At 37.2% G+C, this 72,089-nt stretch overlaps 4 protein-coding genes across 5 annotated transcripts; 2 read left to right on the plus strand and 2 right to left on the minus strand.

Annotated features, from left to right (window-relative positions):
• The first annotated feature begins 6,298 nt into the window (after positions 1 to 6,298).
• LOC133814441 (uncharacterized mitochondrial protein AtMg00810-like) lies at positions 6,299 to 7,171 on the plus strand. Its single transcript, XM_062247399.1, has 2 exons — positions 6,299 to 6,593; positions 6,774 to 7,171. The coding sequence occupies exons 1-2, from the start codon at positions 6,299 to 6,301 to the stop codon at positions 7,169 to 7,171; spliced, it is 693 nt and encodes a 230-aa protein (XP_062103383.1).
• A 1,495-nt stretch (positions 7,172 to 8,666) lies between these two features.
• On the plus strand, positions 8,667 to 14,203 carry LOC133818080 (alpha-mannosidase 2). 2 transcript variants are annotated; one of them, XM_062250775.1, is made up of 4 exons: positions 8,667 to 9,425; positions 9,758 to 9,907; positions 10,407 to 10,526; positions 11,077 to 14,203. In XM_062250775.1, the coding sequence occupies exons 1-4, from the start codon at positions 8,859 to 8,861 to the stop codon at positions 13,813 to 13,815; spliced, it is 3,576 nt and encodes a 1,191-aa protein (XP_062106759.1). In that variant the 5' UTR covers positions 8,667 to 8,858; the 3' UTR covers positions 13,816 to 14,203. The 2 variants fall into 2 exon arrangements, with proteins under 2 accessions (XP_062106759.1, XP_062106760.1); XM_062250776.1 differs by having other exon boundaries at positions 8,671 to 9,425; positions 10,407 to 10,439.
• A 215-nt stretch (positions 14,204 to 14,418) lies between these two features.
• LOC133818081 (uncharacterized) lies at positions 14,419 to 18,652 on the minus strand. Its single transcript, XM_062250777.1, has 15 exons — positions 18,376 to 18,652; positions 18,150 to 18,247; positions 17,954 to 18,054; positions 17,607 to 17,685; positions 17,449 to 17,509; positions 17,230 to 17,276; positions 17,027 to 17,119; positions 16,810 to 16,900; positions 16,286 to 16,334; positions 16,035 to 16,154; positions 15,786 to 15,933; positions 15,528 to 15,620; positions 15,368 to 15,440; positions 14,895 to 14,933; positions 14,419 to 14,783 (listed from the first exon to the last, which is right to left on the minus strand). The coding sequence occupies exons 1-15, from the start codon at positions 18,431 to 18,433 to the stop codon at positions 14,683 to 14,685; spliced, it is 1,251 nt and encodes a 416-aa protein (XP_062106761.1). The 5' UTR covers positions 18,434 to 18,652; the 3' UTR covers positions 14,419 to 14,682.
• A 14,319-nt stretch (positions 18,653 to 32,971) lies between these two features.
• On the minus strand, positions 32,972 to 36,325 carry LOC133818082 (uncharacterized). Its single transcript, XM_062250778.1, has one exon. The coding sequence runs from the start codon at positions 36,113 to 36,115 to the stop codon at positions 33,428 to 33,430; it is 2,688 nt and encodes an 895-aa protein (XP_062106762.1). The 5' UTR covers positions 36,116 to 36,325; the 3' UTR covers positions 32,972 to 33,427.
• Positions 36,326 to 72,089: the final 35,764 nt, after the last annotated feature.

Here is a 72,089-nt window from a genome sequence, read left to right on the forward strand (position 1 = left end):
TGTTTTAAAAGTGAAAGGAGTAAAGTGTTGAGATATACACTGTTGACTTCGATTTTAGTCAACTACAATATTTAATAAGAAAAGACAAATGTTTACACGAACTCAAGAATGATTAAATGCGTAATAAATGAAAAGGGATTTATAATGGTTCGACCTAATTAATAGCCTACTGTCCACTTTGTCTATTTTATTGCTTTTTGCTCTCCAAACTACATAATCAAATTAACCTAGATCACCTATGTTACTTGTGGTAGTTGAACTATGATTGCACGATAGTAAATCCTCTTTAGTACAAAAGTTCTAAGAAATGCTTTGATCTCTTTTCCCTTTATTTATAGCGAGGATTAAGTTTATAGGAAGTAGATAATTCACTTATTATAAGTAATGGCTGAATCTTGCAATACTCCGAATTATTTTGACATTTGACTTGACTAAAAGGAGAAATACATAATTACACATTATTTGTCTAGTCATGAATAAATGGCGACTAAAGTCTATCCCCTTATGGTGACCAAAAAGCTGGTGACTAGCCTAAGTGTGCTGGCAAATAATCATTCTTTTAGTCCTAATCAGTATTATTTTGCCATGCCATCATGCTAAAAATGAGTATAACATACACTATATATATGTTGAATTGGCCTGATAAAAGTATTCGATTAGGATAAAGAGCATTAATTATCACTTGTCTTGTATATATTTGTGCTAAAATATTAAAGGCAGATAGTAGTTTCATGCTAGCTATTTATATTTGTCAACAGTTGGAAAACTATCAAGAAGCTAGTTAACCAAAGAACAATTGAGATTTTACTAAAATGAAGAGGTGAGCAGGGGAAGGGGAAGGAACCTGTTGCAGAAGTACATTGAGTTGTGCAATGATGTTAAGACATGATTGATATATAATCAATAAAAATTTAGTGATAAAAAACCTTGTTATATGTTTAATATTTTTTTAAAAAGAAACATATTAATTGGTTTTATGACATATTAAACACTATACCATGACAAGATAGTGGAAACCATGTCAATAGTAGAATATAGAAACTGACAATAGTATTAGTTTTAAAATCAAGCCACTTTCTTTCCCTTAGATTGCAATTGAACAAGGAAAACACCATACAAAGACAAGATAATAGAATATAGAACATTAATAATGCTACAACTGATACTAGTTAAACATATTCAATATTTGACACACAAAAATCTCATTAATCAAATAACATCCCATAAACACAATTCGATAAAGACAATGACAAAATAACAGGACCAATGAGAAGTCAGATAGGGCTAATCACCCCTAGATGGGGTGGTTGGGACCTTAGGCTTGGTAACCCAAGGTTGGGGGTTCTAAACCCCTCACTCCCATCTATATATTATGTGTATGTATATATATAATATTATGTTGTATGTTGTGCCTAAGTTAGGTTATGTTTATTGTCCTCCTTTGTGGGTGAATTTGAGTCCCCATCCTCATGTGAATTGTTTAACACTACTTTCCAAAATATGTGCCAAAGGATGTGCTATCAACATTGAAAAGTAAGATCAAATATGCGGTCGTTTGAAGTGTCTCTATTGGTGGGCTGTGTTCGGCTTGTGGATCACTATTTGTGAAAGATAGGGTTCTATTTAGCATGTTCTGTACTAAATTGTCATTTTCTTTTTGGAGCATTCCCATTATGTCTAAACACAATTGATCCAACATTACAAACTATATTGCAAATGCAATTCGATCCATGATATGTGTATGATCTTAAAAGCTAGAAGTAGTCACCTTTTAAAGGTTGAACATTATTAAGAAATATAAAAATTAAGCACAACCCATCATCGACAAATCAAAATCCAATAGGGGTTTATAAAAAGATTAACAAAAGACATCATCAACAATCCAAAAAATCCAAAAATAAATTAGTTAACCAACAAAAAATTAATATTAATAACATAAATCATAGAGAAATAAGAAAAATGATTTCAATGGCTTAAAAATTATAAATACCCACTCATACCAAATATTTTTAAATTATAATTATACCTTAAAAGTAAAAAAGTCTTTATCTAAGAACCTATTCTGGTTGTCACGCTATTCTTGCACAAATTTAATAATAATTATAGTAAGAGAGATTAAGAGAATTACCATTAGGAAACAAAAATTGAAATTAGAAGAGAGGGTGAAACAGATCATAGAGACATGAGATTGAAATTGAAAGAAAGAGAAACAAATCATAGAGACATTAGAAAATGAGATAATAATCATACCTAAAGATATCATAGAGTGGAGAATGGAAGTATGGATGCTTGAAGAAGAAATGGACATGGTTGCTGTGTGAGGAAAAGGTGAGGAAAAAAGATATATAAAAAATAATGTTTTCAAAATTTAAATAATTTTAATTTAAAAAAAAGTCTTAATAATTCCTGCTTTCATTATGAACTTTTTATTTAAACAAACATAAAACTATTTAAATAATAGTTACCAACACACCCTATATGTGTCATTTTTAGGTGCGAGTAGATTATCCACTTAACCATGGAAGCCACGGATGCTTGAAAAAGAAATGGACATGGTTGTTGTGTGAGGAAGAGGTGAGGGAAAAAGAGATAGAAAAAAAATGTTTAAAAGTAATAAAAAATAATGTTTTCAAATTTTAATTAAAAAAATCCTAACAATTTCTGCTTTCATTATGAACTATTTATCTAAACAAACATAAAACTATTTAAATAATAGTTACCAACACACCCTATATTTGTCATTTTTATGGCCAAGTAGATTATCCACTTAACCATGGAAGCACCCAACCCACACCACACCACGCGGTGCAATGTGGTTAATTTTATTTGTGGTGTGGGTTGGCGGTCTAATTTCTTCTACCATCGGAGTGCATTACTGTTAAGCATAATGAATTTTAAAAAACTACAATATTCGCGCCACACATATATTTTATCCAAAAAATTTAGCATGATGATGTGGCATTTATAAAGGATGGGTGGCAACAAGAAAGCGCATACAACATTAATACCAGTAGAATAGAACAACCAGGGAGCAGAAGGCCAAGATGGGTAAAGTTTGTTAATAATATAAGTTTTATTATTATGTAAGGGTAGTTTAGTCTTTTAGCCTCTCATTATTTTGGCTATATATTTTGTTGCTCTTGTACTCTTATTTTGATCTCTTTCGACATAATGAAAATCTAGCCTCCCTTTTGATTCTCTCTCAAATCTCCTTTGTCTATTTTGCAAAATTATCATGGTATCAGAGCAATGTTCTTGAGTACCCTCGATTTGGTTGCGCTAGGATTACAATCTCGGTGATCGAGGCGCAAAAGATGATTCGCTCCAGTCCATCAATGTGCAATTGAATGGGCAGAATTATTCGTATTGGCATTATGTCATGAATTTTTTTCTAAAAGGGAAACGTATGTGGGGTTATGTTTTTGGAACTTCCACGAAACCGAAGGACGATAAGGATGAGAGCTTTGCAGAATAGTTGGATCTTTGGGATGCCAACAATTCGAAAATCATCACTTGGATCAACAACTCGGTTCAACAATCAATCGGTATCCAATTAGCGAAATATGAGACAGCGAAGGAAGTTTGGGAGCACTTGGAAAGGTTGTATACACAGTCTAATTTCGCAAAGCAGTATCAGTTGGAGATTGACATTCGGGCCCTTCAACAGAATAGCATGAACGTTCAGGAATTTTATTTTGCTATGTTTAATCTGTGGGATCAGCTTGCTTTGACTGAATCAGCGGAGTTACGGGCATTTGCCCCTTACATTGCTCGGAGAGACGCACAACGTCTGGTTCAGTTTTTGATGGCTCTTCGAGATGAGTTTGAAGGTCTTCGTGGAACAATCCTGCATCGCAGTCCTCTTCCGTTGGTTGATTCAGTGGTTAATGAGTTGTTAGCAGAAGAGATGCGCTTGAAGTCTCGTGTTGATAAAGGGGGGCAGAAAAGGGGATTCTTCCTTCTCCGAATCCCTCTGTCTTTGCAGTTCCTCATCGGCCAGCCTCCAACAATCAACACAAGACTCAAGCCAAGGTTGGCTACGACAAATGCAGTTTTTGCAAGCAAAAGGGACACTGGAAGGCTCAATGTCCCAAGCTGTTGAACAGGGCGTAATCACCGAATTAGTCTCCTCACTGGAAATCTGGCAGCCAAGCTCACCGACCTCTTCACTCTATGTCTTCGAACATGGCAGCTATTGTTCCACCTGCAGATTCTGGAAGCACTCCTAGTACCTCGATTACTACACTCACAGAGCAGTTTCAGAAGTTCATTGCCTCGCAACCACACGCCATGTCAGCCTCCTCACACATAGGTTTGCCTTCTAGTAGTACACCAGGTATATCTTCCTCTATATGGGTCCTTGATTTTGGAGCTTCACATCATATGTCACCTAATTCCAATTCTTTCTTGTCCATTAAATCAGCACCCTCTGTATCTGTCATGACCGCTGATGGCACTCCCATGCCACTAGCAGGGATTGGCTCGATTTGCACTCCAAAAATGTCATTCTCTGATGTATATCATATTCCAAATCTTACTTTGAATCTTGTCTCTGTTGGTCAATTATGTGACTCTGGTTTCTCAGTTATTTTCTCTAATTCTTGTTGTTATGTGCAGGATCCTCATTCTAAAAAGCTGATTGGGACAGGCCGTGGGCAGGGGGCTTTACATTTTAGATGAGCTGAGAGTTCCTGATGTTGCAGCTTCTAGTGTCGATTTGTCTTCATTTTGTTTAAGTTCATCTTCGTCTAGTTTTTATTTATGGAATTCTCGTCTTGGACATATATCTGATTCACATTTAAAGTATTTAGCTTCCACAAGAGCATTAGGAAAGTTACAAACCCATGATATTTCAGATTGTTGTGGTTGCAAATTGGCAAAATTTTATGCTTTACCTTTTTATAAGAGTGTTTCTGTTTCTCTTGCACCTTTTGATTTGATTCACTCTGATGTGTGGGGGCCATCACCCGTTCTAACAAAAGGTGGATCACGTTACTATGTCTCTTTTATTGATGATTATACTCGTTTTTGTTGGGTCTATCTTATGAAACATCATTCTGATTTCCTCGCGATTTATCATATGTTTCGTGCTTTTGTTAAAACTCAACATAATGCTGTTATCAAATATTTTCGATGTGATCTGGGTGGTGAATATACCTCCAATCGTTTCTCTGAATTGCTTGCTTTAGATGGTACCTTACAACAAACCTCTTATACTGATACACCAGAGCAAAATGGGGTTGCCGAAAGAAAACACAGACACATTGTTGAAACTGATCGTTCTCTCTTATTGTCTGCTTATGTTCCTAGTGAGTTCTGGGGGGAAGCCATTTTGACTGCAGTTCATTCAATCAATAGAATTTCGTCATCTGTCACTTCAGGTCTGTCTCCCTTTGAAAAACTTTATGGTCACGCTCCTGATTATTCTTCATTGAGAGTCTTTGGTTCCACTTGTTTTGTTCTCCATCCTCATGTTGAACGTAGTAAGCTTACTTCTCGTTCCGCTCTTTGTGTATTTCTTGGTTATGGTGAAGGTCAAAAAGGATATCGATGTTATGATCATGTTAGTCAAAAACTCTATGTTTCTCGTCATGTTGTGTTTCTTGAGCATATACATTTCTACTCTATTCCATCGGACACCCCCAATCTACACAAATCTAATCTCACTCGTATTGATCCATTTGATTCTTGTACTGTTGATACTCTTAACTCTGCATATATCGGTTCTCAGCCTGTCGAAGTCCCTTATGTCCCTAATACTACCCAAGATGCTTCTGAGATTGTGGATCCTGCTCCTCCTCCTCCTCCTTCTCCTCCTTGCTACCCTCAAAGAATTCGTAAGTCCACACAGTTACCTGATTTTGTCTACTCTACTTATTCTGATTCTTTCTCTTCTTTTTTGACTTTTATTCACCTACTCTCTGAGCCCTCTTCCTATAAAGAGGCTATTCTTGACCCTCTTTGGCAGCAGGCAATGACTGAAGAACTCTCTGCGTTGTACAAGACAGGTACTTGGGATATTGTTCCTCTTCCAGTGGGGAAGTGTGCTATTGGTTCCCGTTGGTTTTACAAGATCAAGACTAAGTCTGATGGGTCAGTAGAGCGGTACAAAGCTCGTTTGGTTGCTAAAGGCTTTGCTCAAGAGTATGGGATGGATTATGAGGAAACTTTCGCTCCAGTTTCCAAACATACCACTATTTGTACTCTCATTGCCGTTGCGTCTGCTCGATAGTGGTCCATTTCTCAAATGGACGTTAAAAACGCCTTCTTGAATGGGACTCTTTAAGAAGAAGTTTACATGATTCCTCCACCAGGTGTTCCTCATAATCCAGGAGAAGTTTGCAGATTGAAGAAGGCTCTTTATGGGCTTAAACAAGCTCCCCGAGCCTGGTTTGAAAAATTCTCCATCGTGATTACTTCTCTCGGCTTCCATCCCAGTGCACATGATTCAGCTCTCTTTGTTAGGTGTACTTCTTCTGGCCGCACTTTACTCTCTTTATATGTTGATGATATGATTATCATCAGTGATGATGCGAATGGGATAACGGAGTTGAAAACGCACTTGACTCGTGAATTTGAGATGAAAGATTTGGGTTCCCTACGGTACTTTTTAGGGATAGAAGTAGCTTACTCTCCTCGCGACTCTCTTCTTTCTCAATCTAAGTACATTGCTGACATTCTCGATCAGGCTCGTCTCTTTGATGCTCGCACTGTTGATACCCCTCTTTAGCTTAATGCCAGGTATTCTTCATCTGATGGTGTTGCCTTGGCAGATCCCTCTCTATATCGCACTCTGGTTGGTAGCTTAGTGCACTTTACTATCACCAAGCCAGACATTGCTCATGCAGTTCACATTGTCAGTCAGTTTGTTGCATCTCCCACTACCGTTCATTGGGCAGTTGTGCTTCATATTCTTCGATATCTTCGGGGAACTCAATTTCAGAGTTTGCCTTTTCCATCTACGTCTACTTTACAGTTACGTGCCTACTTAGATGCAGATTGGGGTGGTGATTGTACTGATCGCAAATCTACCACTGGTTTTTGTATATTTTTGGGAGATTCTCTTATTTCTTGGAAGAGTAAAAAACAGACTGTTGTCTCTCGATCGTCTACAGAAGCAAAATATCGTGCCATGGCCTCCACTACCGCTGAAATTGTTTGGTTGCGTTGATTACTTGCTGATATGGGTGTTATTCTATCAGATCCCACTCCGATGCATTGTGACAATGTTAATGCTATTCAGGTTACTCGCAACTCCGTTTTTCATGAGCGCACGAAACATATTGAGATAGATTGTCATCTTACTCGTCACCACTATCAGAATGGGACCATCACTTTACCATTTGTCACTTCCGCTATGCAGATTGCCGACTTGTTTACGAAGGCTCATACTATTTCTCGTTTTCGTTTCTTAGTTAGCAAACTCTCGATGCTTCCCGCAAATGCATCGTGAGTTTGAGGGGGTGTTAATAATATAAGTTTTATTATTATGTAAGGGTAGTTTAGTCTTTTAGCCTCTCATTATTTTGGTTATATATTTTGTTGCTCTTGTACTCTTATTTTGATCTCTTTCGACATAATGAAAACCTAGCCTCCCTTTTGATTCTCTCTCAAATCTCCTTTGTCTATTTTGCAAAATTATCAAAGTCAACGACACTGGTTGATGTCTACTTGATCAAATGTCATAAGTAAATATTTTTTTGTTCGATAAATATCTAGTTGAGTACAATATCCAAAATACAATGCAAGAGAAGCTTATTCCAAATTAAATTATTTTAAATGCATTTTTAGTTATTTTTATGTATTTTTCGTGATAAAGAGGACTTAAGTACTTTTAGGGGCCTATTATGAGCATTGTAATGCCATTGAGCCTATTAATGCACAATTATGGATTTATGCACACTTTTTTTTATACAAAAACTCTATGAAATTGTAATAATATTTCGGACTTGAGAAACATAGTTGAATCTAGTTGTTTTGATCTTAAGTTTGAGAATTCATTCAGTAAAAGTGTCAGGTTGATGTATGTCATTACTAATTATTGGGGCCAAACGACTATACATTTTTGTATTCTTTATTATTATTTGTCTTTAGTCATTTATGTGGTCAACATATAAATATTTTTATTGATAAATATTTTATTTATTATTTTATATTAATTGAAAAGGTAAATCATTTATATGCATTTTAACATTCTTTTGATCCTATGTTTGAAGGTTTGAATTTTTTTGATGTGTTCTTTTATTTATTTATTTGCAAATGTAATGATTTAACTACGGTGAAATGTACTATTTTGTAACGCAAATAAGTGCGCGTGGTTTGCAATTAATGCAAAGCAACTTAACCATACTTTATAGATTGGTGATTTTTTTTTTTTTTACATTTTCACTGCTTGCTTACAGTGCGCCTTTTTTTTGAGGGTATATATTTGTCAAGTTTTATTAATTAATCTTATAAGATATATTAATTTTTTTTTTACCAAAAGTAAGTGAATAGTTTTAATTTTCTCTCTAAATATTGTTTGGAATTCTTCATTAAACGTAAGTGCAATTTATTGTGAAACTGGACACTTTCTTGTGGTGGACACGTAGTCATAGTACAATACAAGAGCTATAATTCTGATTTGCTACTGTCGATACCAGTAGGCCCCGCAATCAGTAAGGCAAAGTCGGTCTCAGTTGCTTTGGTTGATTTTTCTTATGCAACCACACATACACATAACATACATAGATCCCAATATATCATCTCCGACCTTGACCTCAAAGCTATGAAAAGCTCCTCCGACACTAACGGTCTCACCCCATTATCTCTGTAACGACCCTCCTGGTGCGTACGGTGGATCAGAATCGTTTTCACCAATGTCGTTCTCCACGCGCCGGGGAGGCTGGGGCAACTCTCTCTTGCCCTCCACTGCCTCTTCTTCCTCTTCGCCTTCATCCAATTCCAAATCTAAGTTTTCCAGAAAGTCTCGCCGCAGGGTGGTGCTCCGTGACTTCCTCTTCGCCAACTTCTTCACCATCGGCCTTGCGGTCTCTCTCTTCTTCTTCTTTCTCGTTGTTCTCCGTTATGGCGTCCCCAGACCCATCACCTCGCATTTTAAATCGCGGAGCCCGATCCGAACTGTCAAGCCCCGAAAGCCTGGCTTCCGGAAGCCTGTTATGATTGACTCCAGTAGCGATGGAGCCACCGTTGATATCACCACCAAGGATTTATATGACAGGATTGATTTTTTGGATGTAGATGGTGGTGCCTGGAAGCAAGGGTGGAATGTCGAATATAAAGGGGACGAGTGGGATTCGGAGAAATTAAAGATTTTCGTGGTGCCCCATTCGCATAATGATCCGGGTTGGAAGCTCACCGTCGAGGAGTACTATAATAGACAATCTAAGCACATACTTGACACTATCGTCGACACTCTTTCCAAGGTTCTTTCCTTGATTTTTTTTTCCAGTTTTTTTATTGATTTTGATATTTTGTTGTGAGTAATTGGTGATGAAACTAGCAACTTTACTTTGATTAGCTTAATTCTTTAAGTCATTTCTTTTGTGATCAAAGTAGTTTATGTTGAAGTGGGTGTTTTTTGTTTCATTGTTTTGATGAACTGGTTAATGTTACAGGTTATTCTATTAGTGAGTTTTTATCAAATTCTGTATGTTCTGTTGTAGGGAAACAAATAAGTATTTTGTGTTCATGTTTTTATAATTAGTGGTCTTGTATCTTAAGAATCTAGTTGCATTGTCTGGACTTGGATATGTAGGACCCTCGACGCAAGTTCATATGGGAAGAGATGTCTTATTTGGAGAGATGGTGGAGAGATTCATCAGAAAGCAAAAAGGAGTCGTTCGTTAATCTAGTGAAGAATGGTCAGCTAGAAATTGTTGGTGGTGGATGGGTGATGAATGATGAGGTAAATATGTAGTCATTTGATCCTTAACTATTTTATAGTCATCAAATGGTTTCTCCATAATTTTAACAAGAAAGTTTCCTTTTTATATATATGTAAATAGTTATGTCTGCTTTTCCATATACAAAGAGCACACTCCTTGTCTCTCAATGGAACAGTTTTCAATATTTCTGCCGCATCACTTCTTTTAGATGTGTTGAATTTCTACTTTCTTTTGTCCTCTAAGTTGGCTAATAAGTAGCTTGGTTGCTGGAAAGTGAAAAATCGTTCACTCTCAACCTATGTAATATATTGTGCATACAGTTTGTTAGTGTTTTATTTAGCTATTGAAGAGTTGGTTACGGTCCTTTGGACCATTTAGTTTGTCTTGCTAACAGAAAATTTGGGTTCATACTTATTGAGATCTTACCCCTTGTGTGTTTAAAATCATTGCAGAATAAAGGCATTACTAATTTACTATTATGGAATCTTCACTTATCATGGTAATTTTTTTCTGATGCAGGCCAATTCACATTATTATGCCATAATTGAGCAGGTAAACTTAAAGCTTCCATTGTTCTATTTCACTACATTTCACATTGACATAATTCTGCATTTTCATTATTATGCCATAATTGAGCAGGTAAACTTAAAGCTTCCTTTGTTCTATTTCACTACATTTCACATTGACATAATTCTGCATTTTCCACGGGCGTATTTTTTTCTTTTTGAGCCTAAATACTTCTAAACTTTTATTCTTGATTTATTGTTAATGATATATACTCGTATCATAATCTGCAGAATATATAGGCGATTGTTGAGTTGATGGATTAATTCATTAAATCATAGAATTCAATGTAGCTATGGTTTAATGGTTATTTTGAGGTGCTCTTTGAGTATTCTTTTAGGTTTCCTGTAGGTATGGGTCAACATTCCATTGTTTCCTTGTACTGTTCAGGCACTGATGTGACATATGGTTTTTTCTTTTCTTTCTGTCCTCTAATGTAATTTAATTGTAAGTTTTGTCAGTGCGTTGTCTTATTTTCCAGTAGGTTCTTCTCTATTTTAAACACAGTTAGATTGATTGCATAGGGTTACAAAATGATTCTTTTGACATATATTTGTGTTTAACAGGTAATTACTTAGAAATACTGATTCAATATTTGTTCAATCTTGTGTAATTGATGTATCAGATCACAGAGGGTAATATGTGGTTGAATGACACCATTGGGGTTGTCCCTAAAAATTCTTGGGCAATAGATCCATTTGGTTACTCGCCTACCATGGCATATCTTCTTCGTCGAATGGGTTTCGAAAATATGCTTATTCAGAGGACCCACTATGAGCTGAAGAAGGAGCTTGCACTCCATAAAAATTTGGAATACATATGGCGTCAGAGTTGGGATGCAGAGGAGACTACTGATATTTTTGTCCACATGATGCCCTTCTATTCTTATGATATTCCACATACCTGTGGCCCAGAGCCTGCTATTTGTTGTCAGTTTGACTTTGCTCGAATGCGTGGTTCTATGTATGAACTCTGCCCATGGGGTCAACATCCAGTAGAGACCAACCAAGAGAATGTTAAGGAAAGGGCATTTAAACTACTAGATCAATATAGGAAGAAATCGGTCCTATACCGGACAAATACACTTCTTGTCCCTCTTGGAGATGATTTCCGTTATATCAGTGTTGATGAAGCCGAAAACCAGTTCAGGAATTACCAATTTTTATTTGATTATATCAATTCTAATCCATCCTTAAATGCAGAGGCAAGGTTTGGAACTTTGGAAGACTACTTTCAAACTGTTCGCGAGGAGGCTGATAGAATAAATTACTCTCGTCCTGGTGAGGTTGGTTCCATTCAGGTTGGAGGTTTTCCTTCTCTATCAGGTGACTTCTTTACTTATGCTGATAGGCAGAAAGACTATTGGAGTGGCTATTATGTGTCAAGACCTTTCTTTAAGGCTGTTGATCGGGTACTGGAGGAAACACTTCGTGCCACAGATATGATGATGGCCTTGTTGCTTGGGTATTGTCAGAGGGCACAATGTGAAAAGTTGCCAGTCGGATTCTCCTACAAACTGACAGCTGCAAGAAGAAATTTGGCTCTTTTTCAGCATCATGATGGGGTAACTGGTACTGCAAAGGATCATGTGGTCATGGACTATGGGACTCGGATGCATATGTCCTTGCAAGACCTGCAGAATTTCATGTCCAAGGCAATTGAAGTGCTCCTTAAAATACGCCATGAAAAATTTGATCATAACCCTTCTATGTTCGAGCCTGCACAAGTGAGATCAAAATATGATGTTCAGCCTGTTCATAAGACAATAATTGCTCATGAAGGAACATACCAATCAGTAGTCTTTTTCAATCCTTCAGAGCAAACAAGAGAAGAGGTTGTGATGGTTGTTGTTAATAAGCCAGATGTTGCAGTTTTGGATTCAAACTGGACTTGCATCGAAAGTCAAATTTCTCCTGAATTGCAGCATGACAAAAGCAAGATTTTCACTGGGAGACATCGTGTCTATTGGAAAGCTTCAATTCCTGCCCTAGGCCTGCAAACATATTACATTGTTAATGGTTTTGCTGGATGTGAAAAAGCCAAGCCAGCAAAACTAAAATTCATTTCTAAATCTGGTTCATTTCCTTGTCCAACTTCTTATGCTTGTTCAAAAGCCAAAGATGACACTGTCCAAATCCATAATCGACATCAAACCCTCATTTTTGATGCCAAGACTGGTTTGCTGCAGAAAGTAACATACGAAGATGGTTCTCAAAATGTTATTGGTGAGGAAATATCTATGTACTCAAGTTGGGGAAGCGGAGCCTACCTATTCAAACCTACTGGTGATGCTCAGCCAATAGTTAGATCTGGTGGACTGACTGTGATCTCTGAGGGCCATCTGATGCAAGAAGTGTACTCTCATCCACACACAGAATGGGAGAGAGGCCCCATTTCTCATAGCACCCGTTTGTATAATGGAGAAAATACTATTCAGGAGTTTCTCATAGAGAAGGAGTATCATGTAGAGCTTCTTGGTGGTGAATTCAATGACAAAGAGATAATAGCAAGATACAAAACGGATATTGATAGCAAGAAGATATTTTATTCTGATTTAAATGGCTTTCAGATGAGCAGGAGAGAAACCTATGACAAAATTCCATTGCAGGGAAATTACTACCCAATGCCTGCTCATGCTTTCTTGCAAGGATCCAATGGCAGGCGGTTCTCAGTCCATTCCAGGCAGTCATTGGGTGTGGCAAGCCTTAAAGATGGTTGGCTAGAGATAATGCTTGATCGTCGTCTGGTAAATGATGATGGACGTGGTCTTGGGCAAGGAGTGATGGACAACCGGGCAATGAATGTAATCTTTCACATCCTTGTGGAATCCAACATTTCCTCTACTTCAAACCCAGTTCCAAACCATTGGCCATTAAGTCCCTCTCTTCTTTCCCACCGTATTGGTTCTCACTTGAACTATCCTTTACATGCATTTATTTCCAAGAAGCCACAAGATATATCAGTGCAGCCACCCCCAAGATCTTTCTCCCCTTTAGCTACGCCCTTACCATGTGACTTGCATATTGTCAGTTTTAAGGTTCCCCGACCTTCGAAATATTCTCAGCAAACAGATGGAGATCCTAGGTTCGTACTAGTCTTGCAGAGGCAAAACTGGGATTCATCCTTCTGTCGAAAGGGCAGATCACATTGCACCAGTGTTGCTGACGAACCTGTGAATCTGTTTTACATTTTCAAGGAGCTTTCAGTGTTGAATGCAAAAGCAACCTCCTTAAACCTCTTACAAGAAGATACCGAGATGCTTGGGTATGCTGAGCAGTTTGGTGAAGTTACACAAGAAGGACATGTCTCTATTTCTCCCATGGAAATACAGGCATACAAGTTGGATCTACGGCCACATCAATAATCTTTCCGATTGGTTTTCTGCCACATCGCTGAAGTGATGTACTCATTCACCACCAATAAGATTTGGGGGCCATGCATCCGAATGAACAGAGCAATGACTTTGCCACCCGGATTTGTTCTTGCCGAAATATATGATCAGAAGAAAATAGACTCGTGAATATTTTCAGTGTACAGTTACTGTTAACATGATGTGATAAAGATTTATGTGGCTCGTGATAAGAAACGGGGAACTTCCCTTTGAGGTTTGAAACTACAAAACATACAAAGAGAAAAGTCCTACTAGTGTTCTCACGCACAATTTTGCTTTCCTTGTACGAGTTAGATGCATGCTAGAGGATTCTAGGTTGTGATGGTACAAGTAAAACAATCCTAATCTTTTTGCTACTTCATTTCGAGTTCTTAGAGAGTACTCTTGTTCCACTAGCATGATATATTACAGTTATAGTAGTATTATGTTATTTTGCTTGAATGTTGCCTAGGTATCTACAAGGCACTTTATTTTTGTGTTTAAATTTAAAATCAAATCTCACTTGTTATAATATAATTTAATAAGTGGTATTTAGACAGCCATAGGTAGCATACGAAGCCTCTATACAAAAGAACATAACATGAAAACCTTAATTTGCATTCCTGCATTTAAACATTTATTTAGAACAAGCTTTTGTCCATCACTATTTTTCTTTACCGAAAATATCAAAACCTTTATTCATCTGAAAATTTGTCTACAAATGGGTAATAAACAAAATGATATCGATCGCACGTGTTGAGAGAAACCATTTCCTCGCTGTTCTAGCGCCATAAAAAATTCAAACGTAAAACAAAACTAAGAGAACAGAGTTGGCTTAGCTGGCTCTCTTAATCTCAAATGCTACAATATGATCTCCTCCTGGACACTAACGTTAAGAGTCTTATTGGGAAGAACAATGCTATTAATCACCACAACTTCGTCTTCAACAGTCACAGCTTCGCCTGCATAAAATAACAATCTTTAAACTTGGAATTGGTCTGCATGTAAGACTAAATTCAATAAAAATTCTCATTCGAGCATCATAGTGAAGAGCAAGAAGGCAGGGTTCAAACCAAGAATGGTGATTCCAAGCTTTGCATTGTAGTCTCCCTCTGCCTGAATGAGCAGTAAATCAAATTTTCATCAGCCACACAAGTCTCAACAAGGTCTAAGTTCTTTGGAAAAGTTAGACTGGTTTTAAAAAGTGTTGTACTACTTTAGTAAAGAGAAAGTGACGGTTAATATGTTTGAAACTGGTATAAGATGCTTAGAGTCCCCAAAAATAAAAACCCGTCTCTCACAACAGTCGAAACTATAATATGATTATTTTGAGCTTCATTTGGATACTTGGTCAAGAGTCAACTTCCATTTATCCCCTATTGCCCCCATTCATTCCGATTCATCTAGGGAACATATTTAATATCTATATTGAATTTCATTGACATTTTTGTTCATTGTTACATTCCCTTCAAACTAAGTTTATCTATGTAGAATTCAATTTTTGAAGTCTTAGAAAAGTAATGGTTACAAAATGATGTCGATGTACTTGCCTGGACACGTGACCATTTTCCAAGAGACGACTTCCAGCCAACAATAGAATGAATAACAACGGCATTTTCCTGTCAGGTGAACAAAAAAATATCGTTATATAAATATATAATATCAGGTTGTGGTCATAAAAGCTTTATGCGCATGGACTTTGGTACCTTAATTTCAACATCATCTAAGATGATGCAGCTGATAAGTCTTACTCCTGCACCAACCCGAACATTTGCTGAAATAGAGACATTGGGACCAATCTGTGGAAAAAAAAGAGAACCACGGTTTAAAAGAAAAAACACGTGGAAGGAAAGCATTCGTACACAAGTTTACATACATATGTGACTATACATGCAGAATGTGAATCTGTTGAGATGAAAAGGTAGAGGTTGAATACTATCAACTATGTAATTAGATGAGATCACCTTTGCAGTTGGATGTACTTTTGCTGATGGATGAATAAAAACATCACCACTAATCATAGCACTCTTAATACCATCTCCACCAGCCAAAATATGGGGAGACGTAAGTCGGAATTGAGCAAGATACAGAGCTGAACATTTCAAGGACATCCTGTAATTTCAACATCAGGTTATTAAGGGGCATTGATTAGAAAGATGTCCAGGCAAAATAAGAAATGATTCAAATGAAGATATGATGCATAATCATTCTACCCTGGAGTTTTGATCTGTTCCCAGAAATCCATGGTCTCGTATGTGTATAACTGCTTCTTCCCGGCAAGGGGAGACAAAATATCTTGATCCAATCTCACGAAATCAGTAGGAAAGGTCCGGCTGAAAGAAATGTGTATCAATATGAAACTGGTGGAACTGTGGGTTTATTTATCATATAAGCAATTGAAGTGCATTTGAAAGTAGTAGCTGTTGATGTCAATTTTTCTTTTAACTAGGAGAAAGAGATCAACCTTGTTGTAGATTGGAGGGCTTCAAGGCTTGAAACACGCCGTAAATTAGCTGCATTTGGAAATTTTTCGCCCATTAAAAGATCTGACTACTGAGGGAAAATGATAAATAAACACATCACATATTTAGCTTGAGTTGTACAAACTCTTACTGCACTGTACTATCTTTTATAATCTTAAGATGCATTTTTACTTCCAAAGGAAACATCCACGCGCCAATTTCCTTACATTTCCACTTGATATCCAGGCTTAAGCTTATTAAAAAGTTCCAATTATCATGAAATGCACTTTGATGCATGAACTAAATGACAACAAGGGATTGATAAAATACATGCCAAATTAAACTGAAAGAAGTGTAACATTTAGATGGATTCCAGATAATACTAGATTTATCACTAGAAGGTAAGCAAAGCATGAATTTTGAGGCCAGATTTCTTCTCACAATTTATGAAAATGAACATCTTGTGAACTCCAAAACTGATTTCAAGTCACAGTAAATAATTCAAGCCACTAAAATAAAGACTCACCTCTGTCTTCCCTGTGAGTAGCAACATCTTGAATTGCAGTAAAAATCTCAGGAGTAAAGACATAGACACCACAGTTTATCAGATCACTCACCTGTATTTTTCCAAAACATAAAATCCATATCACTAGGAAAGACATTTGAGACAAACCAGCAGTCCATTAAAAAATTATTTAACCGATTAATTAAGGTATTCAAATGCAAAACCATAGTAAACATACAAAGGTCTCAGGTTTTTCAGTGTAATGCAACAACTCGTTGGTGATTGGATCAGCAACCAACTCACCAAACTGATGAGCAGATTCAGCAGAAACCTACACATGAAACCAAATGAGATAGCTGATTAACTTCAAAATAAAAAGAAGTCACCGCCACAACAAATTTTGCTTGCTAATTTTTCCAAGTAGTTAATGCATGCACCAACCTTAATAACTAGCATTGTTCCCATGCCACCATATTTTTTATGAGCCTCTGAAAGAATAAATTGAAAATTGCAGAAAAACAATTACAATATTTAAATGACATTAAATATGATGCGCTATACCATGGCTTTAATTGCCAACCAAAAAAAAGAAAAGAAAAAGAAAAAGAAAGGAGCATTAAATCATAAAACACTACATAATTCTTCGAATATAAAACTCACCAAGCATGTCAGGCAAAGGAAAATTGCAGCAAACATCACAATTCAGCAAAAAGATATGTGACTGCCCAATAAATATTAACCACATTTAGAAATTGATAAAACTATAAAAGCATAACTTTTCATTTCAAAACGAAGATCATGAAGATGGAGATTCAAACCGGACTCTCTTCCATAATCATGTCTCTGAAATAATAAATGCCACCAGCAGAACCATGTGGCTTGTCCTCTTTCAAGTATCTACATCCACGCATGCAACCATAAACCAAGATAAGGTTCACGTCAGCACTATATAAAATCATGAGGCTAACCAAGATTTAATTCTCATGGATTTTTTTTTTACTTACACAATTCGAAAACAGGTTTCAGTGAGCCTGTCGTATTATTATTATTATTAATTTTGGGAATGGCAAATACAGTTATTGATTCCTTATTCGTTAAGAAACTTTTCATTGCAGATTAGTAAATTTAAAGAGATGTAATTATGAAGTAGCGATTAAAAGTTTACCTGACTGGAACTTTGAGCTCATTTGAGATGGAAGAGACATAAAGTGCAAATTCCCGTTCCTCATAGAACCCAATTAGAAGGATTTGTGCTAAATTGGGTATCTACACAAATGAGAAAACAAAAACAAGGATCAGGGAACTTGCTGAAATCCATAAAAATTATAAATTTCATATCCACAAGAGATTGAAAAACAAACCCTTTTACAAGCTGAAATGGGATGGTGAACCATGGGCTGCCCAGCCAATGGGAAAAGGGGTTTCGTAGTGTTGAACGAAAGAGGCCGGAATCTAGTCCCTGCCATATTTACCCACAAAATAAAATAAATCAGGCAACCCAAAAACAATTTCCACTTAATTTCTGAAACCAAAAAAAAAACTATGAAATATATAAATGAATAAGAAAACCCAGAAAAGTTTGAGTACCTTTTGTTGGACCGCCGACCATGATGACGGCGACAACCTTGTCTTCCGAGTTGTCCATACCGGAGAGAAGAAGATCTGAATTGATGAACTGACTATAAATCTAAATTATGGTAACTCGAAAAGAATAAAATTTGAGTGGAATGGCTCAAGACTATAAATTATGATGAGGTTAGTTGCTCAATCAGTGAGTGTTCGTATAAATAATATAACAGAGTGCAGTTTTGGACTTTTTGTAACTCAATACAAATCCACAGTACAGTGCAAGAATAAAGCGTTGCTAATCTTGGCTTAAACTTGAAAAATGGATCTGGATTGGATGGGATTCAGAATATTCGTAAGAGAATACGACGTCGTTTCAAGAAAGAAACCCAATGGCAATGCTCATAGGTTTCATACATCATACATTGCTAGGGAAAATTTTACTGCATCATAATATAGTTAAATTTTTTAATATACTATCATAAAAATTCTCCCATTGACGTACCCCTCTCTTATTTTGGACAAAAATACCATCATCAGTCAAATTTAACACTTCATATATTTTTCTCTCTATCTCTTTCTCTCATCCATCATTTACAACCGTTTTCACAGCAACCCATTATTGATTTTCACAGCCAAATCGATGAAGAAATTGGACTGCTCGGATCTGGAAGTTTCATTTCAAGTGAAGAAATTGTCATTCTTGGCATTTTTTAAAAGAAAAAATCATAGGTAAGTATCATTTCATTCTATCTACTTGTGAATATGAAATGTCATGGTTAGATATTAAATTCGAACTGCTCCGCAGTTGAGTGTGGTATTTTTTCTACATTTTTGAACTGTTCTTCGGATCTGGGATTATGTGGGAGCCATTCCAAAATCGATGGTACATCGATGGCATTTCGATGGTACATCGATTGCATTTCAATGGTACATCGATGGAATGTCGATGCTGGGACGAACATCTAATTTAGATGTTATTTTCGATATAATATCGATGTTGAATCGATGTCATATATGTTGATTTGTTTAGCATCGATATACCATCGAAATGGAATCGCGTACAGATGACAACCATCAGCATCGATTATACATCGATGACATTTCGAGGGTATATCGATGGTACATCGATAAAATTTCGATGTTGGGGCGAACATATAATTTAGATGTTATGTTCGATATAATATCGATGGTATATCGATGTTGAATCGATGCCATATATGTTGATTTGGTTCAGCATCGATATGGCATCGATATACCATCGAAATGGAGTCGCGTACATATGCCAACCATCAGCATCGATTATGCATCGAAATGTCATCGATGTGGCATCGATGTTGAACTGCAACACAGATTTTCATAGGCATCGATTCATCATCGATTACACTTTATTTTTATAATTTTTTTTTTTTTTTTGTAAATTTGCAGGTTCCAAAGTTAATATAATTGTTTCTTACAATGGTGTTTGGGAACAGAAAGCAGAGAAATGGAATTTCAAAGCTGGTTTGAACACTATAATACATGTACCAATTGATGTTGGTTACATAGAATTATTGGAGAAGTTGTATGCAAAGCTAAAAGTGCATAGGTCATTGTTTGACTTAAAGTTGGAAGTGTCGTTTACATGCAATGATTTTAGCGTAGATCACATTGAAATCACAGATGATGAAGGAGTTAGTGCTCTTATTCTTGACAAATCAAAATCCTTAAGACATCAGGTTTCTTTATGCGTTAGTTTGATTGCAAAGAACATTGCTCTTATTGATCCATCTCCTAGAGCGAATGTTAATATGGAAAATCATAATCAATCCTGCACGGCTGTTCCACAAACAACTCCTGGGCCAAGTGTATGCATGGGAGGTCCTAGTCATAATGAAACTTTTTCCCCCCAACAAATCTCTTGCATGATGATGGGTATGAGTATGAGCCTTATGTCAATGACGATCCAGTTGCCCATGTCGGTGATGACGATGAAAGAGTTGAGGGGTGCAGTAGTTTTGATGATAACTCAGAGGGTCGGTTGTCGATGCTACCTGTGGTTCAAGTAGATAATTTAAATGTACGACCCTTGCCAAGACGTCAAGAAAGCCAAGGACGGAGGACTACTGGCTCAGAGAGCAGTTGTCCAACTACACAAGACGATAGAAATAGATGGAGTTCTCTAGCGTATTGCTGAAGATATCCCATGCCCCTCTTATGTTATCCCCACGTTATCTGGAGTGAGTTGTGGAGTAATAGAAGTTGGGAAGGTTTTTGAGAACAAGTTAGAGTTGAAGACAGATGAACACTTGTATGCAATGAAGCAGAATTTCGAGTTTGTGGTGAAGAAGTTAGGTACTGAAGTTTGGTATATCACTTGCAAGGATCCTGATTGTGGGTGGAGATTGAGGGGGAAGAGAATGCCTAAATCTGATATGTTCAAGATAACTCATTTCACCAATACACACACTTGTTCACTTGACCTCCGACATAAAGGCCATCGCCAAGCTGCACCTTGGGTTATTGGTCATTGCATAAAGAAAAAATATCAGACTGGATCAAATGCGTACATGGCAAACAACATAAGAGAAGACATTAAGAATGATTATGGCATTGAGTTGTCATATGGAAAAGTTTGGAGATGCCGAGAGAAGACTCTTTCTTATGTCAGAGGGACACTGGAAGCATCCTACCAGAAGTTACCATCGTACCTGTTCATGCTTCAACAGAAAAATCTCGGGACGTTGATAGATTTTGTCACTGAGGAAGATCGATTCAAATATTGCTTTTTCTCACTCGGAGTTAGTAGAAGAGAATTTCGTACATGTCGTCTTGTGTTATGTGTGGACGACACTTTTTTAAAGACAAAATACGGCGGGCAGATGTTATGTGCAGTCGCGCTGGATGCAAATAACCATCTATATCCAGTTGCATTTGGTATTGTAGATAGTGAGAATCATGATTCTTGGAAGTATTTCATGTCAAAGCTAAAGGAAGCGATTGGGGACGTTGAGGACCTGGTGTTTGTATCTGACAGGCATGCAAGTATTACATATGCCTTGGAAACTATTTTCCCCAATGCCTATCACGGTGCTTGCTACCACCACATTAGTGTTGGGTTTTATGCCCTTATAAAACCATGTCGGACATGTAGCACGATTTCATATTATCAATAAAAGTAGTAGAAATCATTTAGTTTGACAACTGTGTTGCTTGGTTGTTTTATTACATGATTATTGAAATAATACAAACATTTATAAAATCCTGAACATATGGATAGTTACAATTATAGTGACTAGGTCACAGTGGATTATAGTTGTAATTATATGTTCAAAAGAACGAGTCCTAAGATTAGATCAGTGCATTGGATTTTCACTGATTAGGCAATCTACGATATGATCTACTTACACATTCAGGGTGTGATGTCTTGTCCAAGGCATCGACCAAGTAGATAAGATCGGATGTATTTAGTTACATCGGACTAGGACCGATATTGATTATTGATTGATAAATAAGTATCGTTGTTATCAAATCTAATCAATGTCACAACGTTGACCATATATTAAGTCGATCTTAATTCTGAGTGATAATATTCTACTAATTATATTATTTAAATCTTTTGACTTGTTCGTTACCAGCTTACCCTACGGTCTAGCCCATACTTACATCTTGGAGATTTATTAGTGTAATTGAGTGGGAGTATTATTCATAGATACGAAATCTATAACTTCTGTATGAGAAGTGAAAAGATGATTTCCTTAATTGCTTTGTTCAAAAGGTTAAATGATTGAGATCTCATTTATGTGATTAAGTTCACGGAAATATCATTTATAAGGAACTTAGTGGGAGTTAAGGATAAAATACTGATGAGGGGTAAAACGGTAATTCGCACCCAGCTCGTTAGTAAGTCATCGATAGAGGATTGACTGATTGTAATGGTTATAACAATGGATAACGTATTTATGGTTTTGAAAATACGTTCTATGAATTCAAGAGTTCAATTCCGAGTCTATAGTGGAGTCACGAGGAATTAATAAGGTAGTGAAATTATTCGTAAATAAATTCACGGTAACTTGTTGGAGCTTGATTTCATGGATCCATGGTCCCTACATCACCTTTGAGTAAATCATCTAGAATGTCTCAATTAATTGATTTAATTATCAATTAGGATTTTTAAAAGTTGACTAGGTCAATTTTGGAAAATTTACAGAGATATGAGATTTAGAGAATAAAAGAGATTCTTTGGGTAAATTTATTAATATTGATAAATTGGTATCAATATAAATAAATAATATTAAATCAAGTTTCAAATTATAATTAGTTAATTTGAATAAGGATTTAATTAATTAATTAAAAATAAATAAATAAAAGGTTTTGAATTTAGGCCCAGTTAGGATTTAAATTCAAAACAAAGAGATTGGGCCCAAGTCCATTTATGGCAGCCCAATGCTTTTATTTTTGTTTATTATTTTTAATTAATTTAAATTTAAATAAATCCCATTAAGTTGCCTATATAAGGAATATGATATCTAGGGTTTTCAAAAGCAAGTCAGTCTCAGTTGATTTGGGTAAGTGAAAACCTAGACACTCTAATCATTTCTTAGCCACAATCTCTTCTTCTCTTCAAGATTTCTATCTCATGTGTTGAGAACCAGCCCACACTAGTTATAGGTTGATCAAAGGCTTGGTGAGGAAGACTGTGTTGCTGATCTTGTTCAATCTCTTGATAATACTCTGCTACAGAAAGGAATCAAGGGTTAGAGAGATTGAAGGATGGAGTTGTTCCAGTTCCGCTGCGTAATGTAAGTTTTTACTTTACTCTGTATTTGTATCAATTTCATAGGAGCATGTTATAGGAATTTGCATGTTTGTTTGATAATATGTAAATTGCATGAAAATAAATAAAGATCCTGCAATGAGTTTTTCCTACAATTAGTATGAATGTGGTTGCTAAATTCAAGACTGATCATTGCCATGTGTTGATGTATAATGCAGCATATGCTTTTAGGAAATCCGAGTTCCACGCTAACTTCAAAAAAATCAAATCAAAAGACCTAGCTATTGCTCAATACCTAGAAGGCATGGGTTTTGATAAGTGGTCCCGTGCTTACTTTCCTGGAAATAGGTATGTCATTGAGAATTGTATTTTAATTTATGAAATCTTCTAAATGTACATTACTATTAAATGTTAGTTTTCCTAGATACTAGGTATAATATAATGACAAGCAATTACGCTGAAAGTTTCAACAATAAGACCTGAGACGCTAGGAACTTTACGATAACTACATTCGTTGAATTTATTCGCTTCACATTGCAGTCCTGGTTCTGTGATAGGAGAGAAACTAGCGAGAAGACAACTACAACTCTTGCACCGACCTATGAGAAAATTTTTGTGGATATGGCTGAGAAAGCTCGATTCTTGATCCTTTATGCAACAGGGAGGCATGAGTTCCATGTGTTAGATGGTGAGCTGAATGGTGACGTCAACCTCCTAAATATGACATGCACATGTGGCGTGTTTCAGATTATTGGTATCCCATGTGCTCATGCACTATCTGGATCCCTTAAGCGAGGGGTGAACTTTTATTCACTGTGTTCATATTACTATAAAATTGAGACATGGAGGTCCTCTTACACAGAACCTATATATCCTACTGGTAACGAGGAAGAGTGGATTGTTCCACATGACATTATGACAATAAAAGTGAGAACACATGCGCTTTTAAAACCCGGTTAGTCGTCCAAAGAAAAAACAAGGTAGGCCTAAGAAGAAGCGTCATCCTTCCAATGGAGATAAATTGGTTGTACAACACAAGTGCAGCACTTGTGGAGGTCTATGTCATAATAGGGGAACTTGTAAAGTTCGTGTTTGAAATATATGGTATCAATGTTAAACTTTTTATTTGGGTACTAATGGTCCTTGTTAATCTTTTTATTTGTGTATTAGTGGAATTTGTTACTCTGTTTATTTGTGTATTAATGGACTTTGTTAATCTATTTATTTCTGTATTAATGGATTTTGTCAATCGAAATGACACTGTTTATATACATAACTAAGGAGAAATATACTATTGTGTGTCATTGAATAGCCATCGAAATGACATTTTTTATATACAAAACTAAGGAGAAATCAAAATAAATGTTCTAACATAAAGAAATCAAAATAAATGTTCTAACATCAAGGGTACACATTCTCATAAAAAATGTCGATGCATAATTTATCCCTGAAGTACTGAATGTGGTCCTCGATGGCATATGATAAGGGAATGTCTCCAAGAATAAACTCCAAGTGTTTGATGGCGAATACGCTGCAATCTCCGTTGAAACCAAGAAATCACATTTGTGAGTGTATTGAAAATTAAAGGATAACAGTGTTATGAAAATCTGAAGTTAGTACGTCTAAATACTTGGTTCTAGATTGTGGGACAATATCAGTGGACATGCGCTGCCAATCAAAGTTTGGAACGGTGATCTTCGGTCTAGCTATTTTCAACCTGGGGTGTCCTTTAAACATACCAGAAGTGTTGAGTAAAGATGGAAGCATCCTAGTCCAAAGCTCGATCAACTCAGACAACTTATTATGGCTAAAGTTGGAATGATCTGAGTCAAATACAGTGATCATCCAATCAGTGAAATTTATTTTGCCACCTTCAACTTCAAGAACCAAACAGGGGTCCCATCACAACATTCCAACTTCCTCGGTCTGCTGTTGTCAATCTCACCGAGTACCCATCGGTTAAAAGTTGTCAACATATCTTGATCCAACACCTTTAAAGGAAGGATCGTAACTGGGTCCTTGAACTTTGGTTTCTTGGCTGCTGGAGTATAGTCCTCGTACCTTACTGGTCTCTGTCTAGTGCGCTTACTTGTAACGGGAGCAATTAGTATCTAAGACCGTCAAAACATGTAAAAACTCATGGATTAGTCGTACCTAAGACCGTCTGCACTGGCTGAGAAGGTGTGGCTTCTCCAACAGGAGGCTCGTAACATGTGGGGAGAATGTCGTACTCTACATCCTTTGCTGGAGTAGGTGCAGGAGTAGGTATACCACCAAGTGTTGCCAGCTTCTCTAATATGACTTCTTGATTTTTAAGGACGATACCTAGAGTGGCCTTAACCTCATCCACTACACCTGATAGTCTGGCCATCTCACCCAACACAACCTCATAAGCCCCAGGAGCATGAGCAGAAGTAGGTTCTGCACTAGTATCTGGAGTAGTCTGTAATGCCCCAAATTTCCTAATAAGGTTTAGGACCTTGATTAGGAGGCCGAGAGGGCCATAATTGATTTATTATGCTATTAAAAGATAATATGCATGTGTTATGTGTATTAAATATGCATGTGAACCCATTTCTGATTAATTGGGTGATTTTCATATTTTGGCCATTTCGGGCATATTTGACATATATGTGATATGTATGTGTGGTGTATTATTATTATTGGTTATGCTAAGGTTACTCATCACGAGACGATCCTAGGAGGTATGCTAGTGGATTAGTCACAATGGGATTTATTCTTGACTCGGAGTGAGTCGAGGGGTATTTAGAGCATTACCGGGTTATTGGGTAATGGGAATAAGTATTTGATGATAAATTGGGAGTTTGTAAGATCAGGGGGAAATTCTGGAGGTTTTGACTATTTTGTCCCTGGGGTGTTTTCGGGACCCCGATCGTTAGGATTTGTTTGAGACTACTTAAGCTTGAAGAAACCTTTTAAGAAATAAAAAAGAACGTTCAGGAAGTTCTCTCTCCCTCAAAGTTCCATTTCCGTCTCCCGATCGCATTTTTGAAGGAAACTTGAGTTCTAGGTTTCAGATTCAAGCAAGGATTGAGGCATAGCGATCCTAGGAAAGATTAGAAGCTTATTAGCCAGAGGATTTAGTTGGAAAACAACTCAATCAGAGGTAATTCAAGTTTTAAGTTCTAAGTTTTAAAAGTTTTCAAGCTTGAATTGGACTTTGTGTTTTGATGAGTTTTTGATTGAATTGAAGCTTGGGTTTTATGGGTTTTGGATCATGGGGATGTTTGGATAGGATTTTGGAAGGTTTTAAAAGGTTAAAAACGGGGAAAAATGGCTGGTCCGAGGTTGGGTCGCGGCCCAGGCTTGAAGAAGCAGGTGGAGAGTTTTCAAAGGGTTGGGGGCCGCAGCGCATGGATAGGGGGCCGCGGTGCTGTTTATGGCCAAATTGATGTTTTGGTTAGGGGAACTCAAACCTTAGGCCTCGGGATTGTTCCTACTACCCGGTTTAGTGAAATTTGATGTCTCAGAGGCTAGGTCTTGGTTCCGGGATTGGTTTTAAAACTTGAACTCATTGGATCACCATTTGTGGTTGTGACTAGGTTATCACTAGGGGCTTGGAGTCAGGATCATGCTTGTGGCTCATTTATTGGTAACCTGTGCTTGGACCAAAGGTAAGAAAACTGCACCCCATATGTAACATGCATGACTATTCTTGATGCATGTTGGATGTTTAAATGTGAACATTGATAGCATATCAAATGCTTAGCAATCTTGCTCACTTGTGTATGATTATTATTGAGGCATGTCGGGTGATTAAATGCGATGCATATGATGCATGAGAAACATGTGTTTAGGGCATGCCATGAATGTTGAATATGAGACTGATCAGAGCTTGAGTCTCTATGTCTGTGCATGATCATAATTGTGCTAACAACTGTTAAGTAAGCATGTTGAATGCCCTACGTTTGGATATTTGACATATGATATATGCCTGGTAGCATTGCTTACTTATACGTGGCACTGACTCATTAGTAAGAATTGTCAATGGTGTCAGTATCAACTGTGAAGCTGTGACTCATTAGTCAAGTTTGGCAGTGGTACTGAGCACTGGTCACATGGTATTGACTCATAAGTCAAGAACAGACTTAGCGTGTTTAATGCAAGCAGATAAAATATTAGATCTAATCGACATCTGCATTGAATGACTCAAATGAACATTAATGCCGGACCGACCTCAAGTTCGATGAAAATTAAAAGCGCTTGTCTAGTCTAAGGGTTAGTTATTTAGAGCCAGAGCCAGAAAAGCTAAGGTGACCTACAAGTCACATGGCTAGGAGGGTATAGGACCTCCATAGTGTGACTCATTAGTCACCTATATAGAGTGAGACTCATCAGTCTCCTATACAGAGTGTGACTCATTAGTCACCTATACAGGGTATGACTCATTAGTCATCTATACAGAGCGTGACTCATTAGTCACCTATGCAGGGTGTGATTCATTAGTCACCCACTCCGAGATTGACTTACTAGTCATTTATTCAAGAAGCAGGTCCCCAGAGATTGACTCATTAGTCATCTATTCAGGTGCAGGACCCCATAATCATTTGTTTGCACCTGCTTGCATGCATGAGAAAGGCTATTATTGCTAGGCATGCACATTGTGATTTGATGACATGTTATTACTGTTTATGAGCATATTGAGTTTTCTTGCTGGGCTTCGGCTCACGGGTGCTACGTGGTGCAGGTAAAGGCAAAAGAAAGCTGGATCATCCTTGAGTTAGAGAGCTTAGGTGACGACGTGTACATATGCGGCTGCTCGACCCCCACGACCGAGGGTTGAAAGAGGAACTAGGGTTAAACCCTGTTTTGCCGCTTAGATCGGCTAGTTGTAAATATTTTCTTGTAATAGACCTTTAATTTATATTTTTGGGATCCCAATGTATACAGTAAACATTTTAGTGAAACGTTATATCTTAACCAAAATTTTTAATCTCTAAATTACTAATCATACTTAGTTACACGATTATGGCCAAATGACTTGATTAGCGAGTCGGCTATCTCAGCCACCGCAGCAGCCTCTGCCTCAAGATCGTAAGGTCTTCCATCCTCTGGTTCAGGATGGATCATATCCTGCAGCATCGCATACCTAGGAGCATCCCCTCTGTCCTCTGATATATGGCATCGAAGAAGTCTCGCTCGTTTGGTCGAGGCCTTAGGATAGAAATGCATGACAACTGTAATTGAAACAAAACAAGCAAATTAGAAACGACATAAGTTGATTAGTATAATTCAAAAGTTCTTGAATTATTTAAATTTAATATAACTTATATGTCTCCTCACAAGTACATCATTCAAATGCAAATGCTTCGGCTGGCCTGTGCTCTCCCACTGTAGCATCCTAAGGAACTTGAATCCACAGGGCTTGGCATATTCCTTCTATAAATCAAGAATCATCTCGTATGCCCAATATTGCAAGGCTGGTGGATACCCCTTGCAAGTGTACTTTGCCTCCACCTGAACACCCTTAGAAGACTCCACCTTAGTGATCTTCTTCGCCTTCTTACAAGGTATTGTAGCACCAATCGCTTTCATATCTCTATTGAATTGTTTCACAGTTGTATCGAATGAAAGGGATCCCCACGGATACTTCTCAAAATAATCTAAATCCTCGACCATCGACAATGAATCTCGCCAAATAGCATTGTCGTTCTCAGCGGCCAATAGTATCCCCTCCACAAAGTAAACCAAATCGAGCTTGTACAAATCATCAGGTACATCGCACATACTAAAAGCTCGTTCCAACATATTGAACCTAATGTCTTTCTCGAGTTCTACATTGAAATATGTATCAACTAGGCGGGAGGAAGTAAGGTGATGTTGAATGTCAACGGCAAGTGGTGGACAGGAGTAGCTCAGGCCAATGATAATGGCAAACTCATGCACCCCAAACTTACATAAGTTTGGGCCCATCAAGAAGTGCACCTCATCTCCACGCGGAGACTTGACCTTTTCGCAAAAGCAGTGTGTGCACCAATGCCCCCGAGAACAAAAAGGCAGGGGCTGTGAAGAATTGTTGAATCCCAAAGGAGGGTGTTTTAATATTTAAACTCGCAAGTGCACGAATCGTTTCGGAATATAATGTTCATGTAAGTACGAGGTCGAACCCATGGGAGTTGACTACCATCAAAAGAAACTATTTCAAACAAAGCAAGAATATTCTAACCTAGTTCCAAATATTTGATGAGATTTTGTTTTAGAAAAATAAAAGACAAGTAATAAAAAGATTTAAGATTAAATAGAAAAATGGTTTTCAAATGAGATATGTAAAATAAGATTAAGATTTTAGAATCCACAAAATGCAAGTTCAATAGTATTTATAAGTATATTGATTCCCAAGTTTTGATATAGTTGAAATAAATCACACTATATATTTTTTCACAATAAATTTTCTATTCAAGCACAAGTTACTCTTTCAAAAAGGTAGGATTTTTCTTCACTCATATAAGATATAATTTATAAGTATTAGTTGTGTTACAACCTAATGAAACTACAAAAAATCAAAGAGATTATGTTTAGACAAAATATGATATTTATGCTCTAAGAATTAGATGTGAACAATTTAATGAAAAACATTTAATCAAAGAATATTATATTTTTGCATAATGAAGAACTAAGTGTAATATGCTTTAACAATCAACACTAGATGAAAAATGCATATCTTTGATAGAAAAATCCATAAACAATGTTGTACAAATGGGAAATCAACATACAACAAAAAAAACTATCTAGTTACATTTTGCTTCATCATCATCTTAATAACCTTTGAAAAAGATTAGAAGCTCATAACTAGATTGAAATAAAAATTACAAAATAACATACTTGACATGCTCTTCAAAAGATGAAAATGGTAGAGAGAAAATAGTGAAAAATATGAAGTGTAGAAGATGTTAAAAAAAAGATGAAGAAGAGCCCTCAAATGGTCTTACAAGACTCTATTTATAGGCAAAATATGGAGATTAAATTAATCAAATTAAAATAAATAAATTGATTAATTTAATTGTGTTGGGAAGTGGTAGGATAAATAGAGTAAGTTTAAGAGTATTGGAAAGATGAAATGTTTGGTTGGGTAAAAGATTAGTGAAAAGCTAGGGTAAAAAAATGAATTAGGAATGTTTATTTAGGTAAGAAAAATAGGGAAGAGTGAATTGATATTTGAGTGAATAATATTGGGAAGAAAAAATATGATTTTTGGCATTTTGGTGGCTATTGGCAGCTTGGCTGTCTTGGCATGGGTGCAAATTGAGCCAGGCAGATTGCTGAAGGAATTTCGTGGGCCTGGGGAGTGAACTGAAGAGGGCCCAGGCGGCTGGAGTAAATTGGGCTTCGGCTGGGTGCTTGGGGCGTACGACAAGGTGCTGGCTGGTGATGAAGAGGCGTGAGACAGCTGAGTGTTGAGGAGAGCTGGGCTGTACGGCTGGAGAAGGTGATATATGCTGAGGAGCATGCGGCTGGGAGATTGGGTGTGATGCGTGAGGTGGCAGGAGGCAGCTTGGCTTGTGAAGGGCTGGTGGAGTGACAGCTGGCGTGGAGAGCATGTGGGCTTGGGCCTGAAGCTTCTGGGCTGTAGAAAAATGCCACTTTCCTTGCTTTTCCTTTACAGAAATGCCATTTTTTTCACCATTCTTCTTACTTTTCAAGAGCAAATAACATACAAAAAATTCCCTATAAAAAAAACATAAATTAAATTAAAACTAAATATTTTCAATAATGAAATATACAACAAAAGTTCAATGAAAATATTAATTAAAATTTAATTTACTTAAACACTGAAGCTCAAAATTGCATCTTTTTACTCCTAACTTAACAATATTAATTTTAAATAATTAAGCCATAACATTTTACAATAATATAACAATAAAAATACACAAAAATCTATAAAATTAAAATAAACTTAATAAATTCAAAATTACTTAAAAACTTAATAAATCAATTAAGAACTCAAGAACTAAGCAACAATTAACACATAAAAAGTGGTAAAATAACTCTATTTTGTAGAGTTATCAAGAATGGTCCAAAAACAGACTCATTCACCCTCCCCAAAAATCCATGCTCCTCAAATCTTTTCTTCAATTTTGTTAACCTCCCAGAACCCCTATAGGTCATACGACCGACATAATGATCCTCTATAGTTATCTCAAGCGGTGGGATACGTTTGGGTGGCATCTGCAAAATATCCAAAAAAAAGAGAATTAGTTGAATTTACAAAAAATACTCAGTCTGTTGTTGTCATCGATGTTCCATCGAAATGCTATCGATATACCATCGAATTCCATCGAAATGACATCGATATACCATCGAAATGCCATCGATATACCATCGAAATGCCATCGAAATGCCATCGATATACCATCGATGGTCTATCGATATACAACTGACTAAGCCACCCTCGAATCAACATCGAAATACTATCGATATACCATCGAAATTGATTTTACAAATAAACAAACAAACTATCGATGTGCCATCGAAATGGAATCGAAATACTATCGATATACCATCGAAATAGCATCGATGGAGCATCGAATAAATATATAAAGCCATCGACATCGCATCGACATAGCATCGAATAAACATCGATGCATCACCATCAAATTAATGTGCTCGAACAACCATCGAAATGGCATCGAAATAACATTGATGGAGCATTGAATAAACATATAAAAGCCATCGACATCGCATCGACATAACATCGAATAAGCATCGATGCATCAACATCAAATTAATGTGCTCGAACAACCATCGAAATGGCATCGATGGAGCATCGAATAAAAACATATAAAAGCCATCGACATCGCATCGACATAGCATCAAAATTTCATCGATTTTTATAAAAAAAAATGAAAACCATGCAAGCATCGAAATGACATCGATATACCATCGATTGCACATCGATGGACTATCGCCTTCATTTACTGGTCCATCGAAATACTATCGATGGAGCATCGATTGCGCATCGATGAACAACTTTTCAATAATTTAAAAATCTGCACATGCACTGTATGTCATCGAATTACCATCGATGAAGCATCGAAATGGCATCGATGTGGAATCGAATGAACATCGACCCACAAAATATGTGCAGAATTTAAACATAATCTTCCAAAATGATACACATAGAATCAAACCCATTTTAAGCTACATTTTTGCAAAATAAAGATTAAAAATCAAACCTATTTCATCGATTTTATACATTACGATTCAAATTTTTTTTTAAAAAATCCACAAAAACTAACTTACCGTTGTCGGCGATGGAGAAGAAAGTGGCTACGGTGGTTGTGAGGAGAGAGAGCTTCGCCTGAGAGAGATGGTGAGAATATGAGGGGTGTGCTCGGTTGAGAGAAAATTCTACTGAGAGAAATGAGAGAGTTTGGTTGGGAAGAGAGTGTTTAATGCTAGGGGTGTTTTTGTCAAAAAAAATTAGAAATGGCATATGTTTGGGGAGTAAGTTATAATTTTAAAAAAGTTAAGTATGTTATAGAACATATAGTGTAAAATTTCCCTTGCTTAATTTCATGTTAACTCTCACTTCCTTTCTCCGCCATCTATCTCCCTACTACTATATATGGCCCATTGGGATTTGAACAGCTCCATTTCTTTCATTCCCTGCAAATGAAGCTAAGCCCCTCTCTTCTTTTTTTTCTTTTAAAGGCAAGGATATTTTTTTAGTGTTTTTTACATCAATGAACATTTCCCAAGAAGCTTTATGAGCTTATTTTGTATGATGAATGAAACTGGCTACATCTAACTTAATGGGCTCAATTGAGTTCTCATGTTTAGTCTCACTCTAAACAATTATGTTGAGTTTATATCAGCGCATTGGAGGATGTTGTTGAGGAGTAGAAAAAAAAGCGTGTTTGATAGAGTCCAACAGTGGACATATATTAATACAACTAAATGCGCCATGAACTACAGTAATGTAAGCAAATAAATCATTGCCTTTCGAGTATTTCTTACATGTATGCATAAATAACATATAACCAAGTAAATTGTTGTACTTTAGGATGGTGAGATGAAAAAGAATCATCATCCTTAGGAGAGACGAAAAGATGCATGCTATGCATGATGTTGCAGCTGATCTTAGGCAGAGATGATATTTGATTGATGAAGCTTCCATCTCATGTTGTCCGGACTCTTAAGATACATTTGATTGATGAAGTTATCATGACATGACATGCATTAGAGAAGGTTGCACATTTGCATCGACCAAAAATAATCCAACTTTAATAATAGGCTGTGTAACCTTGGTGAATATGCTAGTCTCTGTCGACGAGTCAGTAAGATCTAATGAGCTCGTTACCTAGCACATTCAATCTGCAAGGTCAGATCCTTGATTCCGGCTTCACGTAGTATGTCTGACACCTCCGTCTTTGCAGAAGCCTTGACTGTTTCGGCTGAGACATGAAGGCGGAGAGTTCCAACCACATCACTGTTTGTGAAACTCCATACATGCAAGTTCTGAATGCCACGCACGCCCTTCATCCTCCTAACCTTAGCTAAGGCTTTTCTCAAATCCTCCTCATGCACCCTAGGGACTCTTTGGAGTAAAACTTCTGCAGAATTTCTGAGTAATGGGATAACTGAAGATACAATTAAGACTGATATAAATATAGAGCAGGCAGGATCAGCAACAAGCCATCCTTTGTACTTAATTAAGAGGGTTGATATAACAACTCCAACACTTCCCAAGGTGTCTGCCAGAACATGCAAGAATATGCCCTCCATGTTGTGGTCGATGTGGCGATGACGATCCTTATGCGATTGTTCTCCATTGGAGATAAGGTCATGAAGATCATGCTGATTGCTGTCTCCATGGTCATGGCCGTGGTTGTCATGGTGATCGTGACCATGGCAATGGTGCTCATGTTGATGGTGCTGGTGACTTTTGTTGCTCCTCGAGTGGTCATGTTGGCATGAATGACCAGGGTGATGATCATGATCGTGATTGTGGGTATGGGCATCTGCATGACCATGGCAGTGGTCATGGTCATGATCATGTGCATGGTTATCATGACAGTGACCATGGCCGTGATGGCCATGTTGATGGTGATCATGACACTTGTTAATCCCAGTCTGGTTATTATCTTTAGAGCTGACAGAGTTCATGTGATGACTATGTCCATGAATTTCATCACTGTGCGGTTCATGGCTTTCGTGAGAAACACAGATGCTCTCCTCATGCTTTTCACACCCTTTGTGATCATGACCAACAAGATCGTGCGAATGTTCGTGACTGTGGGAGTGGGAATGTGAGCATGATCCACCATGTGCATGATGATGCTCCTCATGAAAGAAGACTAATCCAACCATGTTAACCAGAAGCCCTCCAATTGAAACAGTTAATAGACTTTTAGTTGATATCTCTTGGGGATCCAATATCCTTTCAAAAGACTCCAACACTATAAGTGATCCAACCAAAACCAGAAAAATCGCATTAACATATCCTGAAAGAACCTCAAATCTCCCACGACCATAATTAAACTGATTATTAGCAGGCAATCTTGATATGTACGAAGCATATAGTCCAATGGCAAGAGCTGCACAATCAAACAACATGTGACACGCATCTGATATCAACCCCAGACTGTTGCTCATGAACCCAGCAACAAATTCCACAACCATGTATCCAGTGTTGATCATCAGGAAAAGTGCAATTTTTCTTGATTTCCTTTCACTCAAAATGTGCCGAATAGGCTTCATAATAAGCTCAATGAACGATTCAGGAGACTCCAATCCCAATTCAAGATGATTTGAATAAAAAGGATCCAACTCCCGAACAGCTATATACAGCAGTAGACCGCAGAGCAATAGTCCCCAAAGTGATAGCTCCGGAAAATAAAACAACTCCAAAACAAGAGTACAAACAAAGGTGACCACAAACTCCTTGCGAAAATCCTTAGAACTCACTAACTTCTCATCACTAAAGTTCTCAGTCAACAAGACCCCAAAAACAACCGTGTTTGCCAGAGGCCAAACCAAATTTCCAAAGGAAAAGCCATCTCCCTCAGCTTCAAACATGAGCATACTAATAACAGCAGGAAAGAAAAGCACAACCGTTGTGAAAAACAACGAAATTAATCGCACCCGTTTTCTGCCCAGCTGCCTAATACTTCCCCAGTTCATTGAAACACGTTCATAACATCCCAAAAATCCAGAAAGAAACGGGAGCAACATTGGCCAAATTCTCAGACAAGTGTCTCTTGGAAACACAGAAAATCCCAACTTATCAACGAACTTGGCCGAAAAAGGAAAGCATTCAATGCGATCCCAACTCAGAGATAACAAAAACAACCCAAGAAACAGAGCTAGAAATCCACGAACCTTGGAGGATAGATTTTGATCACCCATGTTTAGATTCCGTCCCTCGCCGACGAAACGCGCCGCCATGTTTCCACACAACTCGGCGAGAATCATTGCGGCAGTGCCACAGTACCGAAGTGCTTGGAATCGAAGTAGAAAGACCACGGCGAGGAGAATCGATCTGGCGACTAAAATTCTATGCTCGGATAGAGAAAGCAAGGTGAGAGAAAAGACGGGTTGGCTTTGCTTTTGGTGAAAAGGGTCTCTCGTAGAGGAAGAAGAGGAGGACGAGAACGATGTGAACACAGAGAAAACATAAGTGAGAAGAAACGAGAGAAGGGAGACCAGAAACGAGAAAGGGAATAAAGAAAAAGAAGGAGAGGAGCGAAGGAAAGGGAGGAGTGAATAAAGAGACCGGAGAGAGAAGAGGAGGAGGAACAGAAAGGATAGCGAAGACTTGTTGTTGTTATTGTAGTTTGAAGATTTCGAGCTTAGGGACGAAAGACGGTGTTTTGATGGAGTAGCTAAAGTAGTCGGGGTTGAAGATGCGAAAGCAAAAACAGGGTACGGCCGAGAAGTGGTAGGGGTAGTGACAAAGGTAGTGGGGGCAGCTGCGACGGCGCGTGAAGGCACTTTAAGCCGGTGAGGACGGTGTTGTTGAAGATGGTGATGGTGATCCGCCATGGTTGAGTAAATGAGTGATCTTTCAGGTCAGACAAAGGAGTTCATAAGCATTGGTTTGGAAAACCTAATTGAGATCTATGAAGAAATAAGTATTGACTGTCGAGAGAATGGGGACCCGACGGAGAGCTGGGGGTCCGGCGTAGACTCGTAGCCCGGCAAAGGGGACTATGCGACTTGTCCTTTTCTGATTTTTAGGTCATTCGGAGATGAGATGAGACAGATGAGGCCGTTAGAGCCCAAATATTCATTCAACGCAATTAATTAGGGCTTACCGTCTTTTAATTGAGAGTCCTAATCTCAATCTAGAATAACATGGGCCTTCTCGACATTGGATGGGCCTTTGGGCTTGTTGGACTCAGATACAGACATTCTGAACTGAGTGGGTGATTTTGTTTTTTTTTGTTTTCATTTTAATTACAGTTTTACCATTATTTATTTTTAATTACAAATATAACGTTTTTCTATACCATTTTTTAAACTTAATATAACTTGATCCATTCTCTCTCTCTTCTTCTATTCTATCCTCACTATCACCAACCATCAGAGCATCCATTCCGTACACACATCGGACCACTAGGAAGGGTGGCCGCTGACGAAGCTTCGGCTAAAGTTTCGCCGTCATCGATTGCCGGAAGCCACGTCAAAGATAGTGTCAGTGACATTTTGATTGCATTTTCTAGGCAACTCTGACCACCCCCGAGTCTTGGGGTGGTATTGTTGGAACAAGCTCTTCGAGAGGAACACAACCCAACCCAACCATTCACTTCGGCTATATGTCGACTTTTTTTCCGGAGAGTTTGTGGGTATGCCATATCATTGGTTGTTTGGCTTAAGAGTGGCACCATCATGACCTACTCTTGAAGGTGTAATTTTGGTATATGACAAGCATGAGTTTCTTGACGTCGCCAAAAAAGATGATGGGGATGGGGTAGTTTTTGTGTTGTGTTTGAAAAGTAACGTTTAAGTTTCTTTTCAGCTTTGTTTATATAAAAAAACTTAAATGTTTCTTAATAATTGGAATAAGTAATTTATGAATTGTATTTAAAAAGTAACTATGTAGTTGCTTTTTAATTTGATTAAACAAAACTTAATAATAAAGGACTGAAATGTGTATTTTTTATTATTATTCGAAAGTAACTTTTAAGTTTCTTTTTTGTTTGATTAATAAAAAAACACTATTACTCTCATGTAAATTATATTAGTGACTAAAAAGTGAATTAAAACTTTTCAATAAAAAAGTTATTGTATAGTATACTAAAAGTAATTTTTAATAATAAGCTATATAGTAATTTGTTATACTTTATTGCAACTCATTAGTTTCTAAAAAGTGACTAGTCGGCAATGTAAAAGTATCTTATTAGCATTACTAATCGGTGTCTTAAGATAATAATAAATAAGTTTTAGAGGTAACCAAAATGTATATTAAATAATATGCTCTAAAAATAAAATTTTCAAGAAAAAGTAACCAATTGGTAACTTATTAGCATTTTAAGTAACCAAATGTTACTTTTTAAAACCTAGCAAAACGGGATTTCAGGAAAGTTTCAAATTTATATATATTACTTTTATAATTCGTTATTTTTTGATGATGTGGCAAGACATTTTTTGTAAATAAAAATTTGTAGGTGATTTTTGTAATTATTTTATATTATATGTTGATAATTGTAAAGATCCCAATTATGTGAGATATGGATTTTTTTTTACTTTATTTTCATAAATATGGTTTTTTTATATATATATTATAAGGTTTTTCTTAATTTATGGTTTTTTTAATTTAATCTAATTGTATGGAAAAATATTTCCATAAGTTTAAAGTTTTTTGAAATAAAGCCATATTTTCAGTCGGTTCAAACTCCAGTTATTATGAAGTGTACCAAGGGATTTTTGCGACATGCTCTGAAATTGCTGGCGACGCAACGAGAAGAGGAAAAGTCTTCTTGTGTTGGTCGATTTCAATATTGTAAGTTTTTTGGCTAACGGTGGATCTCTTTGCTCGAGTACAATATTTACAACAAATAAGTTCTCTCTTTTATTGTATTTCATTTTATTGCAATGATAAAATTTAGTTTTTTAGTTTTTAGTTTATTATTTTATTATTTTTTAATGTAGTGTTTGTTTGTTCTTTTGTTTTGTAGGTTGCTTTACAGTTATACAAGCTGAATATGTGGCACTGGATTTGAGTTTTTCTTTTGATCTTTTTTTGTACATATCGAGACGGATTATTTGACAGTTGAAACTGCTTTCTCTAAGTAGTCATTCTTTTTCAATGACTTAGGATTTTTGTTAGAAGATATAGTATATTTGTTGTCCAATTTTCCAAGAGTATCCTTAATTCATGGTTGTCGTACATTTCATTAGGTTGTTTATGGATTGACAGTGCATACTCTTTGGGTGGATGATAAAATTGTTTAGCTAGAAAAATTCTCTTTTTTAGCGATTTAGATTTATACGTTGTATGAAAATATGATATTTTCTCAATGAATTAATTTCATTGCTAAAAAAAAAATTTGCGTGTTTTTTTGTGTGTATTATTGTCATTATATTCTATTTTAAAATAATTTTTTTTTGTAATGTGTATGTATTTTTTAAATATTGTTTGAATTGTCTATAAATTTTATATATACACCTGCAAAGCTTATAATGAAGATGTATTTTTTTGGATTTCATTTTGAAAAAAAAAACTATCCATTTTTTTCTTATGTGCTTTTCTTTTCAACTCGTGGGAAAAAAATCTATATATATATATATGTTAGTTTGGATGAAATATTACACATTCATCAATTTTAAAATGATTTAGTTACAATTGTATCATCTGAAACATCAAAGGTATATACAAACACAAATAAGCACCTCTTTCATGTTTTTTGGTCCCCACTTTTCAAATACAAAATGCCCTACAAAATAAGAGGCCAACATATTTTGGATTAAAATCTTACTATTTATATCCATCATATCCATCTAAAATAGCATGTTCACATTTCTTTTTGGTTATGATATAGATTGCATGTTATTTTTTATTATTGTATTTGTTAGGCTTGTAATTGTTTCAAGTTACAATTCTGCACGTGTTCAAAAAATATTAAGTTCCCTAGTATTGTTATCTTTGTTACTTATAAATTATAAAATACAAAGTTACTTATTTAAAAAAAGAAAGTATCAAGTTATGTATTGTTGTTATTTTTACTATACTTGTAATTGCTCTAGGTTATTTTTATCGTGTCCAAAAAGTAATAAGTTATTTTTTGTTGTTATCTTTGTTACTTTTATAGATTATAAAGTATCCAATACATTTTGGTGTTGTATTTGTTATGCTGGTACTTGTTTCATGTTAATTTTAATAATTGCAATTGTTATATTTGTTATTTTTATCTATTGCAAAAGAATTGTGTTAATTATTGTTGTTGTTGACCTATTGTGTTAATTATTGTTGTTGTTGACTTTCTTACTTTGATCGATCGTAAAATACCAAGTTACTTATTTTATTTTTACTTTTGTTTTCTTATATTAGAGTAACTTGGTACCCTAAATTATGTGGTCCACTCATTTTATTTATTTGTTATAGTATTGGGTTACTTTTAATAGTCTAGTTACACTACTACAAAAAATGATTTTCTTTGCGATTTTTTTTTCTTAATACATTGCGGTTTTTGGAAGCACCAAGAACCGCAGTATTTATGACCGTAGAGAAAAGTAATAACAAAATCACAGAGAAAAGTAGTCTTTTTCTCTGCGGCTTCGTTAACAAAACCGCAGAGAAAGATATTTCTTTGCGGTTTTGTTAACTAATTAAACAACGGAGAAATGTGTGTGTGTGTGTTTTTTTTTAATTTTTGGACGTGCCTCTTTATATTTTCAATTCCGTTTATATTACCTAATTTTATTAATTATTATTATATACCTAAATTTTATATAATAATATAAAATATCTAATTTGATAAATTATTATCTAATTAAAAGATAACATATTATTATATACATTCACATATCATACAAGTAGTTTGTCTATACATAATAAGAACATACAAATATCATTTAACATATAAGTCAAGTTAGCAAGTTACATACATATGAAAAATTAGTTTTCATAAATAAATGACATTAATCTTGCTAACCAATTGATTTGTAGTAGAAGTAGATCATCTTTGATATTGTATTCATTTTTGTCAAACTACTGCAAAATTAAAAAGTTAATATAGATTATATGATTAAATACTATATCTAGTTTTTCTTAAGCAAAAAAGAGTATAAAATATAACATACTTTCTTCTTGATAACTTCTGCTGGATTCAGTGCATTTACAAGATCATAAATGTATCTTAGTACATAATAACCGCATTCATGACTTTCAGACTGTTTTGGACAAGAACCTCTCAACAATTTTGTAAATGTGCCAATGTATTCATTTTTCGAACATTGTGCTTATGCTCTACAAAAATTAAAATGAATTAAATACATATTATACTCTAACTCTTAAAAATTAACGATACATATATTAAAGTTGAAAAACTTACTTTTCCATAACCTCCTTAATTATTGGTGGAGATTTATGATTTTTCAAAGGGTCCAAAATTATGGTAATCCTCTGCATCATCACGAGCACCAACATCCAATGTCGAGTAAAACAATAATACATTATAATTATTATAAGATTAAAATCTAATAACCATAGTAGTGATAATATTTAAGTAGTTCCTTCTTACTCAACAATCCAAGAAATAAAATATATTTGGCTTCGGCTATCTATCTATAGTCATCATCCATTTGGCTATAAGATCCACCGTATTATTTTTGTATTATTTTTACTTTCATTATTACTAATGGAAAGATGTTTGGTGTCAAAAAATTTGTATAGCTATCGTGAATTTGGGTGCATGCTTTCCTAAATGCATCTGCAGAATCAATCTTGCATATTACATTTTCAATTAATAAATTAATATCATAAAAACAATTGGGCAGAGTTTCCTCTGTTTCTATAGCATATCCAAAATTATTAGTGCCTATAAATTAAATTCAAACAAAACATGCAACAAACAACATGCATGTTTTCAACCATAAGCCACCGCAACACACACAAAATTCGCACAACCTACTTCACTAAGACACACATCTCAACCTTCTGTTATCTCCGCAACACACAATTTAATCTTAGAACCTACTTCACTACGGATGAATATCTAATATATTCAAACTCCTGTAATAGTTTGTTATGACATAACAAATTGAGTTCAATTTGAATTGATACATACCTCATACCAAACAGCATAGCTGATGATCCAATATTATCCATGGAGGCTGCTTGATAAATGTCTTCTGATGTGATGAAGATAGCCTCGTGATCTTCTATAAACTCCAGGTTAACAGGAACTTGTACAACTCCATCTATTCATTTAATGGAATAGTACTCCTTCACTATAAATTTTAGACTAACGTCAATTTTGTCCCATTGGTCATCAATTAACCAAATTGAGGGTTCTGATTGAGCTATTTTAGCGGGGACAACTACGTGAGATCCAGCTGATGATAAATATGGGCTTTGTGATAGGGATTTGCATTTAGATGTTGATGTGCCCTACATAATATCATTTAACATATTAATGTAGTGTACCCTTGTAAAAATAAAATTTAAACATCTGAGCAAATAATTTTATACCTGACAAGTCACTATTAAATTTTTTGGCCAAGGCAGGAATGTGTCTCGTGCGTCCCCAACATATCGTATGTTACCAATGGGAATAGGGATCTCAACTTCTTCTTGTAAGACATCTATAAGCCAAACCCTAACAACTGAATCATCAAGTATAACTCCATGGATGTTAATTTGACTACCCATGTTTGGTACAATGATAACACCCTTAGCCACTACATTGTCAATATTGTCGGAACACAATTGCACTTCATAGCTCAGCATTGGTGGAGACTCATAAATTGATAGGTCATCCTCATCAAAGGGATTCGCTGTGGTTTGGTGGAAATGTTGATAGAATTCACCAATAGGATAGTCTTTGGTTTGTGGGACATGTGAATATACTTGATGAAAATGATCATCTACGTAGGAGGCAGGTTGATAGATTTCATCATTTGGATTCTCTTAGCATTGCCTTTCGTTATCGTTTGGATTCTCATAATATTGTCCTTCATCATTTGGATTCTCACAGTATTGTCCTTCATCACAGTATTCCCACTCATTGTTTTCCTCATTGTATTCCTCATTTTGATCTAATTCCTCTTCTGTTGTAGATTTATGTCTTTTTAGCTCTTCAATCTTAGCTTTTAGCGGAGCAATCTCCTCTTTTGCAGTCATTTTCTTCGGGTTTTTTCCAAACATGTTGGACACAGTCACAGTGAACCTACAAAATAATCAACCAAGTCAATCAATAAATCAAGCTAAATAATTCTTAAAAGAAAACAACTATTATAAAGTATCATACCCGCCAGATCAAACACAACTTGGGTGTTCCAGTGTCCCTAATGCTTGAGTCAAGATGTCATCTCGACCCTGAGCTGTAATTTCACCACAACTCAATTTTTCTTTGACCTCTTCCTACTCAAGATATTGTTTGATCAAATTAGTTTATATAAATAAAACAAATATGTTAATTATGAAAGCGTAGAAAACTTACCATCTTATTTGCAATCTGTCGGTCCAACTCTGTCACGAGAACTTTATATTTTTTTCACGCAATCTAAGACAAACTTGATACCTCTCCAGATTTTGAATATTTCGTTCTGTTTTCTACAACGTACAAGATAATTATAGTTATATGTTGCGATAATATCAACCATTATTTAAACTTTAATATCAATTATACTTACCAAATCTTCTCTTATATTAGCCATTCCTCTACGAGATGTTTGATGCCTTGACTTCATTTGTAATGCACATGCTTTTTGTTCTTGATGCATTTTTTGAAACTCTAGACTTAGATGGCTAGCTACAAATTTTAACCATTCTCTTTCATCAAGTATATCGCTATACTTCTTCGGGGGAAATTTGAGTTCTTCCATCATACCCATTTTAGCCAAATGTTTGATGTACTCGGTAGTGAGTTCACTTTTAAAATCCCTCATTATATGACCAACTTTTTTCAAAATCTCACGTTTGAAGGTTTGATGAATGCTGTGACCACCTCGAGAATATAAACAAGAAAAATAATTATTAAATTTGGATATCACACAGAAATAAATAAATATCATAATGATAATTTCTTACAATGACATCCTCCCATAGACTGTCTTTCAGATCTTGTGGGACCTTCCTCCAATCACCTGAGTTGATAGAAATCGTGGCTCGTACTCTAGATCCAAGATATGATATCATATTTGTATACACATCACCTATTGGTTGTCCCAAATCATTTTTTTTATTCCTTTGGCTTTTTGTTGGGTCATGTAACTCGTTCTTGTTTTACCACGACCCTGATGTTGCTCATTATCCACTCATTTTATTTATTTGTTATAGTATCGAGTTACTTTTAATAGTCTAGTTTTATTAAATAAATATAGAAACTACAATTACTTGGTACAAAAATATTTCAAAAATTATGTGGGCGTCAAGATATACATAACTGATTAAACATAAAAAACACAAATCAGAACCCAAAATAACTTGCAAAAAACAAAGTTTTATTCCATTTCTTTGTTTGGGGTAATGGAATGGAAATGAATCAATTTTCATTTCATTCATTTTTTTGGTTGCATTTTAGAGTATTGGAATGTCATTCCAATTGAATGGTTTTTCCACCATTTTGGTGAAATGACTATTCCATTTGAAAATAGGAGGAAAGATCATTCCAATGCAAGCTTGAAAAAAATTTAATAATTTTTTTTATCAAATTTTTTTATTCATATTAATTTTTATTCCATTTCATTTCTATTTCTTTTCCCACTCGTATTCCCATTCTTCCATTTTCATTCATTCTAACCAAACGACACCTAAGATCTAACCAAACTAGCAAATGGTGAAGGTATTGAATACAGTTTCAGATGTGCCATATACAACAATGCAACAACATCATGCAAAAGCATTCTATATCTGCAACGGGATTATGCTTGCTTGCTTGGCCATTAGCATAAAAAATGGTAATTTCCAATAAAAATAATGATGAGAATATACAAGAAAGATATAATCACGCAAACTATATGCTATTCTGGTCAAAGAATATGCTATATGCTGTAGGTATTCCAAATCACAATACTAGTGACATTCCGTCAATTGATCAAAGTATAAGCTATTCTGGTCTTCTTCTTACTCCAAAAATGTTTGTTTCATAAAGAGTCCAGAGAGAGAGAATATTACTGTTAGTTAAGAGAGTTTCCATTAGTGTTGTAGTGGTTTGTTTAACATACATTATTTTGTAATAAAAAAGCACTACAACTCGAGCATAAAAAATATTGCAAAGTTGTGGTGCTTTGTAAATCAACCCATCCAAAAACATGATAAGTGAACATTGGTGTAACTTTCTCAGGTCCATCTCTCTTCGACTTACGGAAAACAAAGAGGTTGAGCTCCATGACTTCACTCCACATGAATTCTATGCCAGTTATTTTCTTATGAACTAAACAAGTTACCGTCATCAACACTTAGTTTAAAATGATGAATTGGTAAATTTTCTTCAAAAAACTTTAAATATATCTTTTTATGTCTCTAAATATTCACAAAACCAAACAAAAGATAGAAAATGTAACACATAACTTCTTGAGATGTTAATTAACCCATACAATAAATAATTTTAAAATAAAACATATTTTATTATAAAGAAATCAAACATGAATAAAAACCTAAACATTTAAAAAGGAAAAAAACTCTGAAGTTTCATAAATACTGTTTAAACAAATTAAATCAATCATTTGACTCCATAACGAGACTCAAAACATCATTCAAAATCAGAATAAAACATATCTTAAAACTGAACATAATCATTAAAACTTCCAAGTAGGCCCGATCCCTAATGGTCGTGATATCCATGGCATGTACGCCCTCCGCCGAAACTCTCAAATTCATTGCCCTATAACCACTTCCTTGCCTTTACCTGTAACATAGAGTACCCATGAGCCAATGCCCAACAAGAAGAGTTGTGTTGGACACAACCCCCTTAAATCTTACCCAAGAACATAACTCAATTCAAAACAACATAGATAATTAAATCATAAATATAACATTAAACAGCAGGTCACATCCATGGTAAAATATACATAGAGCATTAAAGCACATAAGAACATAAGCATGCATTTCCAACATATCACAAGCATGCTAAGTTGTAACGTAGACATGCATTTAAGAGCATAAACATGTCAAGCAAAATATCATACATACATGTACCAACATAATTAACATTTAATGTAAACTGCTTAAAATATGTAACATTCACTAGCATAACCATATATCAAACACAGGTAAATAAACATATAAATTCTACCATCAAGAGTACGTCAAGCGTATACCCTGTGTGCATGTGTCCACTCTTCTTACCTTAAGTCAAAGCAGCAACAATAATTCGGTTCCCTTCAAGTATCCTTATCGAGCCCTAGTCACAACATAGAAATATTTACTTAAAAAAAAACTTATAACTTAACCCAATATCATGAAACTATTGGGAAACTTATACATGATCTTTATTTATTTTCATGTAGATCTAATATTAAACAAGTCAATATGAGACAACCTAGAATATGTTTCTAAAATTGAATTTAAAGAGAAATAATGATAAGAATACTTACATTATACGCAGTGGAATGAATGAGTCCTTCCTCCAGTTTCTCTAACCTTTGTATCATTTCTGTCGCTGAGTATTACCAAGAAACTGAACCGATCTTCAATTTTCTTCACAACCTTACAAAGTATCCTTAGCATCACCTAGACTAGAGTGGAAAATTCTCAACACATGAGATAGATACAGAGAGAAGAAGAGAAAAGAACAACAAGGCTTAGAAAAAGACTTATGTTTAGAGAGAATCTAAAACCTATAAGAAACTTGTGTTTCAGAAATATGTTTTCATCTCTCACTTACCACTCCTTTTATAGAGTAAATTAGGCCATTTATTTAATTTAAAAAATCAATAAAATAATAGTCAATAATCAGCCCTAGGTCGAAATTATCATGGGCTTTAGGCCCGTGAAATTTCTCATTTGATTATAAGCCCATTGAACTTAAAATCAAGGTCTGTATTATTTTCTATTGATTTAATTAATTGGATAATTATTCAAATCCTTTATCAAATTAATTATTTATTATTTGAACCTTGATTTATAATTATTTATTAATTTAGATACTGTTGACCGCGTTTTTGGCCAACGACGTGTGAACGTCAAAAACGATAAAACCTTCAAGAGAAAATAAACGACACAAACGATTTTATAGTGGTTCACTTCAGCCCCAATGTGATGGTAATAGCCTAATCCACTTAGAGTTGTGATTATAGATCTACACTCAAGATCAGATGAACCAGAGTCAACTGAGTTTCTTCAGTGTAGATTACAAGAATACAAGAATTATCTCAAATACAAGTACTCTCTCTCTAGAAAATTCAGATCAAAAGTTCAAAAGCCCAAAAGTCCCCTTTATGATGCCATAAGCCTTGTATTTATAGGCTCAGGATCGTACAGATGATATCCCCCATAATCGGGATTTTTATTATTCTCATTATATTAAAATTACAATAATATTCATAATATAACAATACACTAAATTTGTGGGATAAATTGAGAGATTCCCGCGTATGCCAAGACCGATTCTTGTTGAAGTCATTTATGGGAATCTTGGCGTAGTCCTCCTCTATCTGGTCGACCCATATCTCGTTCAAGCTGGTCGAACATACCTTCACTGGGCAGTCACGCACTTGACTGGGCAGTCGTGCACTTGGCTGGGAAGTCACGCACTTGGCTGGGCAGACACGCACTTGGCTGGGCAGACAGGTCATGACTGGTCGGACATGGTCATGACTGGTCGGACATGGTCATGACTGGGCAGACAAGGTCTTGCCTGGGTAGACAAGGTCATTCCTGGGCAGACAAACACATGACTGGTCGGACAAGGTCATGCCTGGTCGGTCATGACACTTCTCAAGCCAGTCAAAATTCTTCATTGGTCTACCGGGTCACTCCTAAGTTTAATCACTTTATCACAACTCCGAGAAGCCAATATATTTATTGACTATTAATGTGTCGTTTACAGACCATGTACTGCCACTTGTCACCTCTATTGCCACATCATCGATCTCCAATTTTTGGGGATAACATTTGCCCCCCAAGTTTATTATACGATTTTCTCGTATGATAAACTTTTCTTCTAGCAAAATGTTCTTGAGGTCATTCAAAAGCTCCCATCTGGCTGATAACTTTCACGTAAACTCCCACAACTGAACTTGTCTTCTTGTAGTATGTGTTTTGGATGAGAAATGGTGTTTGTGTCCTAGGGATTTAGGGTCTTTGGTTTTCGGCATAGGCTTTAGGAAAAAATGTCATATCCGATAAGCCATGCTTTTGTTTCTTGAATGTTCGGGTATGTTAGGGCTGCTCGGACACCCTTGGTCCAAAATGCCATCCGACCAGACGTGTCCCAGCACAGCCCCTCGACACTTACTCGGATGGCTCGGCACTCCCCTCGGACGCACGCATCAACTCCTCGGCAGGCATGGCACACCCCTCGGACCCCAAACATCCGCTTGGACCTTCGACACGCTGCTCGGACATGCACATCAGCTCCTCGGTAGGCACGACACCCGATCGGTCATCCTAAGCATCCGCTCGGCCACTTCGGCACTAGGCCTCGGACGTGCGCTGCTTCTGGTCGGATGCTCCAGCATCCGCTCGGACGCTCTCGGCAGACCCTTCGGACTCCAGGCGAGCTGCTCGGACACCAGGCGAGCTGCTCGGACACCCTCGGCGTGCCCCTTGGACACCAAGCAAGCTGCTCGGACGCCACATGGGCCACTCGGACACCAGCCCCCTTTTTTAACACTCTTAGCACTTTTAGGCACCAAAATTTATTTTTTCTCCATACATACTAAATTTTCACTACTTAGATAAATTTTTCCTAAGTAGAAAAATAAATTTTGCTCTTGTTGAATTTTATCTGTATGGTTACTCACCTCCCCATTTTTTATTTCTTGTATATGAATTGCTTTGACTGTAGAGGAGGTGACAACTACACGAATTCTGATACGTCCATCCCGCAATCGAGCGATACTCCTCCAAGTAGCGCCTCTTCGTTGTTAGTCATGCTCAACAATAGAGTTTCTTACTCGACCAGTGATACATGCTCAGCTGACCAAGGAAGTTGTATCCCTCCCGACCGGGAAAACGTTGCACCTGATCAACTAGAATTTGTACCTTGCCAGTAGTTTACTCTTTTTTGTTGTGAAGACAATTGTTGCTTAGCAGCTTTGATATTTTTCTCGTACAACCGAGCTGTTGGCATTTATATTTTACTTTTCTTTGTTAACTTAAAACATTCTAAGTCTTTTTAGAATTAAAAAGTTATAAGTTTTTTGTGAATAGTAAAGTCACTCTGATGTATGCCTTATATTTTTGCATGAGTACTTAGTTTTCTAACTTAGAAATTCTAAACATTTCATAAGTCCATACTAAGTATACTTTCTCACACTCTTATTGCTCAAATATTTTATGAGCATGCTTATTGTCACACGAATATCTGCTCCTAACTTGAAATTTAAAAAAAAAATCCAAGTTACTTAAGCTTTGTTAAACAAGTTAGCTTAATGGCCTTTTTGGACTTCGAAAATTTACAAGTCAGCCTACAAACAGATATATTAACTCGTGCTCTTATTGTCTGTGTTAAATTATATACCCGTATACCACATGTGCCCCCCAGGTGATCGAGGGTTGAAAGATCCTTAGTCACTTGCTACTTGACCGAATCTGTTCGAGCAGTTAACTGCTCGTGAAACACATAGAATATATGGAAAATATTCGAGCAGTTGAACACTGCTTGAACATATCGACCAGTTGAACACTGTTCGATTTTACTGACCTGTTGAACACTGCTTGGATAACTAACACACATGCATATTTGTAGCAAGAATCGACCACGCTGCGCGTAGTCTCTTTTATTACTCGTAAATTAAAAAGGACAAAACATGTCTAATAACGAGTCTTAAACAACCAAAATTGTTCAAAAATAAAATGACTGGTTAGCAAATAACCAGTTCATAAACCAAACTTAAATAACAAGTCTAACAACTCGAAATCAAGCTACCACTCTGAAAGCGGTATTTAAAAATAATATATCCTCTGATGCTCGCCACTCCAGTGGTTTCTGATCCTAGCACTCCCGCTCAGCATACTTCTCTTTTGCTTCGTTGCTTTCCTCAGCCAAGTGTGGACCTCCACATATAGTGTCAAGGTAAAGTCCATAGGTCCGAGCTGCAAGGGTAGAGATCTTTGTCGCTTGAAACTAGGATTGCTGCTGCCTCCTTCTCCTTGGGGTGTCTTTGCCTGGTACTTCCTTAACTTGCCCGACTGGAGAAGAAATTCTATTTCATCCTTGAGGTGATTGCATTCATTCGTGTCATGACCATAATCTCCATGGAAACGACAAAACTTATTCATGTCTCTCTTCCTCATCTCTTTCCTGATGGGTGGAGGTTTCTTGTAGGGAACCTCTTCATGACTAGCAAGATATATCTCCGCTCGGCTAGCTGAGAGAGTGGTGTAGTTAGTTAATTGAGGCTCATACTTGGTTGGCTTTTCATTTGAATTCAACTTTGCTTTCTTCTCCTCATGGTGGTCAGACCCGTTATTTCCACGTTTCCTTCCACCAGAGTCAATTGATCCGCCCGGATTGTTTATGCTATTCTCCTCCTTCTCTATTGCATCATTCAATTTCATATACTTGTCCGCCCGGTCAAGAAATTGTTGAAGTGTTGAAATTGGATTTCTATGTATACTGTCCCACAAAGGGCTCCGATAAGTTATCCCAGCAGATATTGCAACCATCTTCCCCTCGTCTCCTACAGCAGTTGCTCTATTGGCTTCTCTCATGAATCTTTGTATATAGTTCTTTAGAGACTCATCTTTTCCTTGTTTGATATCTGCCAAGTGGTTGGCATAAACTGGTGGAGTCCGGGCAGTGTTGAATTGTCTACAAAACTCCTTCCTGAATGCTTCCCAAGAGGTAATGGAGTTTGGCTTAAACTTCCAATACCATTCCTGGGCAGTATCCGCCAATGTAGTCGGGAAAACTCTACACCGATAATCGTCACTTACTCCGAGCAATTCCATCTGGTCCTCGAACTTCCCAATATGTCTGATGGGATCTGCCTTTTCTGTATATATTGGCAGAACCGGTGCTTTATATTTTGCAGGTGGCTGGGCTGCTCTAATCCGGGCACAAAATGGGTTGCCACTCCGGTGGTCTATCGCATCTATCTCGGAAGGTCGTTTTGACAAACTTTGCATTGCAACTATTAGCATGTCAAGCTGGGCTTGGATGGTTGGTGCAACTGATGAGGTACCAAGGTCTTGACCGCCTGGTCGGGCATTACCATCTGGCGTGCCATCGTCAAGTATTTCTACTTGACTGGCAGGGTGGTCCAGATTTTGCCCTTCGACCGGGATGGTCCTCCTCTTGTTGGTGATAACATCCCTTAGATCCTTCCGAGAAGCATGCTCTCTTGTCCGATCGAACACCGTACTCTTCGATTTCCCAGAGGGCTTACTCGCGGGACTTGCTCTCTCCTAATACGCTGCTGGTCGGGGTGCAGTGGAGGCCTTGCGGTACATCCTGGGCAGTCTTTCCTTCCTTGTTGGTCATTGCCCTCCTTTTCCTTTGACTGGTTGGTGTGATGACTATCAGCCTCATCACGACCATGCTCATCTTTGAATTGTGAAGTCCTCTTCTCTCGAGGAGTCTTGGTCTGATCCTGCCTAGGTGGAGTCTTTTTACTGCCCGACCGGTGACTCCCTGATCTAGAAGTCCTAGAGGGGGTTCTAGAGTGCTCCCTTTGCGTCGAGGTAGTTCTGGATCGGTCCCCATCATCGTCCTGACCAGGGGGGTTACTCCTGCTTCTGCCCGGTCCTCGAGAATCGGCTCTGTTAGTGGTCCTCCGACCAGCGTTATTATTTCTTGCTCCCTGGGTGGTTGCTTGTGCAGCGGCTTGAGCATTAGCTTAGGCCAATTGGGTAGCTGCTTCTAGAGCAAGTGCTGCTTCACGATGTCTCCGGTTGACCTCCTCCTGTTGTTGTCTGAGCTCTTCGCTTCTGGCCTCCATATCGCGCCTTTGCTGCTCTAACGCGGCTTTCTGCCTGGCCATCTCTTCAGCGAACGCCTCTTGTCTGGCGTGGAATTGTGCCATCTCCTCCTGGAAGGCCCCCATGGCTTCTTGGAGTTCTTCAACTTCTGGAGTCACGTCCTCGAGCACGACTCTAGGTTCAGTCTCACGGTCTTGTGGGTCAGGACCTTCTGATCTAGCAGGCTCTTTAGAGGAGCCTGTCTTCTTGGAGGCCGCATTGGTGCTCTTAGGCGCCATAATACTTCAGGGACCGTCTATCTTTCTCTTCAGGCTCTCAATGAAAGCACCAAAATGTTGACCGCGTTTTTGGCCAACGACGTGTGAACGTCAAAAACGAATAAACCTTCAAGAGAAAATAAACGACACAGACGATTTTATAGTGGTTCAGCCCCAATGTGATGGTAATAGCCTAATCCACTTAGAGTTGTGATGATAGATCTACACTCAAGATCAGATGAACCAGAGTCAACTGAGTTTCTTCAGTGTAGATTACAAGAATACAAGAATTCTCTCAAATACAAGTACTCTCTCTCTAGAAAATTCAGATCAAAAGTTCAAAAGCCCAAAAGTCCCCTTTATGATGCCATAAGCCTTGTATTTATAGGCTCAGGATCGTACAGATGATATCCCCCATAATCGGGATTTTTATTATTCTCATTATATTAAAATTACAATAATATTCATAATATAACAATACACTAAATTTGTGGGATAAATTGAGAGATTCCCGCGTATGCCAAGACCGATTCTTGTTGAAGTCATTTATGGGAATCTTGGCGTAGTCCTCCTCTATCTGGTCGACCCATATCTCGTTCAAGCTGGTCGAACATACCTTCACTGGGCAGTCACGCACTTGACTGGGCAGTCGTGCACTTGGCTGGGAAGTCACGCACTTGGCTGGGCAGACACGCACTTGGCTGGGCAGACAGGTCATGACTGGTCGGACATGGTCATGACTGGTCGGACATGGTCATGACTGGGCAGACAAGGTCTTGCCTGGGTAGACAAGGTCATTCCTGGGCAGACAAACACATGACTGGTCGGACAAGGTCATGCTTGGTCGGTCATGACACTTCTCAAGCCAGTCAAAATTCTTCATTGGTCTACCGGGTCACTCCTAAGTTTAATCACTTTATCATAACTCCGAGAAGCCAATATATTTATTGACTATTAATGTGTCGTTTACAGACCATGTACTGCCACTTGTCACCTCTATTGCCACGTCATCGATCTCCAATTTTTGGGGATAACAGATACCAATATATCTTAATTAATAAATCTGCCCTAATTTCTCTTTTCTTCTCTAAATTGTATAACTTTGTGAAACTATCCAAAATTGACCTGGTTAACTTTGATAATTATAATTGATAACTAAATCAATTAAGTGAGACAATCTAGATGATTTTATCCAAGGTATAGTGGGGACCATGGACCTATGAAATCAAGCTCCAATAAGTTATCATAAATCTAACAAATAAATTTACTACCTTATTAATTCCTCGTGACTCCACTAAAGACTCAGAATTGCACTCTTGAATTCATAGAACGCTTTATAAGCAATACAGATACGTTATTAATTATCCATTGTTACAGCCATAATTGTCACTCAATCCTCTATAGACGGTCTACAATGAGATGAGACTAAAATACTGTTTTACCCCTCATTGAATTATATCCTTAAAACACTTAGTTCCTTGTAAATGATATTTCAGTAAACTAGTATTAATTACTGAAACGAGATCTCTATCATTTAACACCTTGAACCAAACTAAAAGGAAACCCTCGTTTCACTTCTTCATCAGAAGCTATAGATGTTCATATCTATGATTAACGCTCCCACTTAATTATACTACAGAGTTCCCAAGATGTAAGTATGGGATAGTCCGTAGGGTAAGTTAGTAATGAACAAGTCAAACAACTCAAATAATACAATCATTTAGAATACTATCCACTCAGAATTGAGATTGAATTGACCTATGGTCAACTATATGATATGACTAGAATGGATAATAACGGTATGTTTACTTATCCTATCAACTGTCAATATCGGTCCTGTTCGATGTAACAAATACATCTGATCTTATCTACTTTGGTAATGTTCTAGAAAGAACATAACACTACAATTTGTAAGTAGATCATATCGTAGATTGGCAACTCAGTGTAAATCATGTGTACTGACTGATCTTAGGACTAAATTATTTTGAACATATAATCATATTTATATTCCACTGTGATTACATCACTATAAATACGATTAGCTATATACTCGGGATTTAATAGAAGTTTATATTAAACAAATAATCATGAAAATAAAACATGTGAGCAAAGTGATTGACCAAGTCAAAAAATGATTTCTATTCTTTTATTGATAATAAATGAGATTACAAAGAGATTGAGTTTTAATTATGGCATAAAACCTCAACAAACTCCCACTTCCACTAATTGAAACTAATGCCTTAATTATACTAATCCCATTTCTTTGATATGCTTATGTTGACGCAGTTTTTCGTCAACAGTGTATCAAGAAATAACAAGGGCAGATTAGTGCTTAATGGTAATCCGTAATAAAAATATCAAGAATTCACTCAAGAACACAGAACTTTTATGTGGTTCAGTGGTTAAAATCCACCTAGTCCGTGAGTTAATATTATTGTTGTTTTTCACTTGATTTTGGCAGAGATTCGGTATTATAGATAAAATTCCCTCCTTTCCTGTCCAATATTCCCAGCATTTATAGGGGAATTCCATGGACATGTTTGGGTAACCGCGTGAGTCAATCACACATTTACCTAATGTCTACATTCCATACAAATAATTCCCATTTATATTGGGATATGATTTGATCACAAAGTAAATATGTCATGTTATCTTGGATAATAAATATGACAGCCTGGTCATGAATAATCATATAAGCAAATCCTGAATCTTTGGGAATCCTTTAGTATGCAGTATGCGTTATATCTGAATAACCCAAGCTGCGTATCTTCCACGGGCTTGCATTTTGACAGCTATCCGACCCCGAGTGTAACACCCTGGGTAGCCAAGACTGTTACACTGTGTGTTTATAAAGATACAAGACTTGCTAATCAAGTCGTTTAGTTGAAAGCGCGTCACTAACCATTAATGAACTAAGGTTAAAAGATTTTGGTCACAACAAAATATACAATTCATTTAAATAAACGTTTTATACATGGGATCCAAAAAGAAGTAAAGTTTAAAGGACAGTTTACGAAATTTCTAGAGTATATACAACTAATGGCCACTCTAAGGGCAAAATAGACATTTAAGGTCCTCCTGTTCCTCTCCAACCCTCAACCGTGGCGGCCGAGCAGCTGACCATGTACATTTCGCCTCTAGAGCTCTCCAAATCAAGGCAGATCAAGCTTACCCTTGCCTTTACCTGCACCACGTAGCACCCGTTAGCTAAGGCCCAGCAAGAAAACCATAATATACAACATGATCAACGACAATAATCAGGTAATTCATAAAGCATAACCATATACTCAACAATCCATAGCATTCACATAATCAGACATTCAGCATACCAAGTTCATCAAATCAACATCCATAAGCAATTCATTTAATAATCAGGGTCGATGCCCTTAGGTCGCACCCTCTGTTTACCCCACTGACTCTGGTCCGCTTAAACCGAGATTAGTGAATATTAAGCTGTCCTCAGCTACCAGTGGCTGAGCCGCGCCATGTGCACCAATATAAACTCCGACACTCTTAGGCCGTTTGTTTTATATTCACATGGCATAATACCACCTTACATAATGCATACAAGAATAGGGAATCCTTAGTCCCGTCATAAACTCCCAACTGGGTACAGTTTTCTTACCTTTAACTCCAGACGCTTTGATTACGAGAATTGACCCTTGAGCACGATCCCTTTCCCGAGCCCTAGCGTACACCTAGTCACAACCAAGATAAGGGGTTTCCATCAATAATAATTGAATAAAGGTTTTCGATCCAAGTTCTAGCCTTCAGAACATCGAATTCCACCAAACACAGTAGTGGAATCAATCCCGAGCACCCTAGGTTAGGTCCCCGCACCTAAAACCTCCTCAAAGCCAAAAATGCCCTTAAGAGTCGTGACCCTAAGCCCTCTATGCCACGGCCTGCCTCCATCCAGAGGCCCAGCCTCACCAAACAACAGACACGGGCCGTGGCCCAGCAGTCCCCATGCCGCGGCCCACCTTTCTTCCTCAGCTCCCACCTGTTCTAAAGGGTTGCAACACACCAAGAGCAGAGCCGCGGCCTGACCCCTTCGAACCCATAAAAATCACCATTTCTAGTAGCCAAACCTCACTCAATCCAACCCAAAACCATCCCAATGACATAAATTAATTATCACAAACACTCTAACACATTCCCAGCAGCAAAACCCAACTAAAACCCAACTTAGAAACTCATCAAAATTCCACTTCAATCCTCGAAACCCAAAAGCTCATAAACCTCTTAGAACAGACAGAAATTCCCAGAATTCAAATGCTAAACTATAATTAAAAGCTTACATTTACTGAAGAACAAGTCCACCAAGTAGTTGCTGAGCTAATTCCCAAGTCCTTAGCCTCAATTAAATCCTCAATATCAAGAACCCAAAAAATGTTTAGAACCCAGCCAAAAACACAGAATTTAGATAGCTAAATCATAACTCAATGCTTACCTAAATTCCTGTTTGAACCTCCAAATTGCTACTGAAATACTCCCCAAGATTCCAGCTCAAATCCTTGAGTTTCTAGCTAAATCTTCCTCGGTTTCAATGGTTTCCTTGAGAGAGAGAGTTGAGTGAGCTGAGAGAAGAGGGAAGGGTCGGTTTAGGTGTTTCTACTGTTTTCCTTAGTTTTGTTTTATCCATCCTTAGTTAATTAAGTTAATTCCAAGGCTCGGGGTACCAAAAACGTCCCCGAGGGCAAAATGGTAAATTTCTCCAGTATTCCCTCCTAAGCTTCCTAACCTCAAATATATCTCCAATTATTTATTTCCATAACCCGATAACCCAAATAACTGTCTAATACCCAAGGTACCCAATATACCCCTTGACCCGAGTCAAGTATTGGGTCCTGCTGTGACTTTTCCCCTAACTGGCTCCTTAGGATCGCCTCAAGTCGCACGCTGCAAATATATCCACATAATAATGTGGTCTCCAAAATTATCACATATAATCACATTTATGCCCTCAACGGGCTAAAATTACAAATATGCTCCTTTAAGCTAAACACGGCCTACATGCATACTAATATTCTTAGACATGCATTTCATATATCCATATAATCATATAAGCATGCTTATCACAGAATCATGCATGAAATCATTTAAATCACACATAAACAATTTATGTCCTCCCAACATACTAATCAAGGCCCTTAAGCCTTATTAGTGATTTTTGGGTCGTTACACCAAGCTAGTGCTTTTGATGACTTATCTTATTCGTAGTTCGTGGTAAAGTCAGAACACCTAATGTAATGACCCAACTAATTCTAGACTTTGGACCATTAAAACTACTATACATAGACACTAATCTTAAGAAAACATACATACGAAATAGTCATAACTTTATTAAAAACTATAAAGAAAATGTTAAAATACATAAAATTCGGGGTATGATATGGGATCCCATTGTTTGAAAATAAAACATAACTTAAATCTTAAATAAATTCGTTACAAAATCAGGTGCGGAAAATACATAGAAAACATAATTGAAATGACTAAAAAAAACTTCGTCCTCGAATCGTTCACGCAGTCCACTGAATCTATTCTTCCTCAATACACAATCCCAAGCAGCCAAGAATCTTTCCGCCACCATAAATATTTTCCTGCACATATAAAAATAAAGGAATGAGCCTAATGCCCAGCAAGGAAAATCTACTAAAAGCGAGAAACATAAACTATAAACATATAACATATGAATATAAAGACGTATACCATATAGGACAATACTATTAATGACCATTATGACATGTGATAAACCATCTATGTCCCCTGTTTAATATTTGAGGTAGGTTAGATCACATGGTAGTATATGATAACCCATCTAAATCCCCTGTCTAATATTTGAGGTAGGGTAAATCATATGGTAGTATATGATATCCCATCTGGATCCCCTGTCTAATATTTGAGGTAGGGTAAATCATAACTTTAAACCTGAAAATGATAAACACTAGGGCTTGCTAACTAAGCACTATGAGCCCCAGATAAAACATAACATAACGTATTATAAACATATCATAGCATATTATACATAAACATAACATATAACATATAGAAACTATCCTATTTTCCTTACCAATATCGGATGTGAGAACGAGGACGGGATTTTGGAATACTCCTAAAACCAATAATGAGAAGGTGAGTATTTCTAAAAGAAAGAGATGAAAAGAAATGATCTAAACCAAACCATCGAGAAGAAGAGCTTAACGAAAAGAAACCTCAAGTTCAAAGAACTTAAATGCCTAACCAAGAATGGAAAATATTGAGTTAGGATTTGAGTAAAGAAAACTATAAGAAACTAATGAAACATACAGAAACGAACTAGGAATAGGAATACCTTTGAATGCACTATAACCGAACTACACCTCGATATCAAAAAACACACTATTAACCTTACTTCCCAAGTGTTTAATAAGCTTAAGATGATAAAGCTTATAACCCCAACCCAAGTGTTTAACACTCTAAAGTAAACCTAGCTGCTTGAAGGCTCTGAACTCAGCTTGAAGAATGAAAGAAATGGCTGGGTACTAGGTCCTATTTATAGAGTTCAAGAATGAAAAGATCTTCTTTTAGCTTGAATAAAATAATGACTATTTAATTGAAAAACATTTGAATATTCGTTTAGCAGAGGCTTAAGACTCGGTCAAAAAGATTCAGAGGCTTGCCAAGAGGTTATGGGTTGAATTGAGCTCGGTTTCAAAATCATTCAAAAATCTTTCCCTAGAGCCGATATATCGCCCATGGTAGGCGATATATCGCCTGGGCTTATATTCCCGAGACTTGTCGAAATGTTCGTGCGAAGTTACGTATTTTTCGTATTCCCCGAGTGGCGATATATCGCCCCTAGAGCTACGATATATCTGCATACGCTGAAATATTATACACGTAATTGCACTTTTTCATCCTAATTTAAATTGAGTAAACAACTTTGACTGAGTCCTATAATGATCTTAAAGCTGCTGGCAGATTTTGGGGTTTTCAAATATTACTCTTATAAAACTATTCCTCAAAAATACTTAATTTCTCAATAAACATGCACATGACAAGTGTCATGACCTTATTAGTTCTATCTAAACCTTATAGTATAATAAATATCATCTTTATAATCAACTATATTAATCAAACCTTATGTTATAATTAATATTCTTAAACTATAGGTTAAACTTATAAAATCTATAAGTGTTGATATGAGTGTTCAATTAAGTCCTGGCTTGAACCAAAATCCACAATAATAAACATACTATAACTACTACTAGCGATTACTACTACTACTACTACCTAACTAGCTAAGTAAAATTCTTGGACTCTACAATTCTCCCCTACTAAAAAGAATTTCGTCCTCGAAATTTTTCTTACCAAACAATTCCGGATACCAGGCTAACATGTCCTCCTCTAACTCCCACGTTGCCTTCCATTCAGAACTATTACTCCATAGGACTTTGACTATCGGAATACTCTTGGACCGTAACTGCTTCATCCCTTTATCTAGGATGCTAACCGATCGTTCCTCATACCTCAAGTCTTTCTGGAGTGCTATCGTATCGTACTTGAGGACGTGAGATGGATCTGACACATACTTTCGTAGCATTGAGATGTGGAACACATTGTGGCTATCTGCTAGTACTGGTGGTAGGGCTAGTCTATATGCAACTGCTCCCACTTTGTCCAATATCTCAAAAGGACCTATAAAACGGTGACTAAGCTTGTCTTTCTTCCCAAACCGCTTCACACCTTTCATAGGAGATATCTTCAGGAAGACTTGATCTCCGACTTTGAATTCCACATCATGCCGCTTGTCATCCGCATAACTTTTTCTGACGGCTTTGAGCAGCGAGCATATGCTTTCTAATCAGCGCTACTGCTTCCTGAGCTTTTCTAACAGCTTCGGGATTGAGAAGCTGTCTTTCTGCTACCTCGTCCCAATGTAACGGCGATCTGCACCTTCTTCCATAAAGTAACTCATAAGGTGCCATCTCGATTGTTGACTGGTAGCTATTGTTGTAGGAGAATTCTATCAACGGCAAGTACTTATTCCATGATCCTCCGAAATCAAGTACACAAGCGCGCAACATATCTTATAAAATCTGTATGGTACGCTTGGATTGACCGTTTGTCTGAGGATGAAAAGTTGTACTAAGACTTAACTTAGTACCCATGGCTTGCTGTAAGCTTCCCCAAAATCTCGATGTAAACACCGATCCTCTATCGGACACTATTGTCTTGGGAATTCCATGCAACCGTACTATCTCGTGGACATAGATGTCTGCGTATTGATCTGCTGTGTATGAGGTCTTAACAGGCAAGAAATGAGCAGACTTGGTTAGTCTATCTATTACTACCCAAGCCGAATCATGCTGCTTACTTGTTTGTGGCAAACCCATCATGAAATCCATAGCTATATCGTCCCATTTCCATTTTGGTATGCTAAGTGGTTGTAATAAGCCTGCAGGCCGCTGATGTTCTGCTTTCACTTGCTAGCATACTAAGCATTTAGACACAAATTCCGCTATATCCTTCTTCATCCCTGGCCACCAATATATTTCCTTGATGTCGTGAGTCATCTTGGTCGACCTTGGGTGAACTGAGAACGGGGTACTGTGCGCTTCTTCTAGAATCATCATCTTAATCCTTTGATCATTTGGCACGCATACTCGATCCTTATATCTCAATAACCCTTGACCTGATATTGAGAAATCCGTGGCCTTACCTTCTCTAACTGCATCCATATGTGCTAGTAGTGTGTCATCATGCCCTTGCCCAATCCATATATCTTCTAGCAGATTTGACTGGATCGACAAATTAGCCATCTTACCGATGACTACTTCTATTCCGGCATTTATCATCTCCTGCTGTAGTGGCTTTTCCATTCCGGCTAATGCTACTAAACTTCCATAACTCTTCCTACTTAGCGCATCAGTAACTATGTTTGCCTTTCCCGGGTGGTATAGGATTTTGCAGTCGTAATCGTTCATTAGCTCTAACCACCTGCGCTGCCTCATGTTGAGCTCCTTCTGAGTGAAGAAGTACTTTAAACTTTTGTGGTCCATATAAATCTCACACCGTTCTCTGTAAAGATAATGGCGCCAGATTTTTAATGCAAAGACCACCGCTGCCAACTCCATATCGTGAGTTGGGTAGCGTTGCTCGTACTTCTTCAGTTGCCTTGAGGCGTAGGCTATGGGTGTCGGTACACAGAGTACTGGTGCTGAGCACAACTTGTCCTTAAGCAACTGGAAGCTTTCTTCACACTTATCAGTCTAGTTGAATCTTTGCTGTTTCTGGGTCAGGTTGGTGAGCGGAGTGGCTATCTTAGAAAATCCCTCTACAAACCTTCGATAATAACATGCTAATCCCAGAAAGCTCCTTACCTCTGATGCGTTCTTTGGTCTTGGCCAATCCTTCACAGCCTTTACCTTTGATGGGTCTATTGAAACTCTATCCTTGGATATAATGTGCCCAAGGAATGCTACTTGTGAAATCGAAAACTCGAACTTCTTGAACTTGGCATAAAGTTGATGCTCCTTTAGTCGTAATAAGATCAACCTCAAATGTTCCTCGTGCTCGACTTCGTCCTTTGAGTACACCAAGATGTCGTCGATGAACACTACGAAGAATTTATCCAAGTAATCGTTAAAGACCCTATTCATTAAATCCATAAACACAACTGGAGCGTTGGTAATACCAAAAGACATAACTAACAACTCGTAATTCCCATAACGAGTTCTAAAAGCTGTCTTAGGAATGTCCTATTCCCGTACCTTGAGCTGATGATACTTGGACCGTAGATCAATATTTGAAAACACGGTCGCGCCTCAGAATTGATCAAACAAATCGTCAATCCAGGGTAGCGGGTACTTATTCTTAATCGTCACCTTATTCAGCTCGCGCTAATCTATGCACATCCGCATGCTTCCGTCCTTTTTCTTCACAAATAGTACCGGTGCTCCCCATGGCGAATGGCTTGGTCTGATGAAACCTAAGTCTAGGAGTTCTTGTAGCTGCGTCTTTAACTCCTTGAGTTCTGTAGGTGCCATCCGGAATGGTGCCTTGGAGATAGGCTCGATGCCCGGTACTAATTTGATTGTGAAGTCAATTTCCCGAGTTGGTGGCAATTCTGGCAAGTTGTCGGGAAATACTTATGGAAACTCTTTTACAATACGAATGTCTCCAAACTTAAGTGGTGTTTCCTTGACCACATCTGTGATATTGGCTAAGTATGCTTGACATCCTTTTTCTATCATCCTTTGAGCTTTGAGAGATGATATTAGCGGGGTGCGTAATCCTGAAATTTGTCCCATGAAGCATAGTATCTGCCCGTCAGGAGTCTCGAATGTCACTTTCTTGCATTTGCAGTCTATGGTTGTGCCATGCCTTACTAGCCAGTCCATGCCTAGTATCACGTGAAGTCTTTGATCTCCAATTCTATCAGGTCTCCTTCTAGTTCTACATCATCAATCTTGATCGGTACGCCTCGTACTATCCGTGATGATAGAACTACTTTGCCTGAAGGCAACTCGGTTACAAACCTAGTTCTAAATATTTCACAAGGTTTGTCTAGTTTTTCTATCATTCCTAACAAGATATATGAATGAGTGGCTCCTGAATCAAATAATACATAACATATATTATTGAGGATAGAAACCTGACTTGTGACCACTTTATTGCTAGCATCAGCTTCCCCTTGGGTTAAGGCAAATACCCTGGCATGAACCATCTTGTCTTCCTTTTTCCCCTTTGGCTTGAGCTGGGGACAATCTTTCTTCTGGTGTCCTTCTTGACCACAGTTGTAACATCCCTTGGTGTTTGCCCGACATTCACCAGGATGTTTCTTCTGGCACTTAGTACATTGCGGGTACTCTACATAACCCGACCTACTGCTTTCATTGTTTGTCCGTGCCCTTTTATCACTATCGGACTGCCTATTGTCAGGATGCCTTCTTTTCTGACCATTATTTTTGTTGCTGGACTGATTGCTGTTGTTGTGGTGGTTGTTGTTCCGACTAGTCTGAGGTTGACTCTGTTGTCTAGGCTCAGACTTACTCGCTTCTTCTTTACTAACATTAGTCTGCAGCCTTTTTACATCTATTGCTGTTTCTAGAACATCGGCATAGGTAGTATTTCCTGGGTTTGCTAGCTTAACCCCTAGTTCAATCTTTGATCGAAGTCCTCTAACGAACTTGGTCACCCTCAAATAGTCAGTTGGAACCATTTCCAGTGCAAACTTAGCTAATCGGTTAAACTGCCGAGCATATTCTGCCACTGATAAACTCCCTAGCTTTAGGCCAGCGAACTCCTTGACTCTTGAAGCGATGAAAACCGAATTATAATACTTTTTGTGGAATAGCTCCACAAATCGGGTCCAAGTCATGGTGGCAACATCATGCATCTGCTGAACTAAATCCCACCATATTCTCGCATCTTTCTTGAGTAGAGATGAAACGCAGGATATGCGGTCTGCGTTGCCTAGATTCATGTGCGTCAGGATTGGCTCCACATTTCTAAGCCATTCTTCTGCCTCGAAGAGGTCTATAGTCCCTTCAAAGTTTGGAGCGTGTTGCTTACGAAACCGCTCATAAACTGTCTCCATGTGCTGAACTGGATATGGCGCATAGTTCGCCACTGACCATCCCCTATATGGACCAACTTGTTGGGGTGCTGGGGCCATTTGCTGTGGCTGTGGTTGTGGCGGAGGCGGAGGCTGAGTCTGATGCTGAGCCTGTTGTCGTTGTTGCTGCAATAACTCCTCAACTTGTTGTCGCAGTCTAGCAATTTTTGCAATGTTATCAACTGGCAGCGGCGGCGGCGCATTGCGGCTGGCAGTAGCATATACTCCCCTTCTGCAAACCAGAGGGGCTTCATTGCTCATTGGAGCAGCGTTGGAGGCATTTCCATTGGTGCGAGTAGATCTTCGGAGTGACATTTCAGCAGAGTTCTGACAGTGGAGAAAAACATGTCAGAACTTTACCCTAATAGGCTCTAAGGAAAAAACTTAATCTAAACAAACATAACTCGGACCTATTAATTATGACTTCTTATGAAAATTACATAAGCCTTCTTTATTATTAAAGTGGGTTTCTATACTTAGAAAAATAAGCCATCTTTATTATTTTCTAAGTCTGTTTCTAATCACCCTATATGACTTAATTCTCAGGCTCGAAACTCATCTTTGTTCCAAAGTTAACCATATTGAGGGAGGGCTGGGATCAGTAAAATCATTCCCACTACTATGGCCCCCTAACTCTCAATATAGAGAACCCAGTTCATTGATTTGTATCCACCCTCATCAAACTTAGTCATTATTTATTTTATTATTTATTATGATTGCAAAAGCAAATCAAACTCATATATGTTAACAAAATAACATTGATATTAATTTGGAAATTTTTTTTTCACTATTTACAATCATAAATGCAAATAAATAAGAAACTAATATATTCTAAAAATTGGGATCTTCTACATCCAATCCTTCATCTAACATATCGTCATCTATTTCTTCATAGTCATCATTATCCTGTGCCTCAAAATGCCCTCGAGGAAGATTCGTAAAAATTCAATGTTTTTGCTCATTTGTAAATTGAAATTCCATTTTTGAAGTGAACCTAAGTATGAGAAAATAATATCTCATAGCTACCGGCAATTCATCTTCATCATCTATCTTCTCCCAAATTTCTTCTAAAGCTGCAATCACAGTAGGATAATCTCTAAAAAGTCTAATTACTAAAACGTATTGCTCCATTGATTTCATCATGATCTGCTTAGATTCTTGGAGGTGACCTATCTCCCTATGGAACAAAAGTAGTCTTCGAGTGATTCTTTCTAGCACTCCTATGGTGTTTCTCGGTTCTCTAATTCTTTTTAAGGCCTTAATGGCTCGGATATCCTCTTAAGTTAAAGCTCCATTCATTCTTAACTGAAAACATAAAGGCTAAAATCGTTAGCTATACACATAAACATAATAACTATAACTTAAACACTTACTTGGCGGTCAGATTCGGAGCTTTGAGTGTGTGTATCGAGGAGAACTTCTTGCAAATGAACCATTGCTCTGATACCAATTGTAATGACCCAACTAATTCTAGACTTTGGACCATTAAAACTACTATACATAGACACTAATCTTAAGAAAACATACATACGAAATAGTCATAACTTTATTAAAAACTGTAAAGCAAAGGTTAAAATACATAAAATTTGGGGTATGATATGGGATCCCATTGTTTGAAAATAAAACATAACTTAAATCTTAAATAAATTTGTTACAAAATCAGGTGCGGAAAATACATAGAAAACATAATTGAAATGACTAAAAATAACTTCGTCCTCGAATCGTTCACACAGTCCACCGAATCCATTCTTCCTCAATACACAATCCCAAGCTGCTAAGAATCTTTTCGTTGCCATAACTATTTTCCTGCACATATAAAAATAAATGAATGAGCCTAATGCCCAGCAAGGAAAATATACTAAAAGCAAGAAACATAAGCATAAACATAAACATAAACTATAAACATATAACATATGACTATAAAGATGTATACCATATAGGACAATACTATTAATGACCATTATGACATGTGATAAACCATCTATGTCCCCTGTCTAATATTTGAGGTAGGTTAGATCACATGGTAGTATATGATAACCCATCTAAATCCCCTGTCTAATATTTGAGGTAGGGTAAATCATATGGTAGTATATGATAACCCATCTAGATCCCCTGTCTAATATTTAAGGTAGGGTAAATCATAACTTTAAACCTGAAAATGATAAACACTAGGGCTTGCTAACTAAGCACTATGAGCCCTAGATAAAACATAACATAATGTATTATAAATATATCATAGCATATTATACATAAACATAACACACAACATATAGAAACTATCCTATTTTCCTTACCAATACTGGATGTGAGAACAAGGACAGGATTTTGGAACACTCCTAAAACCAATAATGAGAAGGTGAGTATTTCTAAAAGAAAGAGATGAGAAGAAATGATCTAAACCAAACCATCGAGAAGAAGAGCTTACCGAAAAGAAACCTCAAGTTCAAAGAACTTAAATGCCTAACCAAGAATGGAAAATATTGAGTTAGGATTTGAGTAAAGAAAACTATAAGAAACTAATGAAACATACAGAAACGAACTAGGAATAGGAATACCTTTGAATGCACTATAACCGAACTACACCTCGATATCAAAAAACACACTATTAACCTTACTTCCCAAGTGTTTAATAAGCTTAAGATGATAAAGCTTATAACCCCAACCCAAGTGTTTAACACTCTAAAGTAAACCTAGCTGCTTGAAGGCTCTGAACTCAGCTTGAAGAATGAAAGAAATGGCTGGGTACTAGGTCCTATTTATAGAGTTCAAGAATGAAAAGATCTTCTTTTATCTTGAATAAAACAATGACTATTTAATTGAAAAACATTTGAATATTCATTCAGCAGAGGCTTAAGACTCGGTCAAAAATATTGAGAGGCTTGCCAAGAGGTTATGGGTTGAATTGAGCTCGGTTTCAAAATCATTCAAAAATCTTGCCCTAGAGCCAATATATCGCCCATGGTAGGCGATATATCACCTGGGCTTATATTCTTGAGACTCGTCGAAACGTTCGTGTGAAGTTATGTGTTTTTCGTATTCCCCGAGTGGCGATATATCGCCCCTAGAGCTGCGATATATCAGCATACGCTGAAATATTATACACGTAATTGCACTTTTTTAGCCTAATTTGAATTGAGTAAACAGCTTTGACTGAGTCCTATAACGATCTTAAAGCTACTGACATATTCTGGGGTTTTCAAATATTACTCTTATAAAACTATTCCTCAAAAACACTTAATTTCTCAATAAACATGCACATGACAAGTGTCATGACCTTATTAGTTCTATCTAAACCTTATAGTATAATAAATATCAAACCTTATGTTATAGTTAATATTCTTAAACTATAGGTTAATCTACTACTACTACGTAAAATTCTTGGACTCTACACCTAACACTAGGTCTGACCATTACGAACCTCGAGCTGTTCGTATAGATTATAATACGATATTCTTCTTGACTACTTTTCCACGTAATTATCTGCTAGCTGTACCTGAGCTGAGTGAATGAACTTGTGCTAAGATTAGGGTACAACATTTGCCCCCCAAGCTCTTGCTCGTGTATGACATCATCATTTTCTGACCTACACAGTAGGGGCTTTTAAACTTCCGCTACACAAAACCATGCCTGCCTACTACTCGAGTACTGGACACGTGGTGTACTACAATTGGCATCTGTTCGGGTTTCAAGGACTGCAATAATTGTCTTGTCAACTTTTTGCTGCCATTTGGTCTATTTAATATTGGCCCTTGGATCTTGAGCTAATCCAATTGGATGGCCCAGATTAATTTCTATAATTTACTTATAAATAGGATGAACGATTTCAAACCTCACCCCCTTTGCATTTAAAAATTTCCCTTTTCTGAACTTCCAAGCTTCCCTTCTTCCCCAGAAGTCCCAAAACTATGCATCGTGCCCAGACATTCAAAAGTTTTCTAGGAGCTTCCCATTTTTGAGTCTACTCCCTCTAATCAGTGAACTTTTTTTCCTGTAAGTATCTCATCCCTTTGTTTGAAAAGTCCCCCCCCCCCCCCCCCCCACCCTTTATCAAATGAAATTTCTGTTCTTAACCATGTTCGTCCACAACACTCATTGTTGTTACCATTAGGCTATTTCTAAATGTTCATAGGGAATGAGTTTCGATTTAGGTTCAATGGGTGAGTCTAAACATGTTTTATAAATAAGATGTTCATAAAACTGGGGAAATTTATGGATAACCCTAATGGTGAATTGGTTTAAAGAATACCCATTCGGAGTAAAGAAACTGAAGGGTCTTTAGGTTTAAAACCAGATAGCTTAGGGGTTACGTTTTCTTGGGTGGTTTTGCACTAAATCGCTTCCCAAGGAAAGTAGTGGTCTGACATTTCTGACACACGAATCCCTAAATATCAAGGGATTGTTAAGAAATCGAGGCACGTAGCTTTGGGTATCGCGTGGCACCATGTGATGGGTTTCGGCTAACTTTAGCTCGTATAACAAAAATAACCCATTTCGCCCATACCCTCGCGACATAGTTATAGATCATCTTAGGTCGCCTACTAACTAGGCCGCTTTGTTGTCAGGCGATCTGATGGACCCCCCCAACGAAGAAATCCGCGAGCTCATATACCCAACACAAGGACAAAGGGAAGCAGGTCGTCCCTGACTCTCCCATTCTGCACTTCTGTCCGGTAGTGGAGAAGGAAGTTCCCGTCGACCCCAACACGTTCTTCGAGGTCGAGCACATCATCTCAAAGATCATGACTCAGGGGAAGGTGAATAAGATTATGTTGAGCCACAACATAAAGATCGGAGCTGGGACTCTCCTCCCCCGACCTGCGTTAGAAGGGGAACAGAGCTGTGCCCCTTTCCAAGATGACTACGCGTCTTGGAGTGATGAGCACCTGAAGGCTGGGGCCTTCCTTCCCCTATGCCAATATTTTGTAGATTTCTTAAACTACGTAAAAATGGCTCCATTCCAGCTCCCCACAAATTCATATAGACTTTTGGCGGGGCTGAAATATTTGTTCTTGAGACAAGAGTGGGAGGTCCCCACCCCGACAGACATATTATACTTCTTCTGCCTCAAGGAAAGCCCCGACTTGAGGGGACGCGGTGACGGGTTCTACTACCTCACACAGTTTCCAAACTCTGCTCCATCATTGAGCTCCCCAGCCATCTGAACGACTATAAAGATTTGTTCTTTATGTCGAATGGCTTCAGGAATTGCGAACACCGTTACTTCAACCGACCTCGTAAGTCTTCCATCTTTGTAAATCCAGCTCGGGAACTTTTATTTCTTTTAAAATATTTTTCTTGTACACGTCCTAATTGAATTTACTTTTCATGCAGCCATATTCGCCAGGACGGGAAAATCTGTGACCCTCGGGGTCAGTATGAGAAGCTGTCCAGACTCCCCCCCCCAATGAAAATGACTATTGCCAGGTCGTGAATGTTATATTATTTTATAATATAATGTTTTAGATTAAATAAATGTGACAAAGAGTGTCACATATTGTAACATATAATAGAGAGTTACAATATTTAGATATATGAGATATATCCAAATAATATAACATATTTGGTGTTACAAATTTGTAACTTCCAAATATTACCCTTTATTGTGTAAATTTGGTGTTACACAATATTGAAATGAATTTCATAAAGCCATATGTGAAATGACTGTTAGAGATATGATTTTAACCCCAATAATGTGTTTTGGGAGTTACAAAATCATTTGGGAGAGTTTGGAACCGTTTGGAAAAACAACACATTTTTAAGTGTTGAAAATGGTCAGTGGCCGCGGCCAGTGGGACAGAGAGTAGTGGCCGCGGCCACAGGCCAAAACTAACCATTTTTTCAGTTTTTTCAATCTTTGTTGAACAGCTCAAAAAACCCAAATAACTCCCAAATCTCATTTTTAATTCCATATTAATCCAATTAAACATTGGTAACAGCCATGGGGGTTGGTGGAATTTGAAATTCAAAGGGTGTCTCTAAACTCTATAAATAGGAGCCTATAGCTCACTTGAAAGACACAACATTTCTATCCATTAGAGCACTTGGCTAGAACATCTTGAGGCTTGATAATTCCAGAAAGCATTTCAATATTTGAGAGAGATCCCTTAGTAATTGAGTTAGGGGGAAATAAGCTTTTGGACAAAGGTTTTAAACCTTGTTCAAGTTGGTGATCCCCAACCCTCTTCACTTAGGTTGTGTAAGTGAGAGTTTACTTGTGTTTCTGTTCTTCATTTTATTATATTGTTTTTCTTCTTATTCTCTTGTTCTATTTACTTGTATATTTTGTTTAAGATTTGTAATCTTTTCTTTTGGTCCAAACACTTTATTTTACTTGTAATCTTTTGCTTAGAGTTGTATTCTCACTATTCTCTTCTTCTTCATCATCTTCTTCCTTTTCTTTGCTTATTTGTAATTTTCAGTTATAGAGTTGTAACCTTATTTAATCAATCTATATTTATTTGTAATATTATTGTATAGAGTTGTAATATTCTTAGCCATTTCCATTGAGGCAATCTATTTTTTCCTAACATTCAAAAGCTTATCCCTTTGTTTGTTTCAATGGAAGGTGAGACCATCAAAATCATGAATTAAGACCTAGTGAGGTTGGATACGTTTGATGGGTCCAATTTCACTAGGTGGCAAGACAAGGTGAGATTCCTTTTGACCACTCTCAAAATCGCCTACATTCTAGAATCCACTATAGAACCTCTCCCAACGCCATCCGACAAGGACACTCCCAAGGAGGTGGAGAAAAAAAGGAAGAGGGAGGAGGACAATCTCCTTTGTAGGGGTCATATCCTCAATGCCTTATCCGATAGGCTCTATGACCTCTACTCCGAGACCAAATCGGCCAAGGAGATATGGGATGCACTTGAGAAAAAGTTCAAGGCAGAAGAGGAAGGTACCAAAAAGTTTTTGATATCTCAATACTTTGATTTCAAATTTTTTGGTGATAAACCTATTCTTCCTCAAATTCATGAATTGCAAATAATTGTTAACAAACTGAAAGTTTTAAATATTGAGCTTCCCGAGACCTTTCAAGTTGGTGCTATAGTGGCTAAATTACCACCAACTTGGAAGAGCTATAGGAAAAGAATCCTTCATAAAAATGAGGATTATTCTTTGGAGGAAATCCAAAAGCATATTTGAATCGAAGAGAAATCGATATGTAGAGATAAACTTGTGGAGGGGTTTGATGGAGAGACTTCTAAAGCAAATGCGGTGTCACAACCAAAACATCCCAAAAACAAAGGGAAAAAGGGTAATGAGAAACCTTTGGGTCCAAAAACCAACCCAAACAAGTTTAAGGGCGAGAAAGGTCCTTGCTTTGTGTGTGGAAAAATAGGTCACTTTGCTAGAGAGTGTAGACATAGAAAATACCAACAAGGACCTAAGGTGAACGCAACTCAAGAGGAAAACATAGTTGCCACCCTTAGTGAGGTGAATGCGGTCCAAGGCAAGGTGAAAGGGTGGTGGTATGATACATGTGCCACCGTCCATGTCACCTATGACAAATCATTGTTCAAGACCTTTGAAGAGTCAAAGGGCAACCATGAGATTCAAATGGGCAATGAGGGCAAATCCAAGGTACTTGGCAAAGGTACCATTGAAGTCTTTTTCACCTCCGGCAAGAAAGTTACATTAATGAATGTACTTTATATTCCCGAAATGAGCAGAAACTTGGTAAGTGGTGATTTGCTTGGCAAGCCCGACATTAAAGCCGTTTTTGAGTCTGGTAAACTTATACTTACCAAATCAAATGTATTTTTGGGAAATGGGTACTCTTGTGAGGGTATGGTTAAATTGTGCACCAATGATGTAACTTTCAATGTTATCAATAAAAATGCTAATTCTGCCTATATTGTTGAGTATGATTCTTTATTTTTGTGGCATCTTAGACTATCGCATATAGGTTTTTCAACCATGAAAATAGTAGTTAAATATGGTATGATTGCATGCAATATTAAAAACTATGGTAAATGTGAAACATGTGTTAAGGCAAAAATGATTAAGAAACCATTTCCTAGTGTAGAAAGATCATCTAATTTACTATATTTAATCCATAGTGATCTTTGTGAATTAAATGGTGTTTTAATTTACTTTTATAGATGATTTTAGTAGATATACCTATATGTTTCTTTTAAATCATAAAGATAAAACTTTTGATGCTTTTAAATTGTATAAATTAGAAGTTGAAAATCAACTAAATAAAAAGATTAAGGTGCTAAGAAGTGATAGAGGAGGAGAGTACTTCTCTAATGAATTCAATACATTTTGTGAAGAAAATGGTATAATTCATGAGTGCACTGCACCTTATACACCACAACACAATGGTATTACAGAAAGGAAAAATAGGACTTATCTAGAGATGATACATTCTATGTTGGTGTTTTCTAAGTTGAACTTCAACTTATGGTGTGAAGCGCTTTTAACTGCTTGTCACATTCTTAATCGAATACTGATGAAGAAAAATGAGATATCTCCATATGAGTTTTGGAAAGGAAGAAAACCCAACATAGGGTACTTCAAAGTGTGGGGGTGTCTTGCATATTGCAAGAAAAACGAACCTAATAGAACAAAGTTAGGTTCAAGAGCCATAAAGTGTGCTTTTGTTGGTTATGCCAACAATAGAAAAGCTTATAGGCTATTAGACTTAGAGTCTCCTGATAATGACGGCGGCAAAGCCAATCTATAGGCTACCTGCCCGATCCTCTCCAGGATCTCAAAATTTAGGGCTCAACTTGCCTTTTTTTCCGAAACCTCGTGACTCCTTGTAATGGTAAAACTCACATAAACATGTGGTCCCTTACCTGGAACTCCATGTCCCGACGCTTAGGATCAGCGTAGCTTTTCTGTCTGCGAAGCGAAGCGAGCATTCGAGCTCGAATCTTCTTAATAGCTTCATTA

This window comes from Humulus lupulus, chromosome 2, assembly GCF_963169125.1.
Source record: "Humulus lupulus chromosome 2, drHumLupu1.1, whole genome shotgun sequence".
NCBI classification, from domain to species: Eukaryota; Viridiplantae; Streptophyta; class Magnoliopsida; order Rosales; family Cannabaceae; genus Humulus; species Humulus lupulus.

Bases quoted from the DNA above. Each gene is read 5' to 3' on its own strand.
- LOC133814441 (XM_062247399.1), top strand. From the start codon at position 6,299: ATGATTCCTCCACCAGGTGTTCCTCATAATCCAGGAGAAGTTTGCAGA. The intron at 6,594-6,773 runs GTTCCCTACGGT...TTGCCTTGGCAG, and splicing joins ATTTGAGATGAAAGATTTGG to ATCCCTCTCTATATCGCACT.
- LOC133818081 (XM_062250777.1), bottom strand. From the start codon at position 18,433: ATGGACAACTCGGAAGACAAGGTTGTCGCCGTCATCATGGTCGGCGGT. The intron at 17,120-17,229 runs GTTGGTGCATGC...TTTCATGTGTAG, and splicing joins GAACAATGCTAGTTATTAAG to GTTTCTGCTGAATCTGCTCA. The intron at 15,621-15,785 runs GTGATCTCATCT...TTTTTTCCACAG, and splicing joins AAGTACATCCAACTGCAAAG to ATTGGTCCCAATGTCTCTAT.
- LOC133818080 (XM_062250775.1), top strand. From the start codon at position 8,859: ATGTCGTTCTCCACGCGCCGGGGAGGCTGGGGCAACTCTCTCTTGCCC. The intron at 9,908-10,406 runs GTAAATATGTAG...TTTCTGATGCAG, and splicing joins GATGGGTGATGAATGATGAG to GCCAATTCACATTATTATGC. The intron at 10,527-11,076 runs GTAAACTTAAAG...TTGATGTATCAG, and splicing joins ATTATGCCATAATTGAGCAG to ATCACAGAGGGTAATATGTG.
- LOC133818082 (XM_062250778.1), bottom strand. From the start codon at position 36,115: ATGGCGGATCACCATCACCATCTTCAACAACACCGTCCTCACCGGCTT.